Raw genomic sequence first — 72089 nt, 5'->3', positions numbered from 1 at the left:
TCATATGTCTTCCCTAATTTTTTGATGTAACTTGTAAGGAATAGCACCCACACTAGCACCCATGTCACATAAACCATGATAACAGTGATCTCCTATTTTAACTGAAATGACAGGCAGGACAGCAAGTGGTCTATTTTTATCCCTTTTATCGGGTTTGGCAATTCTAGCAGCTTCTGCACAGAAGTAGATAACATGCCCATCCACATCTTCTTCTAAGAGATCTTTAACCATAGCAATATTAGATTCTACTTTAATTTGTTCATCAGGTTTAGGTGCTCTAACATAGCTTTTGTTAACCATAGTTGAAACTTTAGCGTGTTCCTTTATCCTAACAGGAAAAGGGGGTTTCTCAATATAAGCAGTAGGAACAACTGGATCAACATTATAGAGTAAAGTTTTTTCTTTAACTGGTACCGGTTCTTTAGTTTCATCTTTAAGAGGTGGGTGATATTTAAACCACTTCTCTTTGAGGAGTTCAACATGAGTAGCAAATGATTCACAAAAGGAGGCTACTATCTCAGAGTCAAGTCCATATTTTGTGCTAAACTTTTGAAAAGCATCGGTATCCATAAAAGATTTAACACAATCATACTTAAGCTTTATACCTGACTCTTTACCTTCAATGAGTTCCCAATCTTCAGAGTTGCGTTTAATTCTTTCCAAAAGATCCCACCGGAATTCAATAGTTTTCTTCATAAAAGAACCAGCACAAGAAGTATCCAGCATGGTTTGATCATTACGAGAAAGCCGAGCATAAAAGTTATGAATAATAATTTCTCTTGAAAGCTCATGATTGGGGCATGAATATAACATTGACTTAAGCCTCCCCCAAGCTAGAGAGATGCTTTCTCCTTCACGAGGCCAAAAATTATATACATAATTCCGATCACGATGAACTAGATGCATAGGATAAAATTTCTGGTGGAACTCCAATTTTAAACGTTTCAAATTCCATGATCCAATATCATCGCATAGCCTATACCATGCCAATGCTTTTCCCTTCAAAGATAAAGGGAAAACCTTTTTAATCACCTCATCTCCGGGTAAAGCTGCAAGCTTGAACAATCCACAAATTTGTTCTACATATATCAAGTGCATATCAGGATGTTCTGTTCCATCTCCTGCATAAGGATTAGCTAGTAGTTGTTCTATCATACCCGAAGGAATTCCATCTCCTGCAAGCTTGAACAATCCACAAATTTGAGGGGCAATTAATTGTGGTTCTGGACGAGGTGAAGATACCCCGAACAAACCCCTCAAAGGATTGTTTTCCACAGTAGCAAGTGACAATAAATTTCAGCACACTATATAAATGTTTCCTTACCGAATTCCACTTACCAAAAGCGCTTCACTCCCCGGCAACGGCGCCAGAAAATAGCCTTGATGACCCACAAGTATAGGGGATAAATTGTAGCTCTTTTCGATAAGTAAGAGTGTCGAACCCAACGAGGAGCAGAAGGAAATGACAAGTAGTTCTCAGTAAGGTGATGTCTGCAAGTGCTGAAACTTTAAGTAGCGAGTAGTTTGATAGCAAGATAATTTGTAACGAGCAAGTAACGAAAGTATCAATAAGTATGCAGCAAGGTAGCCCAATCCTTTTCAGGCAAAGTATAGGCCAAAACAGTCTCTTATGATAAGCAAAGCGTTCTTGAGGGTACACGGGAATTTCATCTAGTCACTTTCATCATGTTGGTTTGATTTATGTTTGCTACTTTGATAATTCGATATGTGGGTGGACCGGTGCTTAGGTGATGTTCTTACTTGAAAAGACCTCCTACTTATGATTAACCCTCCCGCAAGCATCCGCAACTACGAGAAAAGTATTAAGGATAAATCCTAACCATAGCATTAAACTCTAGGATCCAATCGGTCCCTTACAGAATAGTGCATAAAGTGGGATTTAAGTTTCTGTCACTCTCGCAACCCACCATCTAATTACTACCCCACAATGCATTCCCTTAGGTGCAAATATGGTGAAGTGTTGCTACCTCTTGAGCACTGCATTGGTTTTCCCTTGAAGAGGAAAGGGTGATGCAATAAAGCAGCGTAGTTATTTCCCTCAGTTTTTGAGAACCAAGGTATCAATCCAGTAGGAGACCACGCACGACTCCCTCGCACCTACACAAACAAATAAATCCTCGCAACCAACGCAATAAAGGGGTTGTCAATCCCTTCACGGTCACTTACGAGAGTGAGATCTGATAGATATGATAAGATAATATTTTTGGTATTTTTATGATAAAGATGAAAGGTAAAATAAAAGGCAATAAAAATAGCTAAGTGTTGGAAGATTAATATGATGGAAGATAGACCCGGGGGCCATAGGTTTCACTAGTGGCTTCTCTCGAGAGCATAAGTATTACGGTGGGTGAACAAATTACTGTTGAGCAATTGACAGAATTGAGCATAGTTATGAGAATATCTAGGTATGATCATGTATATAGGCATCACGTCCGTGACAAGTAGACCGACTCCTGCCTGCATCTACTACTACTCCACACATCGACCGCTATCCAGCATGCATCTAGAGTATTAAGTTCATAAGAACAGAGTAACGCTTTAAGTAAAATGACATGATGTAGAGGGATAAACTCATGCAATATGATATAAACCCCATCTTGTTATCCTCGATGGAAACAATACAATACGTGCCTTGCTGCCCCTACTGTCACTGGGGAAGGACACTTCAAGATTGAACCCAGAGCTAAGCACTTCTCCCATTGCAATAAAGATCAATCTAGTAGGCCAAACCAAACTGATAATTCAAAGAGACTTGCAAAGATAACAAATCATACATAAAAGAATTCAGAGAAGATTCAAATATTGTTCATAGATAAACTTGATCATAAACCTACAATTCATTGGTCTCAACAAACACACCGCAAAAGAAGATTACATCGAATAGATCTCCACAAGAGAGGGGGAGAACATTGTATTGAGATCCAAAAAGAGAGAAGAAGCCATCTAGCTAATAACTATGGACCCGAAGGTCTGAGGTAAACTACTCACACATCATCGGAGAGGCTATGGTGTTGATGTAGAAGCCCTCCATGATCGATGCCCCCTCCGGCAGAGCTCCAGAAAAGGCCCCAATATGGGATCTCACGGGTACAGAAGGTTGCGGCGGTGGAATTAGGTTTTTGGCTCCGTATCTGGTAGTTTGGGGGTACGTAGGTATATATAGGAGGAAGAAGTACGTCGGTGGAGCAACATGGGGCCCACGAGGGTGGAGGGCGCGCCCCCTTACCTTGTGCCTTCCTGGTTGATGTCTTAACGTAGGGTCCAAGTCCTCTGGATCACGTTCGTTCCGAAAATCACGTTCCCGAAGGTTTCATTCCGTTTGGACTCCGTTTGATATTCTTTTTCTGTGAAACTCTGAAATAGGCAAAAAAACAGCAATTCTGGGCTGGGCCTCCGGTTAATAGGTTAGTCCCAAAAATAATATAAAAGTGTATAATAAAGCCCATTAATGTCCAAAACAGAATATAATATAGCATGGAACAATCAAAAATTATAGATACGTTGGAGACGTATCAAGCATCCCCAAGCTTAATTCATGCTCGTCCTCGAGTAGGTAAATGATAAAAACAGAATTTTTTATGTGGAATGCTAGTTGGCATAATTTCAATGTAATTCTCTTAATTGTGGTATGAATATTCAGATCCGAAATATTCAAGATAAAAGTTTAATATTGACATAAAAATAATAATACTTCAAGCATACTAACTAAGCAATTATGTCCTCTCAAAATAACATGGCCAAAGAAAGTTCATCCCTACAAAATCATATGGTTTAGTCATGCTCCATTTTCGTCACACAAGAATGCTCTCATCATGCACAACCCCGATGACAAGCCAAGCAATTGTTTCATACTTTAGTAATCTCAAACTTTTTCAACCTTCACACAATACATGAGCGTGAGCCATGGATATAGCACTATGGGTACAATAGAATATAATGATGGGGGTTATGTGGAGAAGACAAAAAAGGAGAAAGTCTCACATCAACGGGGCTAATCAATGAGCTATGGAGATGCCCATCGATTGATGTTAATGCAAGGAGTAAGGATTGCCATGCAACAGATGCACTAGAGCTATAAATGTATGAAAGCTCAACAAAAGAAACTAAGTGGGTGTGCATCCAACTTGCTTGCTCACAAAGACCTAGGGCATTTGAGGAAGCCCATTGCTGGAATATACAAGCCAAGTTCTATAATGAAAAATTCCCACTAGTATATGAAAGTGACAAAACAAGAGACTCTCTATCATGAAGATCATGGTGCTACTTTGAAGCACAAGTGTGGAAAAAAAGGATAGTAGCATTGTCCCTTTTTATTTTCTTTTTTTGGGCCTTCTTTTTTTTTGCCTTTCTCTCTCTTCTTTTCTTTTTTTGGGACAATGCTCTATGAATGCTGATCATCACACTTCTATTTATTTACACCTCAATGATTACAACTCGATACTAGAACAAAGTATGACTCTATGTGAATGCCTCCGGCGGTATACAAGGATAGCAATGAAACAAGAGTGACATGTATGAAAAAATTATGAACGGTGGCTTTGCCATAAATACGATGTCAACTACATGATCATGCAAAGCAATATGACAATGATGAACGTGTCATGATAAACAGAACGGTGGAAAGTTGCATGGCAATATATCTCGGAATGGCTATGGAAATGCCATAATAGGTAGGTATGGTGGCTGTTTGGAGGAGGATAATAGGAGGTTTATGTGTGAAAGAGCATATCATATCACGGGGTTTGGATGCACCGGCGAAATTTGCACCAACTCTCAATGTGAGAAAGGGCAATGCACGGTACCGAAGAGGCTAGCAATGATGAAAAGGTAAGAGTGCGTATAATCCATGGACTCAACATTAGTCATAAAGAAATCACATACTTATTGCAAATATCTACAAGTCATCAAAAACCAAGCACTACGCGCATGCTCCTAGGGGGATAGATTGGTAGGAAAAGACCATCGCTCGTCCCCGACCGCCACTCATAAGGAGGACAATCAAAGAACACCTCATGTTTCAAATTTGTTACATAACGTTTACCATACGTGCATGCTACGGGACTTGCACACTTCAACACAAGTATTTCTCAAATTCACAACTACTCAACTAGCACAACTTTGATATCACTACCTCCATATCTCAAAAAAATCATCAAGCATCAAACTTCTCTCAGTATTCAGCACACTCATAAGAAAGTTTTTTTACTAGTCTTGAATACCTAACATATTAGGATCAATTCCCAATTTAAAAAATCTACCATGCTGTTTAAGACTCTCAAAATAATATAAGTGAAGCATGAGAGAATAATAGTTTCTATAAAACAAAACCACCGCCGTGCTCTAAAAGATATAAGTGAAGCAGTAGAGCAAAAACTATATAGCTCAAAAGATATAAGTGAAGCACATAGAGTATTCTAATAAATTCCGAATCATGTGTCTCTCTCTCAAAAGGTGTGTACAGCAAAGATGATTGTGGTAAACTAAAAAGCAAAGACTCAAATAATACAAGACGCTCCAAGCAAAACACATATCATGTGGTGAATAAACATATAGCCCCAAGTAAAGTTACCGATGGAAGTAGACGAAAGAGGGGATGCCTTCCGGGGCATCCCCAAGCTTTGGATTTTTGGTGTCCTTAGATTATCTTGGGGTGCCATGGGCATCCCCAAGCTTAGGCTCTTCCCACTCCTTGTTCCATAATCCATCAAATCTTTTACCCAAAACTTGAAAACTTCACAACACAAAACTTAACAGAAAATCTCGTGAGCTCCGTTAGCGAAAGAAAACAAAACACCACTTCAAGGTACTGTAATGAACTCATTCTTTATTTATATTGGTGTTAACCTACTGTATTCCAACTTCTCTATGGTTTATAAACTATTTTACTAGCCATAGATTCATCAAAATAAGCAAACAACACACGAAAAACAGAATCTGTCAAAAACAGAACAGTCTGTAGTAATCTGTAACTAACGCAAACTTCTGGAACTCCAAAAATTCAGCCAAAATAGGAAGACCTAGACAATTTGTTTATTGATCAGCATCAATTGGAATCAATATTTTATCACGTTCTGGTCATTTTTAACAATTATTTTCGTGAACAGAAAGTTTCTGGAATTTTCAGCAAGATCAAATAACTATCATCCAAGAAGATCCTATAGGTTTAACTTGGCACAAACACTAATTAAAACATAAAAACACATCTAACCAGAGGCTAGATCAAATATTTATTCCACAACAGAAGCAAAATATCAAAAAAACTAAAAATAAAATTGGGTTGCCTCCCAACAAGCGCTATAGTTTAACGCCCCTAGCTAGGCATAAAAGCAAGGATAGATCTAGGTATTGCCATCTTTGGTAGGCAATCCATAAGTGGCTCTCATAATAGATTCATAAGGTAATTTTATTTTCTTTCTAGGGAAGTGTTCCATGCCTTTCCTTCACGGAAATTGGAATCTAATATTCCCTTCCTTCATATCAATAATTGCACCAATTGTTCAAAGGAAAGGTCTACCAAGAATAATAGGACATGAAGGATTGCAATCTATATCAAGAACAATAAAATCTACGGGCACATAATTCCTATTTGCAATAATAAGAACATCATTAATTCTTCCGATAGGTTTATTAATGGTGGAATCCTCAAGGTGCAAGTTTAAAGAGCAATCATCAAAATCACGGAAACCTAGCAAATCACACAAAGTTTTTGGAATCGTGGAAACACTAGCACCCAAATCACACGAAGCATAGCATTCATGATCCTTAATTTTAATTATAATAGTAGGTTCCCACTCATCATAAAGTTTTCTAGGGATAGAAACTTCCAACTCAAGTTTTTCTTCATAAGATTGCATCAAAGCATCAACGATATGTTTAGTGAAGGCTTTATGTTGACTATAAGCATGTGGAGAATTTAGCACGGATTGCAACAAGGAAATACAATCTATAAAAGAGCAATTATCATAATTAAATTCCTTGAAATCCAAAATAGTGGTTTCATTAATATCTAGAGTTTTGATCTCTTCAATCCTACTTTTTCCAATTTTTGCATCAAGATCTACAAACTCCGAATTTTTGGAACACCTTCTAGGTAAAGGTGGATCATATTCAGTCCCATCATTATCAAGATTCATATTGCAAAACAAAGATTTAATAGGGGACACATCAATAACTTTTAGATCTTCATCTTTATTTTCATAGAAACTAGAAGAACACGCTTTCACAAAGCAATCTTTCTTAGCACGCATCCTAGCGGTTCTTTCTTTGCACTCATCAATGGAAATTCTCATGGCTTTGAGAGACTCATTAATATCATGCTTAGGAGGAATAGATCTAAGTTTCAAAGAATCAACATCAAGAGAAATTCTATCAACGTTCCTAGCCAATTCATCAACTTTAAGCAATTTTTCTTCAAGCAAAGCATTGAAATTCTTTTGCGAATTCATAAACTCCTTAACACTAGTCTCAAATTCAGAGGGCATCTTATTAAAATTTCCATAAGAATTGTTGTAGGAATTACCATAATTATTAGAGGAATTACTAGGATTAAAGTTTCCTCTATACGCTTTGTTACCAAAATTATTCCTACCAACAAAATTCACATCAATAGATTCATTATTATTCTCAATCAAAGTAGACAAAGGCATATCATTAGGATCAGATGAAACACTTTTAGTAGCAAATAATTTCATAAGTCCATCCATCTTTCCATTCAAAACATTAATATCTTCTATCGCATGCACCTTTTTATTAGTAGATCTTTCAGTGTGCCATTGAGAATAATTAACCATAATATTATCTAGGAGTTTAGTAGCTTCTCCCAAAGTGATTTCCATAAAAGTGCCTCCCGCGGCCGAATCTAAAAGATTTCTAGAAGCAAAATTCAATCCGGCATAAAAAATTTGTATGGTCATCACAAATTCAAACCATGTGTAGGGCAATTACGTATCATTAATTTCATCCTCTCCCAAGCTTGTGCAACATGTTCATGATCAAGTTGCTTAAAATTCATAATATCATTTCTAAGAGAGATGATCTTAGCGGGAGGAAAATACTTAGAGATAAAAGCATCTTTGCACTTATTCCAAGAATCAATACTATTTTTAGGCAAAGACGAAAACCAAGCTTTAGCACGATCTCTAAGCGAAAAAGGAAATAGCTTCAATTTAACAATATCATTGTCCACATCTTTCTTCTTTTGCATATCACACAAATCAACGAAGCTATTTAGATGGGTAGCGGCATCTTCACTAGGAAGGCCGGCGAATTGATCTTTCATGACAAGATTCAACAAAGCAACATTAATTTCACAAGATTCAGTATCGGTAAGAGGAGCAATCGGAGTGCTAAGAAAATCATTGTTGTTGGTATTGGTAAAGTCACACAATTTAGTATTATCTTGAGCCATCGTGACAAGCAAGCAATCCAACACACGAGCAAACAAGAAGCGAGCGAAAAAGAGGCGAACGGAAAAGAGAGGGCGAATAAAACGGCAAGGGTGAAGTGGGGGAGAGGAAAACGAGAGGCAAATGGCAAATAATGTAATGCGGGAGATAAGGGTTTGTGATGGGTACTTGGTATGTTGACTTTTGCGTAGACTCCCTGGCAACGGCGCTAGAAATCCTTCTTGCTACCTCTTGAGCACTGCGTTGGTTTTCCCTTGAAGAGGAAAGGGTGATGCAGTAAAGCAGCGTAAGTATTTCCCTCAGTTTTTGAGAACCAAGGTATCAATCCAGTAGGAGACCACGCACGAGTCCCTCGCACCTACACAAACAAATAAATCCTCGCAACCAACGCAATAAAGGGGTTGTCAATCCCTTCACGGCCACTTACGAGAGTGAGATCTGATAGATATGATAAGATAATATTTTTGGTATTCTTATGATAAAGATGCAAGGTAAAATGAAAGGCAATAAAAATAGCTAAGTGTTGGAAGATTAATATAATGGAAGATTAACCCGGGGGCCATAGGTTTCACTAGTGGCTTCTCTCGAGAGCATAAGTATTACGGTGGGTGAACAAATTACTGTTGAGCAATTGACAGAATTGAGCATAGTTATGAGAATATCTAGGTATGATCATGTATATAGGCATCACGTCCGTGACAAGTAGACCGACTCCTGCCTGCATCTACTACTACTACTCCACACATCGACCGCTATCCAGCATGCATCTAGAGTATTAAGTTCATAAGAACAGAGTAACGCTTTAAGTAAAATGACATGATGTAGAGGGATAAACTCATGCAATATGATATAAACCCCATCTTGTTATCCTCGATGGCAACAATACAATACGTGCCTTGCTGCCCCTACTGTCACTGGGAAAGGACACCACAACATTGAACCCAGAGCTAAGCACTTCTCCCATTGCAAGAAAGATCAATCTAGTAGGCCAAACCAAACTGATAATTTGAAGAGACTTGCAAAGATAACCAATCATACATAAAAGAATTCAGAGAAGATTCAAATATTGTTCATAGATAAACTTTATAATAAACCCACAATTCATCGGTCTCAACAAACACACCGCAAAAGAAGATTACATCGAATAGATCTCCACACGAGAGGGGAGAACATTGTATTGAGATCCAAAAAGAGAGAAGAAGCCATCTAGCTAATAACTATGGACCCCAAGGTCTAAGGTAAACTACTCACACATCATCGGAGAGGCTATGTTGTTGATGTAGAAACCCTCTGTGATCGATGCCCCCTCCGATGGAGCTCCGGAAAAGGCCCCAAGATGGGATCTCACGGGTAGAGAAGGTTGCGGCGGCGGAATTAGGTTTTTGGCTCCGTATCTGGTAGTTTGGGGTACGTAGGTATATATAGGAGGAGGAAGTACGTCGGTGGAGCAACGTGGGGCCCACGAGGGTGGAGGGCGCGCCCTCCTACCTCGTGCCTTCCTGGTTGATGTCTTGACGTAGGGTCCAAGTCCTCTGGTTCACGTTCGTTCCGAAAATCACGTTCCCGAAGGTTTCATTCCGTTTGGACTCCGTTTGATATTCTTTTTCTGCGAAACTCTGAAATAGGCAAAAACAACAATTCTGGGCTGGGCCTCCGGTTAATAGGTTAGTCCCAAAATAATATAAAAGTGTATAATAAAGCCCATTAATGTCCAAAACAGAATATAATATAGCATGGAACAATCAAAAATTATAGATACGTTGGAGACGTATCAAGTGTCATGTAGTTGACGTTCACATGACACCACTAAGGGAATCACAACATACATACCATCAAAATACCAAAAACATATCAAATTCACATGATTACTGACAACATGATTTATCCCGTGACCTCAAGAACAAAAGTAACTACTCACAAACAATAAACATTCTCATGATCAGAGGGGTATTAATATGCATAATGGATCTGAACATATAATCTTCCACCAAATAAACCGTATAGTAATCAACTACAAGATGTAATCAACACTACTAGTCACCCCCTAGCACCAATCTATAGTTCCGGTAACAAGATTGAATACAAGAGATGAACTAGGGTATGATATGAGATGGTGCTGGTGAAGATGTTCATGGAGATTGCCCTCCCCAAGATGGGAGAGTTGTTGGTGATGATGATGACGATGATTTCCCCCTCCGGGAGGGAAGTTCCACCGGCAGAATCGCTCCACCGGAGGGCAAAAGTGCTCCTGCCCAAGTTCGGTCTCGAGACAGTGGCGCTCCGTCCGGAAAGCCTTCTCCTTATTTTTCTAGGTCAAAATGACTTATATACCAGAAGATGGGCACTGGAGGTGGGCCGAGGAGGCCACAACCCACCAGGGCGTGCCAGGGGGGCCTGGCACGCCCATGTGGGTTGTGCCCACTTGGTGGCCCCCTCTGGTGATTATTGGCTCCAATATTTCTTAAATAATCCATAAAAAATCTCTGTGAAGTTTCAGCTCATTTGGAGTTGTGCAGAATAGGTGGCCTGACGTAGCTTTTTCAGGTCCAGATTTCCAGCTCCCGGAATTCTCCCTCTTGGTGTGTACCTTGCAAATTATGGGAGAAAAGGCATTAGAATTACTCCAAAAGGCATTATTATGGATAAAAACATTATAAATAACAGTAAGAAAACATGATGCAAAATGGACGTATCAGTGACAAATCCTAATCTTGATCTATGCCAACCCAACAAACACCTTCGGAGATACCTGTAGAGCATCTTTATAATCACCCAGTTACGTTGTGATGTTTGATAGCACACAAGGTATTCCTCCGGTATCCAGGAGTTGCATAATCTCATAGTCGAAGGAATATGTATTTGACATGAAGAAAGCAATAGCAATAAAACTGAACAATCAATATGCTAAGCTAACGGATGGGTCTTGTCCATCACATCATTCTCCTAATGATGTGACCCCGTTATCAAATGACAACTCATGTCCATGGTCAGGAAACCTTAACCATCTTTGATCAATGAGATAGTCAAGTAGAGGCTCACTTGGGACACAGGGTTTGTCTATGTATTCACACATGTATTTAGGTTTCCTATCAATACAATTCTAGCATGAATAATAAACACTTATCATGAATAAGGAATTATAAAATAACAACTTTATTATTGCCTCTAGGGCATATTTCCTTCAGTTTCCCACTTGCACTAGAGTCAGTAATCTAGATTACATTGTAATGATTCTAACACCCATGGAGTCTTGGTGCTGATCATGTTTTGCTCGTGGAAGAGGCTTAGTCAACGGGTCTGCTACATTTAGATCCGTATGTATTTTGCAAATCTCTATATCTCCGTCCTTGACTTGATCACGGATGGAGTTGAAGCGTCTCTTGATGTGTTTGGCTCTTTTGTGAAATCTGGATTCCTTCGCTAAGGCAATTTCTCCAGTATTGTCACAAAATATTTTCATTGGACCCGATGCACTAGGTATATTACACCTAGATCGGATATGAACTCCTTCATCCAGACTCCTTCATTTGTTGCTTCCGAAGCAGCTATGTACTCTGCTTCACACGTAGATCCTGCCACGACGCTCTGCTTAGAACTGCACCAACTGACAGCTCCACCATTCAAAATAAATATGTATCCAGTTTGTGACTTAGAGTCATCCGGATCAGTGTCAAAGCTAGCATCGACGTAACCATTTACGACGAGCTCTTTGTCACCTCCATAAACGAGAAACATATCCTTGGTCCTTTTCAGGTACTTCAGGATGTTCTTGACCGCTATCCAGTGGTCCACTCCTGGATTACTTTGGTACTTCCCTGCCAGACTTATGGAAAGGCACACATCAGGTCTGGTACACAGCATAGCATACATGATAGAACCTATAGCTGAGGCATGGGGAATGCCTTACATTTTCTCTCTATCTTCTGCAGTGGTCGGGCATTGAGTCTGACTCGATTTCACACCTTGTAACACAGGTACGAACCCTTTCTTTGACTGGTCCATTTTGAACTTCTTCAAAACTTTGTCAAGGTATGTGCTTTGTGAAAGTCCTATTAAGCGTCTTGATCTATCTCTGTAGATCTTGATGCTCAATATATAGCTGCTTCACCGAGGTCTTTCATTGAAAAACTTTTATTCATGTATCCTTTTATGCTATCCAGAAATTCTACATCATTTCCAATCAACAACATGTCATCCACATATAATATTAGAAATGCTACAGAGCTCCCACTCACTTTCTTGTAAATACAGGCTTCTCCAAAAGCCTGTATAAAACCATATGCTTTGATCACATCATCAAAACATATATTCCAACTCCGAGATGCTTGCACCAGTCCATAGATGGATCGCTGGAGCTTGCACCCGCACCTTTAGTATCGACAAAACCTTCTGGTTGCATCATATACAACTCTTCTTTAAGAAATCCATTAAGGAATGCAGTTTTGACGTCCATTTGCCAGATTTCATAATCATAAAACACGGCAATTTCTAACATGATTCGGACAAACTTCAGCATCGCTACGGGTGAGAAAGTCTCATCATAATCAACTCCTTGAACTTGTCGAAAACCTTTTGCGACAAATCGAGCTTTGTAGACAGTAACATTACCATCAGCGTCAATCTTCTTCTTGAAGATCCACTTATTCTTAATGCCTCGCCGATCATCGGGCAAGTCCACCAAAGTCCATACTTTCTTCTCATACATGGATCCTATCTCAGATTTCATGGCCTCAAGCCATTTATCGGAATCTAGGTGAAAGGAACTAGATGACGACTAGAGGGGGGTGAATAGGCGTTTTAAAACTATTACAGATTTGGCTTTATCATAATGCGGAACTAAACTAAACGGATACTTTTCAAGCACAAATCCTAAATATGCTAGGCTCAACTAAGTGCACCAACAACCTATGCTAAACAAGATAGACACTTAAGGAAACTAGCAAGCACAAACTATATCACAAGATATGGAAATGTAGGAACAACTAAGCAATTCAACTAGCACAAGATATATCAATATGAGCAAGTATGAATTGCGGTAAGTAAAAGGTGTGGGTAAGAGATAACCACAAGTGAGTCGGAGACGCGGATTTATCCCGAAGTTCACACTCGTGAGAGTGCTAATCTCCGTTAGAGCGGTGCCGAAGCCAAAGCTCCGGGGCGTCACCAAGTGACTCACCATATTCTCCTTTTCGAGTCACCCCCAACGGATGAGCCTCGATTCACTCGGGGTTGGTCTTGAAGGCGACCACCACACCTTTACAAACTTCTCCTGAGCACACCACAAACAAGGAAGCTTCCGGAGGAACTTGACCACCTAGGCCACTTCAACACCCTTCCCCGGAGCACACCACAAGAGGAAGCTTCCGGGGAACCTTGGCCACATAGGCCTCTTTCACAATCTTCTCAATGTATCACCAAACCGTCTAGGAGGCGGAGGCCTCCAAGAGTAATAAACTCACGGGCTCACACTCGAACAAATCGATGCAGGGAGCTCAAACCAATGCAACAAATGCAATGCAAGGTCAAGCAACAAATGCTCAACTCACTCTCTCAATCTCATAAGATGCACTCTTGAAAGTAGGAGATTGAAGAGAGGGGATGCTTTGGATATGATCAACAAATGGCTCACTAATCCATCCACAAATCCCCCTTCACATAGAGGGGAGATAGGGGTTTGGGAGAGGTGGAGAGAGGCTCAAAATGGTGTTTAGAATGTGTGTGAACCAACCCCCAACCGGTGGGAGGAAAGGGCCCTTAAATAGCCAAACTCCGAAACTAGCCGTTGGGGCTCCAACGGGCATTTCCTGGGCACCCCGTGCGCACGGGGGTTGAGACCCCGTGTGCACGGTGTCCCGTGTGCACGGTACGAGCCCGTGTGCACGGAGTACCCAGAATTCTGGACACCCCGTGCGCACGGGGGTCAAAGACCCCGTGCACACGGGGTCCCCAGGACAGCCAGCAGCAGCCCACTAAAACATCGATAACTTGGGCATACGGACTCCGAATTCGATGATCTTGGGCTCGTTTTGAAGCTATGGAAAAGCCCAAGGTCCTCACATAGAGAACCACCCAAGATCAACAAGAAAGAATGATGCAAGTAATGCAAAGGTTTGAGCTCTCTACATGCGACGTGATCAAGCTACTTGCCCGAGAGTCCCTCTTGATAGTACGGCTATCAAACCTATAATCCGGTCTCCCACCAAGCACTATGAGACCGGCAAAACTAGGAAAACCTAGCTAAGGTATACCTTTGCCTTGCACATTCAACTTGAGCTTGATGATGACTTTAATGCTTGCCTCAAGTTGGAATCCCTTTCTTGTCCACGACCACTTGGTGAAGATACTCGAATTGCTTCCTCATGATGCAATGAGGGAAGCCTTATCTCAAGCCCATCTTCACATGCACATTATCATGATGTGGACCGCAAGCTTCAAAGCATATAACCTCCGGCTTCTCATCTTGCACCTGGACTCCCCGAACTCGATGACCATCACCACTTGATGTCATCCACACATAGACTACACGAGATCTTTCCTTTTGATGCAAGCCTATGAGAAACACCTAACCCACATAGACATAACAAACATATAGCATGGGTTAGGTAACAAAGCACAATTCACAATTACTTACCATACCACTAGATCACTTGATCTCACGTGGTACATTGTTTGTGCTTTGTGAGTTGACCACTTAGATATACTCTTCGAGCTTCATCTTGGTCAACCAACATCTTTACTTCAAGCTCCATCTTGGTTTCTTGAAAGCCACAATGAACTCTTCATTTCACTTCATTGCTTCAAGACAATATCACCAAAGACTCTTTCATGACCATATCAAGTTCCACTATGAATATCATCTTGGTCACCACTTGCCCTTCTAAAAACTCCATCACAATCTCTTGAGAGGCATAATGAATTCGTCACTCTAGTTGCTTGCTTCAAGACTTGATCAACCGAAACCCAACACATGAGCTCACCATGATCTTGTCTTGAGACCATAACTTGAATTCTTCTCTTTGATTATTCTCTCAAGCCCTTGATCCTTAAAAGCCCTCCATCATAATATCTTGAGAGGCACAATGAATTCTTCACTCTAGTTGTTTGCTTCAAGACCTGATCAACCTAAAGCCAACACACGAGCACACCATGATCTTGTCTTGAAACCATAACTTGAATTCTTCTCTTTGATTACTCTCTCAAGCCTTGATCCTCAGAAGCCCAAATATATCAATCTTTGAGATCCTCCAATGAACTCCATCATGAACATAATTAGATTAGGCATTGAAACCAATCTTGATGGCTTCAATAGAAGTACCCGAAGACCAACTTGAAACCTCACTGGATATGGGATCTCGAGAGCCAACACCTAGGCCCCATGAGCACGGGGTATCCAGAGAGTTGACACTCGACCCCGTGCGCATGGTACAAGCCCGTGTGCACGGGGTATCCAGAGAAGGATACCATGAGGACTTCTTCGGATGCTTTGATGGCAGACTTCACAAAACAACCCAATGCACTTCAAGCATCACTATGGAACATATCTTCATATAAGATTCAATGCACTTGATGCTCCATAGGAATTGTCATTTAATACCAAAGCATAGGGCAAATATATCTTCATATATATGGACTTCATCCTTGATTCCGTCCAATATCCTTGAGGCACTATCTTCATATATATATGGACTTCATCCTTGATTCCGTCCAATATCCTTGAGGCACTATCTTCATATATATGGACTTCATCCTTGATTCCGTCCAATATTCTTGAGGCACTATCTTCATATATATGGACTTCATCCTTGATTCCATCCAATATCCTTGTGGCACCATCTATGGACAAAACCTTCAAATATATCTCACTGAAAACATTAGTCCATAGAGATTGTCATTTAATTACCAAAACCACACTTAGGGGCTACATGCCCTTTCAATCTCCCCCATTTTGGTAATTGATGACAATCTCAACAAGAGGGTTTATATAATGAATTTAAAACAAGTATGCAATCTATCCGAGAATAAATTGAATACTTGAGGTGGTTTTGATAGCCTCAAATATCACAAAGATAGTTGATGTTATCAAAACCGGTTGTACTAGCATCGAAATACTACACAAGAATTTGATGCTAGTAGAACCACACTATATAGAGCAAACTCCCCCACAATATATGCATGGAAGAACTTGGTGGAGTTTCCTCTATATACACATCCATGCAACAACCACAACAAATGTAGATATGCATGAACCAACCTACTTCACCTAAACCCTCTAAACTTCTCCCCCATTGGCAACAAGTGCCAAAATGGAGAAAAAATCTAGAAGACCAATATAGTATGAGTTCCTCCTTAATTTGTGCATTTCTCATATTGTGAGTGGAATCAAATGCACATATCCAGTTACGAACAAATGAAGAAATTCACACTATATTGAGGATCCATAAAATGCACCAAAAAGATATTATGATATGAGCATAGGAGTGTTCTAAAGAACATAGAGAAGCTCCCCATGATTTGTGCATTATTTAGTTTTGTACTTGGATACAACGTGCACAAAATAGGATCATCACTTGACTAAGCAAGGGTCCAAAATATATCCAACAACTCATGAGTGCAATGATATATGCAATACATACAAGCACTCACTACTCAACCTCTTACCGGATCCACCAAAGAATAAAAAGAGACAATTCCAAGGACCGGCAAGGAAACGAAAGGATATCAAAGAGGGATATGCACTTTCTCATGTGTATAAGTTTCTTACGTGGCCAATAATCATCAAGATGAGCATCCACAAAGAAACTTGCACACACAAAAAGATACAAAAGATAAGAACATGATATCCAAGAATGAATCCATTATTTATACAAACTTGATCTTAGCGTAGGGCTTTGTCACATGGCACATGGCACAAGGCACATGGCGCAAACTGATCTCATTTGCATAAAAATGAATTACTAAGCATGAGAGCAAATACCACAACCAAAAAGATTGTTTCTTGCAATTTTATCAATATTGCACATAAGAGCACTTTGAGGAATTGGTATGCAATAAATTGCTTAATTGGCATATTTGGGATAAGTGAACCATGAGCATGGTTTTATAGATCCCCATGATATGCTTCTTCTCAAAAGTCTCATAGATGCAATAAGGAGGTTTAAGCTGTTGCAAGAAACACAAACTCAACAAGTACTAAACATGCCATGATGCAACATACACAATGTTGACTCTAATTTAAACAAACGCATGAAGTAAGTACTTGTTACCGAGAGAGCATTGGTTCAAGGGGCCCTTGATCTAGCCCATGAACATGAGGGACTTGATCTTGTTCTTGGATAGGTAAATGATCTCCCATAGCATCTTGCTCTTGTGTTGGGGGTGATGACTTCCCTTGTGGTGGATCCACAAGAGGGGCTCTTACTCCTTCTTCTTCTACATGGACAAGGGGTGTTTCTTGTGGAAGAATATGACCAATCCCCATTGTACTTGTAGCTTGGGAAGGAGCCTCATCACCTACAACACTTGAAACAAATTGCTCCGCATGGAAGCTGTTATTCTCATCACACTCCACATTCACCATTTCCTCAATACATCCCGTGGATTTATTGAGAATACAGTAAGTGTGGGAGTTTGATGCATATCCAACAAAAAAGACCCAAATTATGTTAACCGGGTTGAATTGATGAGAATGAAACACTTACAACCGAATCGGGTTTTCATTTATCTTCTCCCTCAAATCAAAGAATCAACCAAGCTTGGCTCTAATAATTTTCCATGGTGTCTCCACCTTCCTTGTGAATAAGCCAAGCATCCAATGCTTCTCCACAGTACCTAAAACACATTAAGGTACAATTTGGTCCCCAAACATATTGGGTCCGAAGTAGTTAGGACAACCACAATATATAGGGCAAACTCCACATTAAATATGTGCAAAAGGATATGAACTTGAAGTTCATGCACACTTTTAACCATTAATGATTTTATGGAGTTTACCCTACATAGAGGATCAAGTAGCAAGCAAGGCATGAAGAAGAATATAAATAAATATGCATGCTCATGCCTACCAAGATCCAGAGAGATACAATTTGGACAAAAGAACACTTAACCGAAGAATACTTCGATAATATCACAAAGTATTCAAGTTGTCCAAATTATATCAAAGTGACGAATCCACACAGGACCGCACACAAAGTACAACATATGAACTAAGCAAAAACCAAAGAGCATATAGGATATAGGATATACAATACACACATGCTCAAAGGCTTATCTTACTCAAGTAGATAATAGATAGCACAAGCAGTGAGATAAGGCAAGTTGAAGCACAAGCCGAGAAGAAGATGATCATAAGGTTCTACCACATGAGGAAATACCAATTGTAAGAGAATACAAATGGTATTTGGAATTAACACTCGGGGGTAGATTACGAAGATGCACAGGATCATCAACAACTCCAAAGCAAAGAAAGATAAATAAAGCGTACTTGGCCGGGTGGACATTTCTGCCCATAGGACCCCGTGCGCACAGTGTGTCCAGAGAAGAAACACCACCCCGTGCGCACGGGGGTCTAGGACCCCGTGTGCACGGGGTGTCTAGTGATTTTCACCCACCCCGTGCGCACGGGGGTCAGAGACCCCGTGCACACGGGGTGTCCAGAAACTTACTGAAGAACCTCACAGGACACCGCGACGAAGCACGCAACAAAGGTAAATAACAACCAACAAGAGATAATTAGTGGATACTCTAAGAATTTGAATTTCAAATGAGCTTGACATACCACATAGTGACTAGATAAGATTGAATATCAATACTATGTGGCATTTCTCATATTCACATTTTGGGTTTGTGATGTGCACACAACAAAACACTCCCCCATAATGTGATGATCCACTAATATCTTGCAAGAGCCAATCATGATACAATACAGGCTCAAAACAGCAAACACCACTATATAATGTGCAATGCAACCTACACATGCTAGATAACACAAATCAAGCATACTAAGAAACACAACATATAGATGCACATGCTAGATACAAAACCTAAGCATGCAAGGGGCGAGCAAATTTCAATGTAAGCAATATAAATACAAGTTACCGCAAAGAGGAACATTGGATAGATAATATGAAGATAATCCACATGACTTGGCTCGAACAAATAAATGGTGGATATCCTTTTCTTTATGAACTAGCCAAATCTCCAATGTCCTCCACACACCTATTGATCAAGTTTGAGCTTGATGGTACCCAACCAAGTTGGGTCCTAAGAAGTTAGTCACAATAGGCTTGGCAACCCAAATGGCCTTTTCCATTTCCAAGCCACTTTTGGCGCCAATAAACTTGGCAAACAAATTGCCAACAACATCCTTCCTAAGCGAATAATGATCATTGACTAGAGGAGGCTTAGGGATGTTACCGTTGGGACAAGATGAGGATATGTGTCCCTTCTCACGACAATTATAGCAACATGTGCTCCCCCTTCTCTTCTTCTTTATTTTCTCAACTTGGGGAGCATTATCTTGGTTCATCATTGGTAGTGGCCTTTCTTCAAGTTGAGGTTGACCTTGAGATTGAACTTGAGGCCGCTTCCCTTGTTGCTTCACATTTGAAGCCTTCTTCTTCAATGGACAATATCTCACATGGTGTCCAACATTCTTGCACTTGAAGCATGTAATGTTGGCATCATTCTTGACTTGGTCTTGTCCCTTCTTCTTTTTCTTGGACTTCTTGTTGTTGGAGATGAAACCAAGTCCACCCTTGTCATGAGGGGATTTTTGAACACTCAAGATAGTGTTGAGAGTGGAATTTCCTTCATGACACATTTCCAAGTCTTTCTTCAAATTAGTGACTTGGGCCTTGAGCTCTTTGTTTTCCTCTACAAGGTTAGTATCAACAAAAGTACTAGAGGAAGTAGAAACTTCATTGTTAGAGCAACAAGGCAAGGAGAGCAATTCATCACAAGAATTGGGAATAATATGTCTAGATGAATCACTAGGACTAGCACATGTCAATAAAGCATTTTGAGTAGAAATAGTGCTAATGTCCACATGAGGCTCACAAGATGTTACCTTAGTCACAATAGCCTCATGAGCTAACTTTAGCCTTTCATGGGAGATTAGAAGGTCATCATGAGAGCCCGAGAGCTTTTCATGACTTTCTTCTAATTTCCCATAATTGCTAGTTAGCAAAACAAGTTGAGCCCGTAGCTCAACATTCTCCTTCAAGATAGATGCTTCACAAGAAGTAGAGTTAGTAGCACAAGCATCATTGACAATATGAGAGGAGCTAGAAGAAACTAGAGACTTCACATGAGTAGCTTGAAGTTCCTCATAAGACTTAGAGAGTTTGGCGAGCTCTCCTTTGACATTCTTGTAGCCAAGGTCAAGGTGCTCAAAATCCTCTTTAAGTTTATCATGAGCAACTTCAATCTCTTCTTTGGAAGATTCTAAGTCTCTAAGAGTTTCTAGAGCATCAAGAAGGTTACAATCAAGTTTATCATTTTGTTCTTGCTCTTCGTGAAGTAAATCATTACACTTTCCAAAATGAGTAATAAGATCTTTAAATATCTCATAAGTGTTCTTATTTACTCCACGAAGAGAATTACCAATTTCATATATTTCTTGACTCATATCCCTATCACATTCATCATCACTCTCATCATTATCATTACTAAGAGTAGATGATACCTCGGTAGTACCTCTTGCCATGAGGCACATGTGAACATCGGAGGTTGATGATGATTCTTTTGGAGAGGGAGATTCTTCATCATCAAGAGTAGGATATCCATGTCCATCCTCTTGACACTCATAGCATTTCCTCTCCAACATAGTGATTTCCTTCTTTGCTCTTCTAGCAAATTCTCCATTAGTGATGTGTGCACCATTTTCTCTTATTTCCTCTACATGGTTAGTCAAACAACAACTAGAGGAAATAGAAGCATAGATATCATGGCAACAAGGAGAATCAAGCATATCATCACAACAAGTATTCAAGGAATCTCTATATGATATGTAAGGACTATCAACACAAGAATGTATGTCATTTTTGCTAGATGTGTTCAAGTCCAAAGAAGCTACAAAATTAGCATTTATGCATGAAAGATCATCAATGTTGAGCACAACATCATCATCACAAATTATATTTCCACTCACCATGTCATTACCTTGGGACATGTCATATGATGGTGAGGTGGAAGAAGTTGAAATGTCCAAGCACACGGAGGAAGAAGCAATATGGAGTTCTTCATGATATGAAGATGTGGAGAACTCCTCAAGAGACACCTCCGAAATATGATTGACCTCATCAAGATTGGACCCACCATATATTTCTTCAAGTTTTGTCCACATCTCATGAGCCGACGCACACGTCATAATTAACTCAAACACTTCGAGGGATATAGACCGGATTAAGGCATTCTTTGCATCATATCCACAAAGCATATCACCATTTTCCTCACTAGTTGGAAAAAGTCCATCCTTCCACGGAGAAGCCCCTACAAGAACAATTCGCACAAAATTTGGACCCATGGCCCAGAAATGACAAAGCATGCGAATTTTCCACAAGTGATAGTTTGTGCCACTAAAACAGAAAGTGTCATCGTGCACTATACCACTAGTCGACATCTTTACTCTCTAGGCGGTGAAGCCTAGCAAGGAGAGACCAAAGCTCTGATACCAATTGAAAGGAACTAGATGACGACTAGAGGGGGGTGAATAGGTGTTTTAAAACTATTACAGATTTGGCTTTATCATAATGCGGAATTAAACTAAACGGATACTTTTCAAGCACAAATCCTAAATATGCTAGGCTCAACTAAGTGCACCAACAACCTATGCTAAACAAGATAGGCACTTAAGGAAACTAGCAAGCACAAACTATATCACAAGATATGGAAATGTAGGAACAACTAAGCAATTCAACTAGCACAAGATATATCAATATGAGCAAGTATGAATTGCGGTAAGTAAAGGGTGTGGGTAAGAGATAACCACAAGTGAGTCGGAGACGCGGATTTATCCCGAAGTTCACACTCGTGAGAGTGCTAATCTCCGTTAGAGCGGTGCCGAAGCCAAAGCTCCGGGGCGTCACCAAGTGACTCACCGTATTCTCCTTTTCGAGTCACCCCCAACGGATGAGCCTCGATTCACTCGGGGTTGGTCTTGAAGGCGACCACCACACCTTTACAAACTTCTCCTGAGCACACCACAAACAAGGAAGCTTCCGGAGGAACTTGACCACCTAGGCCACTTCAACACCCTTCCCCGGAGCACACCACAAGAGGAAGCTTCCGGGGGAACCTTGGCCACATAGGCCTCTTTCACAATCTTCTCAATGTATCACCAAACCGTCTAGGAGGCGGAGGCCTCCAAGAGTAATAAACTCACGGGCTCACACTCGAACAAATCGATGCAGGGAGCTCAAACCAATGCAACAAATGCAATGCAAGGTCAAGCAACAAATGCTCAACTCACTCTCTCAATCTCATAAGATGCACTCTTGAAAGTAGGAGATTGAAGAGAGGGGATGCTTTGGATATGATCAACAAATGGCTCACTAATCCATCCACAAATCCCCCTTCACATAGAGGGGAGATAGGGGTTTGGGAGAGGTGGAGAGAGGCTCAAAATGGTGTTTAGAATGTGTGTGAACCAACCCCCAACCGGTGGGAGGAAAGGGCCCTTAAATAGCCAAACTCCGAAACTAGCCGTTGGGGCTCCAACGGGCATTTCCTGGGCACCCCGTGCGCACGGGGGTTGAGACCCCGTGTGCACGGGGTCCCGTGTGCACGGTACGAGCCCGTGTGCACGGAGTACCCAGAATTCTGGACACCCCGTGCGCACGGGGGTCAAAGACCCCGTGCACACGGGGTCCCCATGACAGCCAGCAGCAGCCCACTAAAACATCGATAACTTGGGCATGCGGACTCCGAATTCGATGATCTTGGGCTCGTTTTGAAGCTATGGAAAAGCCCAAGGTCCTCACATAGAGAACCACCCAAGATCAACAAGAAAGAATGATGCAAGTAATGCAAAGGTTTGAGCTCTCTACATGCGACGTGATCAAGCTACTTGCCCGAGAGTCCCTCTTGATAGTACGGCTATCAAACCTATAATCCGGTCTCCCACCAAGCACTATGAGACCGGCAAAACTAGGAAAACCTAGCTAAGGTATACCTTTGCCTTGCACATTCAACTTGAGCTTGATGATGACGTTAATGCTTGCCTCAAGTTGGAATCCCTTTCTTGTCCACGACCACTTGGTGAAGATACTCGAATTGCCTCCTCATGATGCAATGAGGGAAGCCTTATCTCAAGCCCATCTTCACATGCACATTATCATGATGTGGACCGCAAGCTTCAAAGCATATAACCTCCGGCTTCTCATCTTGCACCTGGACTCCCCGAACTCGATGACCATCACCACTTGATGTCATCCACACATAGACTACACGAGATCTTTCCTTTTGATGCAAGCCTATGAGAAACACCTAACCCACATAGACATAACAAACATATAGCATGGGTTAGGTAACAAAGCACAACTCACAATTACTTACCATACCACTAGATCACTTGATCTCACGTGGTACATTGTTTGTGCTTTGTGAGTTGACCACTTAGATATACTCTTCGAGCTTCATCTTGGTCAACCAACATCTTTACTTCAAGCTCCATCTTGGTTTCTTGAAAGCCACAATGAACTCTTCATTTCACTTCATTGCTTCAAGACAATATCACCAAAGACTCTTTCATGACCATATCAAGTTCCACTATGAATATCATCTTGGTCACCACTTGCCCTTCTAAAAACTCCATCACAATCTCTTGAGAGGCATAATGAATTCGTCACTCTAGTTGCTTGCTTCAAGACTTGATCAACCGAAACCCAACACATGAGCTCACCATGATCTTGTCTTGAGACCATAACTTGAATTCTTCTCTTTGATTATTCTCTCAAGCCCTTGATCCTTAAAAGCCCTCCATCATAATATCTTGAGAGGCACAATGAATTCTTCACTCTAGTTGTTTGCTTCAAGACCTGATCAACCTAAAGCCAACACACGAGCACACCATGATCTTGTCTTGAAACCATAACTTGAATTCTTCTCTTTGATTACTCTCTCAAGCCTTGATCCTCAGAAGCCCAAATATATCAATCTTTGAGATCCTCCAATGAACTCCATCATGAACATAATTAGATTAGGCATTGAAACCAATCTTGATGGCTTCAATAGAAGTACCCGAAGACCAACTTGAAACCTCACTGGATATGGGATCTCGAGAGCCAACACCTAGGCCCCATGAGCACGGGGTATCCAGAGAGTTGACACTCGACCTCGTGCGCATGGTACAAGCCCGTGTGCACGGGGTATCCAGAGAAGGATACCATGAGGACTTCTTCGGATGCTTTGATGGCAGACTTCACAAAACAACCCAATGCACTTCAAGCATCACTATGGAACATATCTTCATATAAGATTCAATGCACTTGATGCTCCATAGGAATTGTCATTTAATACCAAAGCATAGGGCAAATATATCTTCATATATATGGACTTCATCCTTGATTCCATACAATATCCTTGAGGCACTATCTTCATATATATATATATGTGGACTTCATCCTTGATTCCGTCCAATATCCTTGAGGCACTATCTTCATATATATGGACTTCATCCTTGATTCCGTCCAATATTCTTGAGGCACTATCTTCATATATATGGACTTCATCCTTGATTCCATCCAATATCCTTGTGGCACCATCTATGGACAAAACCTTCAAATATATCTCACTGAAAACATTAGTCCATAGAGATTGTCATTTAATTACGAAAACCACACTTAGGGGCTACATGCCCTTTCACTAGGCTTATCATAGCTTCTTCATAGTTCGTAGGTTCCTCATGGTCTAGTAACATGACTTCAAGAACTGGATTACCGTACCACTCTGGTGCGGATCGTGCTCTAGTTGACCTACGAGGTTCAGTAGTAACTTGATCTGAAGTTTCATGATCATCATCATTAGCTTCCTCTCTAGTTGGTGTAGGCATCACGGGAACGGTTTTCTGTGATGAGCTACCTTCCAATTCGAGAGAAGGTACAATTACCTCATCAAGTTCTACTTTCCTCCCACTCACTTCTTTCGAGAGGAACTCCTTCTCTAGAAAGTTTCCATTCTTGGCAACAAAGATCTTGCCTTCGGATCTATGGTAGAAGCTGTACACAATTGTTTCCTTAGGGTATCCTATGAAGACGCACTTCTCCGATTTGGGTTCGAGCTTATCAGGCTGAAGCCTTTTGACATAAGTGCCGCAACCCCAAACTTTAAGAAACGACAGCTTAGGTTTCTTGCCAAACCACAGTTCATACGGTGTCGTCTCAACGGATTTAGACGGTGCCCTATTTAACGTGAATGCAACTGTCTCTAATGCATAACCCCAAAATGATAGTGGTAAATCGGTAAGAGACATCATAGATCACACCATATCTAATAAAGTACGGTTACGATGTTCGGACACACCATTACGCTGTGGTGTTCCAGGTGGCGTGAGTTGTGAAACTATTCTACATTGTTTTAAATGAAGGCCAAACTCGTAACTCAAATATTCGCCTCCGCGATCAGATCGTAGAAACTTTATTTTTCTTGTTACGATGATTCTCCACTTCCCTCTGAAATTCTTTGAACTTTTCAAATGTTTCAGACTTGTGTTTCATTAAGTAGATATACCCATATCTGCTCAAATCATCAGTGAAGGTCAGAAAATAACGATACCCGTTGCGTGCCTCAACACTTATCGGACCGCATACATCGGTATGTATTATTTCCAGTAAGTCATTGGCTCGCTCCATTGTTCCGGAGAACGGAGTTTTAGTCATCTTGCCCATGATGCATGGTTCACAAGTATCAAATGATTCATAATCAAGTGATTCCAAAAGCCCATCTGTATTGAGTTTCTTCATGCGCTTTACAGCAATATGACCTAAACGGTAGTGCCACAAATATGTTGCACTATCATTACCAAGTTTGCATCTTTTGGCATCAATATTATGAATATGTGTATCACCACAATCGAGATTCAACAAAAAATAGACCACTCTTCAAGGGTGCATGACCATAAAAGATATTACTCATATAAATAGAACAACCATTATTCTCTGATTTAAATGAATAATCATCTCGCACTAAACAAGATCCGGATATAATGTTCATGCTCAATGCTGGCACCAAATAACAATTATTCAGGTCTAAAACTAATCCCGAAGGTAGATGTAGAGGTAGCATGCCGACGGCGATCACATCGACCTTGGAACCATTCCCGATGCGGATCATAACCACGTCCTTAGCCAATCTTCGTTTAATAGCCCCTGTTTCGAGTTACAAATATGAGCAACCGAACCAGTATCAAATACCCAGGCACTACTATGAGCATTAGTAAGGTACACATCAATAACATGTATATCAAATATACCTTTGTTCATTTTGCCATCCTTCTTATCCGCCAAATACTTGGGGCAGTTCCGCTTCCAGTGACCAGTACCTTTGCAGTAGAAGCACTCAGTTTCAGGCTTGTGTCCAGCTTTGGGTTTCTTCCCGGGAGTGGCAACTTGCTTGCCATTCTTCTTGAAGTTCCCCTTCTTTCCCTTGCCCTTTTTCTTGAAACTAGTGGTCTTGTTAACCATCAACACTTGATGCTCCTTCTTGATTTCTACCTTCGCAGCTTTGAGCATTGCGAAGAGCTCGGGAATTCTCTTGTCCAGCCCTTGCATATTATAGTTCATCACGAAGCCTTTGTAGCTTGGTGACAGTGATTGAAGAAATCTGTCAATAACAGTATCATCTGGAAGATTAACTCCCAGCTGAGTCAAGTGATTATGATACACATACATTTTGAGTATGTGTTCACTGACAAAACTGTTCTCCTCCATCTTACAGCTATATAACTTGTTGGAGACTTCATATCTCTCAACTCGGGCATTTGCTTGAAATATTAACTTCAACTCCTGGAACATCTCATATGTTCCATGACGTTCAAAATGTCTTTGAAGTCTCGATTCCAAGCCGTAAAGCATGGCACACTGAACTATCGAGTAGTCATCAGATCGAGCTCGCCAGACGTTCAAAACATCAGCATCTGCTCCTGCAGCAGGCCTTTCACCTAGCGGTGCATCAAGGACATAATTCTTCTATGCAGCAATGAGGATAATCCTCAAGTTACGGACCCAGTCCGTGTAGTTGCTACCATCATCTTTCAACTTAGCTTTCTCTAGGAGCGCATTAAAATTCAAGGGAACGGTAGCACGGGCCATTGATCTACAACATAGATATGCAAAAACTGTCAGGACTAAGTTCATGATAAATTAAGTTCAATTAATCAAATTACTTAAGAAATCCCACTTAGATAGACATCCCTCAAGTCATCTAAAGGATACGTCATCCAAATCAACTAAACCATGTCCGATCATCACGTAAGATGGAGTAGTCATCAATGGTGAACATCTCTATGTTGATCATATCTACTATATGATTCACGTTCGACCTTTCGGTCTCTAGTGTACTGAGGCCATGTCTATACATGCTAGGCTCGTCAAGTTTAACCCGAGTATTCCGCATGTGCAAAACTATCTTGCACTCGTTGTATGTGAACATAGAGTCTATCATACCCGATCATCACGTGGTGTCTCAACACGACGAACTGTCACAACGGTGCATACTCAGGGAGAACACTTATACCTTGAAATTTAGTTAAGGGATCATCTTATAATGCTACCGCCGTACTAAGCAAAATAAGATGCATAAAAGATAAACATCACATGCAATCAAAATATGTGACATGATATGGCCATCATCATCTTGTGCTTTTGATCTCCATCTCCAAAGCATTATCATGATTTCCATCGTCACCGGCTCGACACCTTGATCTCCATCGTTGCGTCGTGGTCGTCTCACCAACTGTTGCTTCTACAACTATCGCTAACACATAGTGATGAAGTAAAGCAATTGCATGGCGTTTGCATTTCATACAATAAAGAGACAACCATAAGGCTCCTGCCGGTTGTCTGATATCTAACAAAACATCATGTCTTGACCATATCACATCACAACATGCCCTACAAAAACAAGTTAGACGTCCTCTACTTTGTTGTTGCAAGTTTTACGTGGTTGTGATACGTCTCCAACGTATCTATAATTTTTTATTGTTCCATGCTATTATATTATTTGTTTTGGATGTTTAATGGGCTTTAATATGCTCCTTTATATTATTTTTGGGACTAACCTATTAACCGAAGGCCCAGTGCCAGTTGCTGTTTTTTTGCCTATTTCAGTGTTTCGCAGAAAAGGAATATCAAACAGAATCCAAACGGAACGAAACCTTCGCGAGGATCTTTCTTGGAACAAACGCAATCCAGGAGACTTGGAGTGGAAGTCAGAGACGCAACAAGGCGGCCACGAGGCAGGAGGGCGCGCCCAAGAGGGTATGCACGCCCCCCACCCTCATGGGTCCCTCGTAGCTCCACCGACCTACTTCTTTCGCCTATATATACTCTTATACTCTGAAAACATCCAGGAGAGCCACGAAACCACTTTTCCACCGCTGCAACCTTCTGTACCCGTGAGATCCCATCTTGGGGCCTTTTCCAGCAATCTGCCAGAGGGGGATTCGATCACGAAGGGCTTCTACATCAACACCATAGCCTCTCTGATGATGTGTGAGTAGTTTACCACAGACCTTCGGGTCCATAGTTATTAGCTAGATGGCTTCTTCTCTCTCTTTGGTTCTCAATACAAAGTTCTCCTCGATGTTCTTGGAGATCTATTCGATGTAATACTCTTTTGCGGTGTGTTTGCCGAGGTTCGATGAATTGTGGGTTTATGAACTTGATTATCTATGAATATTATTTGGTTCTTCTCTGAATTCTTATATGCATGATTTGATATCTTTGCAAGTCTCTTCGAATTATCGGTTTAGTTTGGCCTACTAGATTGATGTTTCTTGCAATGGGAGAAGTGCTTAGCTTTGGGTTCAATCTTGCGGTGCTCAACCCAGTGACAGAAAGGGAACCGACACGTATTGTATTGTTGCCATCGAGGATAAAAACATGGGGTTTATATCATATTGCTTGAGTTTATCCCTCTACATCATGTCACCTTGCCTAATGCGTTACTCTGTTCTTATGAACTTAATACTCTAGATGCATGCTGGATAGCGGTTGATGTGTGGAGTAATAGTAGTAGATGCAGAATTGTTTCGGTCTATTGACACGGATGTGATGCCTATATTCATGATCATTGCCTTAGATATCATCATAACTATGCGCTTTTCTATCAATTGCTCGGCAGTAATTTGTTCACCCACCGTAATATATGCTATCATGAGAGAAGCCACTAGTGAAACCTATGGCCCCTGGGTCTACTTTACATCATATAAGTTTCCGATCTATAATTCTAATTTACTATTTATTTTGCAATCTTTATTTTCCAATCTCTACAACAAATATACCAAAAATATTTATCTTATTATCTTTATCAGATCTCACTTTTGCAAGTGGCCGTGAAGGGATTGACAACCCCTTTATCGCGTTGGTTGCAAGGTTCTTGATTGTTTGTGCAGGTACTAGGCGACTTGCGTGTAGTCTCCTACTGGATTGATACCTTGGTTCTCAAAAACTGAGGGAAATACTTATGCTACTTTGCTGCATCACCCTTTCCTCTTCAAGGGAAAACTAACGCATGCTCAAGAGGTAGCAGGCTGCTACGGGCTTCTAGCAAGAACCGTTCTTACCTACGCATCAAAACCACAACGGTGTTTCGTCAAGTTTGTTGTTTTAACCTTCTTTAAGGACCGGCCGCCGTCAAATTCGATTCAACTAAAGTAGGAGAAATAGACACCCGCCAGCCACCTTTATGCAAAACTAGTTGCATGTCTGTCGGTGGAACCGGTCTCATGTGCGTGGACATGTAAAGTTGGTCCGGGCCGCTTCATCCCACAATACCACAGAATCAAAATAAGACGTTGGTAGGAAGCAGTATGACTATCACCGCCCACAACTCTTTGTGTTCTACTCGTGCATATCATCTATGCATAGACCTGGCTCGGATGCCGCTGTTGGGAAATGTTGCATGGAAAACAAAAAAAATCTATGCACATGCAATGATCTATCCATGGAGATGCATAGCAACGAGGGGAGAGTGTGTCTATGTACCCTCGTAGACCGAAAGCGGAAGCGTTTGATAACGCGGTTGATGTAGTCGAACATCTTCTAGCTCCGACCGATCAAGCACCCAACATACGGCACCTCCGAGTTCTGCACACGTTTAGCTCGGTGACGTCCCTCACTTTCTTGATCCAGCAAGGTGTCGAGGTAGTAGATGAGTTATGTCAGCACGACGGCGTGGTGACGGTGATGGTGAAGTGATCCGCGCAGGGCTTCGCCTAAGCACCGCGAGAATATGACCGGGGGTGTAAACTGTGGAGGGGGCACCGCACACGGCTAACAATTGATGTTGTGTGCTCTGGGCGCCCCCCTCCCCACATATATATAGGTGGGAGGGGAGGAGAGGCAGCTAGGGGTCCCCCAAGTAGGATCCGAATCCTACCTGGGGTTTCCCCAAGTGCCCCCCCCCCTTTCCTTTTTCCACCGGAGAAGAAAGGAAGGGGAAGAAGAGAAGGAAGGGGGCCGAACCCCCTCTTCTCCTTCTCCTATTCATCCACCTATCATGGGGGGCCGCCACCCCTTGTGGGCCGGTGTACTCCCCTCTCTTGGCCCATATGGCTCATATACCCCCCGGGGTTCCGGTAACCCCCCCCCCCCCCCGGTACTCCGATAAATACTTGATACACTCCGGAACACTTCCGGTGTCCGAATACTATCATCCTATATATCAATCTTTACCTCTCGACCATTTCGAGACTCCTCGTCATGTTCGTGATCTCATTCGGGACTCCGAGCAACATTCGATCACCAAATCACATAACTCATATAATATAATATCATCATCGAACGTTAAGCGTGCAGACCCTACGGGTTCGAGAACTATGTAGACATGACCGAGACACCTCTTCGGTCAATAAACAATAGCGGAACCTGGATGCTCATATTGGCTCCGATGTATTCTATGAAGATCTTTATCGGTCGAACCGTTATGACAACATACGTAATTCCCTTTGTCCATCGGTATGTTACTTGCCCGAGATTCGATCGTCGGTATCTACATACCTAGTTCAATATCGTTACCGGCAAGTCTCTTTACTTGTTCCGTAATACATCATCTTGCAACTAACTCATTAGTCACTTTGCTTGCAAGGCTTCTTATGATGTGCATTACCGAGAGGGCTCGGAGATACCTCTCCGATACTCGTAGTGACAAATCATAATCTTGATCTATGCCAACCCAACAAACACCTTCAGAGATACCTGTAGAGCATCTTTATAATCACCCATTTAAATTGTGACGTTTGATAGCACACAAGGTATTCCTCCGGTATCCGGGAGTTGCATAATCTCATAGTCGAAGGAATATGTATTTGACATGAAGAAAGCAATAGCAATAATATTGAACGATCAATATGCTAAGCTAACGGATGGGTCTTGTCCTTCACATCATTCTCCTAATGATGTGATCCCATTATGAAATGACAACTCATGTCCATGGTCAGGAAACATTAACCATCTTTGATCAACGAGATAGTCAAGTAGAGGATCACTAGGGATACAGGGTTTGTCTATGTATTCACACATGTATTTAGGTTTCCGATTAATACAATTCTAGCATGAATAGTAAATATTATCATGAATAAGGAAATATAAAATAACAACTTTATTATTGCTTCTAGGGCATATTTCCTTCAGTTCCTACCTTTCCTAATAACCAGTATCTCTACTCCTATAATCTTCTCTTACTCCCGAGGGAGTACCTAAGTTGTTTCATTCGTTCCTTACCTCATGCTCGATCGGTCGACACCCCTTTTGTCTACGGATTTTTTGTCCTTCACTTTCCTCGTATATTACGCTACGAAGGAAAAAAATATCAAGAGGCGATCTCCCCTTCCCGAGTAGTGCATGTTGATACGTCTCCAACGTATCTATAATTTTCTATTGTTCCATGCTATTATATTATCTGTTTTGGATGTTTTATATGCATTAATAAGCTATTTTATATTATTTTGGGACTAACCTATTAACCTAGAGCCCAGTGCCAGTTTCTGTTTTTTCCTTGTTTCTGATTTTTACAGAAAAGGAATATCAAACGGAGTCCAAGCGGAATAAAACTTTCACGACGATTTTTCTTGGACCAGAAGACATCCACGGAGCTTGGAGAGGGGGCCAGAACAGTCCCGAGGGCACCATAAGACCTCAGGGCATGCCCTAGGGGGGCGCCTCCCTGGCTTGTGGGCCCCCGGGACCCCTCCAACCCTAATTTTTGCTCTATAAATTCCCAAATATTCCCAAATGACCAGAAGCGTCCACCAAAATACTTTTCCGCCCCGGCAAGCCTTTGTTCCCATGAGATCCCATTTTGGGGCCTTTTTCAGCACGCTGCCAGAGGGGGATTCGATCACAGAGGGCATCTACATCAACTCTATGGCCCTTCCAATTAAGCGTGGGAAGTTTACCACAAACCAATGGGTCCACGGCTAGTAGCTAGATGGCTTCTTCTCTCTCTATGATCTTCAATGCCATGTTCTCCTTGATGTTCTTGGAGTTCTATCCGATGTAATACTCTTTTGCGGTGTGTTTGTCGAGATCCGATGAATTGTGGATTTATGATTAGATTATCTATGAATATTATGTGAGTCTATTTTGAATTCTTATATGCATCATTTGATATCTTTGTATCTCTCTTTGAATTATCGGTTTGGTTTAGCCAACTAGATTGGTTCTTCTTGCAATGGGAGAGGTGCTTAGTTTTGGGTTCAATCTTGCGGTGTCCTCACCCAGTGACATAGCAGGGGTAGCGAGGCACGTATTGTATTGTTGCCATCAAGGGTAAAAAGATGGGGTTTTCATCATATTTCTTGAGTTTATCCCTCTACAAGATGTCATCTTACTTAAGGCGTTACTCTGTTCTTATGAACTTAATACTCTAGATGCATGCTGGATAGCGGTCGATGTGTGGAGTAATAGTAGAAGATGCAGGCAGGATTCGGTCTACTTGACACGGACGTGATGCCTATATTCATGATCATTGCCTTGGATATCGTCATAACTTTGCGCTTTTCTATCAATTGCTCGACAGTAATTTGTTCACCCACCGTATTATTTTCTTTCAAGAGAGAAGCCTCTAGTGAAACCTATGGCCCCGGGGTCTATTTTCCATCATATATTTTTAGATCTATAAACCCAAAAACCCAAAAATACTTTGCTGCAATTTATTTGTTTTTACTTTGTTTGACGTTTTAGTAATCTTTTATATCTATCTCTACCAGATCCCATCCTTGCAAGTGATCGTGAAGGGATTGACAACCCCTTTATTGCGTTGGGTGCAAGTGTTTGATTGTTTGTGCAGGTGCATAGATTGGAGACTTGTTTGTAACTCCTACTAGATTGATACCTTGGTTCTCAAACTAAGGGAAATACTTATCTCTACTTTGCTGCATCACCCTTTCCTCTTGAAGGGAAAAACCAACGCGAGCTCAAGAAGTAGCAGGAAGAATTTCTGGCACCGTTGCCGGGGAGGTTCTACATCAAGCCTACCAAGTACCTATCATAAACTCTCATCTCTTGCATTACATTATTTGCCATTTGCCTCTTGTTTTCTTCTCCCCCACTTCTAAAATGTTTTCAGAAAAATACAAAAATATTTGCCTTTTATTCGCCCTATTTCCGTCCAATCTTTTGTTTGCTTGAACTCGTCAGCATGAGTGACTTTGGTATGGCAGAAACTGATGATGGCCTGACTCCTAAAGTTGGACGTTCAGGAAATCTGGATGTCAGAACTTTCGTTTTGGGACAAGGGGATTTTACGGGAAAATAACATATACAAGAATTTTTCAATTGTGTAGGCAATTTGCCTCTCGATGATATTCCCATACTTAAAAGAACTAAAACTTATGCGGAAGCTATTTCAGCACTAGTTCTGAAATTTGGAAGTAGATTTATCCGTACTCATCCTACGTTGCAAAGATTGTTTTATGAGCTACTCGTTATAAAAGATCCTAAGGCTAAAAGGATAGCTACCCAAGTTCTTAAGAATGAATTTGATCGCATAGTACGGGAAGCTAGAGAATTTTTTGATCATTATGGTATGAGCCGTGAAAAATCGGTGATTGATGAGATTCTTTACAATAGTGACTACACTTTGAGACATTTGTTTGGAAATGATCAAAATTTTGATGAAAATATCAAAAAGAAAATCCCAGTTTTATATATGATCCAACAAGTTTTCAATGATGTTAATCAACAATATTTTTGGATTGTGACGGGAAATCAAAAGGGATACAAAGATGGGCAGCTTAATGATGCCAAAATCTCTATGGATAATGTGTTTCAAGTTATCTTTGCGAAACCTCCCGACGAGAGTACATCTATGACAAATAATACCAAAGATGACAATACCTAGATCTATGTTTTATGCCTAGCTAGGGGCGTTAAACAATAGCGCTTGTTGGGAGGCAACCCAATTTTTTTTGTGTTTTTGGTTCCATTTTTCAATAATTACACATTATTACCTCTGTAGTAATTGTGTTTTGGTGTCTTAATTAGTGTTTGAGCCAAGCAAGACCTTGGGATGGTCTATGGTGATAGTTGATTTGATCTTGCTGAAAACAGAAACTTTTGCGCCCAGTAAAACAATTTTAAAAAATCACAGAAGAATGATTTTGATCTAATTTTTTTACACAATATTGATAAAAAAATTACTAGATTTTCCTATTTTTTTCAGAAATTTTGGAGTTACAGAACTATACGAAGTTTTCAGATTGCTACAGACTGTTCTGTTTCTGACAGATTCTATTTTCTATGTGTTGTTTGCTTATTTTGATGAATCTATGGGTAGTATCGGGGGGTATGAACCATGGAGAAGTTGGAATACAGTAGATATTACACCAATATAAATAAAGAATGAGTTCACAACAGTACCTAAAGTGGTGATTTATTTTACTATACTAACGGATCTCATGATTTTTCTGTTGAGTTCTGTGTTGTGAAGTTTTCAAGTTTTGGGTAAAAAAATTATGGACTATGGAATAAGGAATGGCAAGAGCCTAAGCTTGGGTATTCCCAAGGCACCCCAAGGTAATATTTAAGGACAACCAAGCATCTAAGCTTGGGGATGCCCCGGATGGCATCCCCCTTTCAACTTCGTTCCATCGGTAAATTTACTTAAGGCTATATTTTTATTCACCACATGATATGTGTTTTGCTTGGAGCGTGTTGTATGGTATGAGTCTTTTCTTTTTAGTTTGCCACAATCATCCTTTCTGTTCACACCTTTTGAGAGGGACACGCATGAACCGTGAATTTATTAGAATACTCTTTGTGCTTAACTTATATCTTTTGAGCTAGGCAATTTGCTCTAGTCCTTCACTTATATTTTTTTAGAGCACAGTGGTGGCTTTATTTTATAGAAATTGTTGAACTCTCATGCTTCACTTATATTATTTTGATATTCTCTAAACAGCATGGTAATTTACTTAGGTTATAAATTTAGTCTTAATATGATGGGCATCCAAGAGGGATATAATAAAAACTTTCATATAAAGAGCATTGAATACCATGAGAAGTTTGATTCCTTATGATTGTTTTGAGATATAAAGATGGTGATATTAGAGTCATGCTAGTGAGTAATTGTGGATTGGTAGAAATACCTGTGTTAAAGTTTGTGATTCCCGTAGCATGCACGTATGGTGAACCATTATGTGATGAAGTCAGAGCATGGTTTATTTTTTGATTGTCATCCTTTGTGTGGAGGTCGGGAGTGCGAGATGGTTAACTCCTACCAACCTCTCCCCTAGGAGCATGCGTCTGGTATTTTGTTCCGATGACTAATAAATTTTTGCAACATGTATGTGAGTTCTTTATGACTAATGTTGAGTCCATGGATTATACGCACTCTCACCCTTCCACCATTGCTAGCTCTCTAGTACCGCGCAACTTTCGCCGGTGCATTAAACCCACCATATACCCTTCCTCAAAACAGCCACCATACCTACCTATTATGCCATTTCCATAGCCATTCCGAGATATATTGCCATGCAACTTGCACCGTACCGTTTTATTGTGGCACGCACCATCATTGTCATATTGCTTTGCATGATCATGTAGTTGACATAGTATTTGTGGCAAGGCCACCGTTCATAATTTTTATACATGTCACTATAGATCGTTGCACATCCCGGTACACCGCCGGAGGCATTCATATAGAGTCATATTTTGTTCTAGCATCGAGTTGTAATTCTTGAGTTGTAAGTAAATAAAAGTGTGATGATCATCATTATTAGAGCATTGCCCCATGTGAGGAAAGGATGATGGAAGCTATGATTCCCTCACAAGTTGGGATGAGTCTTCGAACTTTATAAAAAAATAAAAGAGGCCAGAGAAGCCCAAATAAAAGAAAAGAGGCCAAAGAACCCCACCAAAAAATGAGAGAAAAGAGAGAAGGGACAATGTTACTATCCTTTTTCCACACTTGTGCTTCAAAGTAGCACCATGTTCTTCATGATAGAGAGCCTCCCATTTTGTCACTTTCATATAGTAGTGAGAATTTTTCATTATATAACTTGGCTTGTATATTCCAACGATGGGCTTTCTCAAATTTCCCTAGGTCTTCGTGAGCAAGCGAGTTGGATGCACGCCCACTTAGTTTCTTTTTGAGCTTTCATAAGCTTATAGCTCTAGTGCATCCGTTGCATGGCAATCTCTACTCACTCACATTGATATCTATTATGGGCATCTCCATAGCCCGTTGATAAGCCTAGTTGATGTGAGACTTTCTCCTTTTTGTAGTCTCCACAACCACCATATTCTATTCCACCTACAGTGCTATACCATGGCTCACGCTCATATATTGCGTGAAAGTTGATTTTTTTTTTAGAATACCAAAGTGTGAAACAATTGCTTGGCTAAAACCGGGGTTGTGCATGATGAAATACTTTGTGTGATGAAGATGGAGCATAGCCAGGCTATATGATTTTGTAGGAATAACTTTCTTTGGCCATGTTATTTTGAGAAGACGCGATTGCTTTATGAGTATGCTTGAAGTATTATTGCTTTTATGCCAATATTAAAGTTTTGTTTTGAATTTATGGATATGAATATTCATGCCACAATAAAGAAAATTACATGGATAAATATGTTAGGTAGCATTCCACATCAAAAAAAATTGTTTTTGTCATTTACCTACTCGAGGACGAGCGGGAATTAAGCTTGGGGATGCTCGATACGTCTCCAACGTACGTATCTATAATTTTTTATTGTTCCATTCTATTATATTATCTGTTTTGGATGTTTTATATGCATTAGTATGCTATTTTATATTATTTTTGGGACTAACCTATTAGATCCCAGTGTCGGTTTCTGTTTTTTCCTTGTTTTTGAGTTATACAGAAAAGGAATATCAAACAGAGTCCAAACGGAATAAAACTTTCGCGATGATTTTTCTTGGACCAGAAGACATCCACGGAGCTTGGAGAGGGGGCCAGAAGAGTCCCGAGGGCACCACAAGCCCTCTGGGTGCGCCCTAGGGGGGCGCCTCCCTGGCTTGTGGGCCCTCCGGGACTCCTCCAACCCTAATTTTTGCTCTATAAATTCTCAAATATTCTCAAACGACCAGAAGCGCCCACCAAAATAATTTTCCGCTACCGCAAGCCTTTGTTCCCGTGAGATCCCATCTTGGGGCCTTTTCCAGCACCCTGCCGGAGAGGAATTCAATCACAGAGGGCATCTATATCAACTCTATGGCCCTTCCGATGAAGCGTGAGTAGTTTACCACAGACCAGCGGGTCCATAGCTAGTAGCTAGATGGCTTCTTCTCTCTCTATGATCTTCAATACCATGTTCTCCTCGATGTTCTTGGAGTTCTATCCGATGTAATACTCTTTTGCGGTGTGTTTGTCGAGATCCGATGAATTGTGGATTTATGATCAGATTATCTATGAATATTATTTGAGTCTCTTCTGAATTCTTATATGCATGATTCGATATCTTTGTATTTCTCTTCGAATTATCGGTTTGGTTTGTCCAACTAGATTGGTTCTTCTTGCAATGGGAGAGGTGCTTAGTTTTGGGTTCAATCTTGCGGCGTCCTCACCCAGTGACATAGTAGGGGTAGCGAGGCACATATTGTATTATTGCCATCAAGGGTAAAAAGATGGGGTTTTCATCATATTGCTTGAGTTTATTCCTCTACAACATGTCATCTTACTTAAGACGTTACTCTGTTCTTATGAACTTAATACTCTAGATGCATGCTGGATAGCTAGCGGTCGATGTGTGGAGTAATAGTAGTAGATGCAGGCAGAAGTCGGTCTACTTGACACGGACGTGATGCCTATATTCATGATCATGGCCTTGGATATCGTCATAACTTTGCGCTTTTCTATCAATTGCTCGACAGTAATTTGTTCACCCACCGTATTATTTTCTTTCAAGAGAGAAGCCTCTAGTGAAACCTATGGCCCCTCGGTTTATTTTTCATCATATATTTTCAGATCTATAAACCCAACAACCCAAAAATACTTTGTTGTAATTTATTTGTTTTTACTTTGTTTTATGTTTTAGTAATATTTTATATCTATGTCTACCATATCTCATCCTTGCAAATGACCGTGAAGGGATTAGCAACCCCTTTATCGCGTTGGGTGTAAGTGCTTGATTGTTTGTGCTGGTGCATAGATTGGAGACTCGCGTGTACCTACTACTGGATTGATATCTTTATTCTATAACTGAGGGGAATACTTATCTCTATTTTGCTGCATCATTCTTTTCTTTTTAAGGAAAAAACCAACACAAGCTCAAGAAATAGCACATGTCTCTCTTGAAAAAATAGAAAGACAATCAGATTTACGAGAGGGCAATCGTCTTCTTCATGTCTCCCGCTGGACCGCCAGGCTCCACGCCTCCACCTCACGCGACAGCCTCCCCCACGCTCGTCTCCCCGCACCGCCCACGCCGGCTATCCTCTGCTCTGCTGCCACCCCACGCGCGTCGAGGCGCTGATTGCCAGGGCCGACGCGACACCATCACCGACAGATGGGATGACCTGGAGCGGCGACCGACGCCTACACCCCATCTTAGCTGGCACCCCGTGTCGAACGACGAGGCCGGTGGACCGACGACCGACTTTGCACAGATGCCTTATCCTTGACCTGGACCGATTGGACACGACGCCACTACAGTATGGTAATGCAAACCCGCCTCCCCTTCTCTTTTTTGAGTCACCGTTAATCATCCCAGCAGTCGGACCAGAGGTTGACGATGCCAGAGGATTGAGCTAGCTGGTGGCGTTGTATCTAGCAGCTTGTGGAGTTGGCAATGTTGCTGCTAAAACCTTGATTGTTTTGTGGTTTCATCATGCGACAATTGGACTTTAGATGAACACTGACACATATTTGTTTCTAGAATGTTGCCATCTTGCTGTATGCAAAATTAACTATTATAGTTTGTAAAACTGAAATTTGTATAACGGTTGTTGACTATTTTTTTTATTAAATGCTTTCTATGTTCTTTCTCACTTTCGAACAATAATTTGCGCAACTTTGATTCCGTCTGATTATTTGAGTTGATTCATCATGGCATATTTCTTATTGTCATACAAAGTAGAGAATATCAAAGTTCTACATTTGCTGCCATCATTTTAGAATTTAGCTTCAGTTATTTATTGGTGTGCATTTTTTTGCTGGAGAAATTTGAAATCCTCGTTTCTTCTGTTCTAGATATTACGAGCTAATATTTGTCGACTATTTACAAGACTTCGGAAATCTCGTTATGTACCTACTCCACCTTTGTCCTCCCACTGTCCATTGTCCATGTGTTGTGTCCGCTCAAGAGAAGGACTCGGACCGGAGTCCATGTGATGTGTCCGTCCAGGCGAACAAGTGTTCGAGCACACAATCAAGGGATGGCTGACACAAACTTTGCTTGAACTGTCCTCGTTTGCCATAAAAAGATGTTGAGTTTCTCTACCAAAACCTAGATTCAGTGCAAGCTCACGTGCTCAAAATTGCCATGCCAGAAGCCTCCAATCTCACCGGCTCCGCCAACTTCACTCGAACATTGCCGGCTTCGCTGGAACTTCCTGTGTTCGACACGAAGTACCAATTTTCAGTCGGTAAATTTTCGGTTGGCGGAACTGTTTAGATAAAACCTGGGAGTATTATTGGCTTATCATTGCTAGAAATTTCAAGCTTGTCTCGCAAAACTGCAAAAGTTTTTCTACCAGGGTGTTTGGCAAAATCTTGGAATCAAAAACTTATCGTGCACTAGAAATCTTGTTGTAACTATCTTTTCATAAGAAAAAACTGATAGGTAATGGTTCCATGAAGCTCGTACGTGCTTTATTGTTGTGCTTCTAGATGCTGGGTGTGCAGAATGTGAGATTTGCAAGACATCCAAATAGCTATGTACTTCCAAGAGCACCAGTACGTGTTTGCATCAATACATCAAGGTTTCTTTACATGCTGGCAGTTCTAATTCCGATGTTTTAGCAGGATATCATTCTGTTGGTAATGACTCTGAATGTGAGGGTGCTAAGAAGTACATGATGCATTGTGTAGTTCCATCCACTACATGAAAACGATGGACAGTAAAGACATACGGTATGGTACCTAACTACTCCCTCCGTTCCAAAATAGATGACCCAACTTTGTACTAACTTAGTATAAAGTTGGGTCATCTATTTTGGAACGGAGGGAGTGTATCTTTCTTTTATATATAGAAATTCCACTGTTAGCAGGGAATTTGACACCCCTAGGATAGAGCCACTGTTTTCTAGGATACTGTTCTTGCTTTATTTATTTTTTTGCGTTCCAATCAGAGAGCTTTATTCAACAAACAAGCTCCTGGCATCATCAGCTAGCAAGCTGGTGAGCAGGAAAGAGGGTCTCAAACCAGTCCAACTCTCGGTGACCGTCAGAGTGCAAGCATGCTTTGCACATAGATGGGTCGGGACATTGGCTGATCGGTTTACATGTTGAATATCAAAAAAAGAAAACGAGGAAGCTAGCTCTCTAATCTCTAATAATACTGGTGCCACCATAGACATACTGTACTGGCGAGATTTCCAGAGATCCACAATTTCCAAGCAATCGGTTTCCATGATCACATGTGAGAATCCACGTAGGTTTGCAAAGATTACCCCATCTCGCAGTGCCATCATCTCTCCAATAAAAGGATCAGATACCCCCAAGTGGGGTTTACTCCACGCGCCAAGTAGGGCAGTGCAAGAGCGCGCCACTCCTCCTGTGCCAGCCTTGTCCGACTCCATGCTCAAAGTCGCGTTCGTATTGATCTTAACGATCCCTACTTCCGGCGGTATCCAGCCATGCCCTGGAAGAATAGAAGCATGAGACTGGGGTATATCGAGCAGTGCCAGATCCTCCCTAATACGCTTGACCGAAGTGAATGGGTCGAGCTGATCATTGTCATGGGTAACCCTGTTTCTTGAATGCCATATGGACCACATAACGGAGATCATCACAGCTCTCTCACTGTCAGAGAAATGCCCATCACATAAAATATCCTGGGACCATGTACTTGGGTGCAATCGGGGTCTTCGAATACCTAAGAACTCATGTGCTTGTTCCCAAAACAACTTGGCATGAGAGCAATGCACTAAAGCATGCATCAGATCCTCATCCATCGCAAGACATACATTGCATCGACTGTTGACTTTGATATGACGCCGCCGAAGGGTACATTCGTCTGGTAGGATACCACGGACAACTCGCCACCAGAATACACGCACCTTCTGCAAACCTTGAGCTTTCATAGTTTCTTCCACATCTGTTCTTCGGTCTGTGAGGTATTTGTAACCGTCCCTTCCTCTAGAGCAGCAAGCTCTTTACGAGTCAGCAGAGCACGGTACACACTTTTGACAGAGTAGATACCACTTCGTTCATGGGCCCAAGCAAGAAAATCATCACCACCACCGGAGCGCAAAGGAATATTCAATATGGCTTCAGCTTCTGGTGGGATAAAAAAACTTCTAATCAACTCTGTCCGCCATGTCCAATTTCCGGTGTCAATGAGTTGATCGACGGTAGCAAGTGTAGCACCCCCTGGTACAACCGTGGGGGACAAAGTAGAGAGACCCGGAATCCAGCGATCATCCCAAATAGAGATGGTAGTGCCATCGCCCACCCTTTTTATCAGGCCTGCTGTGAGCGCCTCCTTGCCTGCCACAATTGCTCGCCATATCGCTGAAGCAGACTGTGGAATAGAAGCATCCATGAACTCACAATCAGGAAAATAGCGCCCCTTCATGACCCTTGCACACAGAGAGTTGGGATTAGTAATGAACCTCCATCCGTGCTTACCTAGCAGTGCCAGGTTAAATAACTCAAGATCACGAAAACCCATGCCTCCTCGGGCCTTTGAAGATGCGAGTTTGTCCCATGATAGCCAATGCAACGATCTGCGGTCAAGGGAGCCACTCCACTAAAACTTTGCCATACTAGCTGTAAGGCTTTTACACACATTTTTTGTCAGCTTAAAGCAGCTCATACTGAAAGTTGGGATAGCTTGGGCGACTGATTTAATTAATGTCTCTCCCAGCACAAGCTAGAAGTCTTTCTGCCCATCCATTCATCTTGCATCTTATTCGCTCACCAATATGGTCAAAAATATTACTAGTAATCCGTCCAACTGCAGTTGGGAATCCCAAGTATTTGTCACTGAACGCCTCAACCTGGATACCAAGGACAAGCTTCAAGACTTGCCTTCTAGCAGTTGGAGTATTTGGAGAAAAGAACACCGCACTCAACCAGCGGTTGCTTCTGGTCATACGTCGTGCTTTTTGCATAAAAGTCCCTGTACTTTTGGATAATGAACCCCGCAGTCCCTTTTTGAGTGGGTCTGGGAAAACGCTTCATTCTTGTAAAAAAGGCCCTGAAGTTTGGTGTATTCAACCCGTGATCCTTTTAGTGGAGAAGGCGGGCGGGCGGGCGGGCGAGAGGGAAGGGCCGGGGCGTCGCCCCCGACGCAGACGAGACCGCCGGCGGCCTTGCAGGGGCTTGCGGTGGCGCGGTGGACGAGGAACTACCGGATCTCGACGGATCCGGTGGGGAATGGCGCGGGGGCGGCGAATCAGGAAGGAAGGCGGCCGGAGCTTGGAGCACGACGGCTGGCCGGCGCGCCATGGCGTCGGGTACCTGCGAGAGAAGAGAGAGACAAGTGGGAGAGAAAAGGGAGGACGGGAGGAAGGAGATGGAAGGCCGGAGGGAGAAAGAAGAGAGCGGTGAGGTGCGGCAGCGGTCCTGCGGCTGCTGCTCGCTGGTGGCTCGCCGGCCATCGGCGCTAGGTGGGGCTCGGGTGCGCGGAGGCGTCGGGGATCGAGTGAGCTCTCCTCAATCGCGGTTGGAGGCACTCGGGGTCGAGCAAGTGAGCGACGTTCCGTCGTCGCCTTGGTCGGCCTTCGTCCGTTCCCCTCGCGTGCCTTATCCCCTCAGGTCACACGTAAGCTACATCCCCTCTCACTTCCCCATTAATTTGCTACCTTTGATTAGATTTCTCTGGTTGAAATTGGAGCCTCATGTAGTTTAGTGTTGATCTGAGCTACACACTAGCGATTATTTCTGCACATGGTTGTATTCAAGGGAGATTTTGGATGGATGCGGCTGCTGCTGCTGCTGGATGCTGTTGTTGGAATTGTAAGGGAATTCAGTGGATAATGTGTCAGAAAGTTAGACAATTTAGCTATGGATATTTTCAATATTTAGCAACCTGCTTTGGGGTTTCAGTGTTCTGCAGATAAATTTCTGATGCCTTGCTCTTCTAGGAGTTGTGGTTTATCTATGCAAACATGAACCTTATATAAGTAATTGGTGTTCCATTGATGTGTCCAAATGACCCTGAAATATAAAATTGAATTGTGTAAGTGAATTGATGATGATACATGCTTCAGTTTCTGAATATTGGGAAGCAATCCTCATGACATTTCCATGTGAATCTTTTGAAATCCACTTTTGGGTGACTCATTTTTTATTATAATGAATTTAAATTCACATTTCAATTACTTATGAACAAAGCTGGTACATATATTGAAGGAGGCTCAACATTGATGGTTACACCCTGCCGAGATTTGTGAGAACTGCCCACTTTTTCTTTTCTGGGTGTAGCATCTGCAGGCCTACATGCAATCATTATTTTTGTTAAGCAACAGAATGCTACAGTTATCTACAGAGTTATAGGTGAGGGGCGATGAGAGTTGGTTTATGTTGGTATTCAACTTGGTTTGGTACATCTATATAAAGCTCACATGTATTCCACTACATTTGTCTTAAAAGTGTATCCGTGTAGATTTTCAGTTCAAAGGTTTGCATTAAGTCTATTTTCACTCCATGCAGATGATACATTTCTTATCACCCAATGCACTGTTTAGGGGATCCTTCTAATCTGGCATGCTTTTTGGTCTGCCCTGCTTTAGGTAGTTCATGTTGACTCCTTAATTCTTCAGTGATAATGAGCTATTCATGGATCTAGCAACTGACTGTATTTGCTTTGTCCCGAGATGATGGATACTTTTTTTATGAGATCATGGATACTTGAATGCCCTTTCTTGACCACATACGGTTTCTGATTGTTTTCGTACGTTTATGCCTCTTCTGAGCTTGTGGAACCCATTTATTTTCCCAAAGATCACTCGTGCCTGCTAAGTCTTGGGATCCATTTTTTTGTTCCTATGTGACCAATCCGTAGAAGAATGCATGCTCCTGAGCCATAGAAGAAATCAGCAGGTGGACAAAGTTGAGGGCCCGAGGTAGCAATAGTTCTTCAAAGGCACTGGGCAATAATTGATTGGTCGAAGGTAGCATTTTCTGTCGAACTTCAATTGACAGGGAAGAAATTCTTTCTATATGTGCCTTTGGTTTTCTTTCGCTTAGGGAGTTCGTACAGTTCTTTTTTCAGGGCAAGAGATTCTTCAGCTAGATAACAAAGAGCACTTTAATTAATTAGATCAGAAGTTGCTTTTACCATCGAGCTTCAGTTGACAGGGAAAAAATTGTTTCTGTCTATGCCTTTGGTTTTCTTTTACTTAGGGAGTTTGTATAGTTTTTTTCAGGGGAAGAGATTCTTCAGCTAGATGAGAAAGAGCACTCTGATTAATTAGATCAGAAGTTGCGTGTGATGATGATTGCTCGTGCAGACTACAATGGCACCAACCACCAGGCGAGGTCGTCAGTGAGGCGCCGTTGGTGGACATGAGTAAAGCTTCTTGACCTATACGATTCATGGTTTGGCATATTTGCTTCATCGGAGTGCTTCATGTACTTGGTCTGAGATGATTGAGATCCTTAATTTGCATTGGTTTATTTTGCCGCATCTCCTGCAATACATTAGTGAAAAGCTTAGCAGTGCTGATCTTCTAAACTTGAAGTTAATTATGACTTGCTTAAACTCATAATAATTTTGTTTTGGAGAGTGCAGAAATCATTTTGAGGAAACAGTGAACAAAAAAGTTGGGGCATCCATTCCTGGGTAATCAGCTGGGAGAAGCCCAGAAAAATCTGACAGGAGTGGTGACAGTAGCAGCAGCATGCCTGATACAAGACCCCTGAATAGTGATTGGAGCATTAAAGCCATGGTATTATTCTCTTTGGATTTTTTGTTGCATGTCCTGCTTTGCTTAGACGTTTAAATGTGTGATTTGTTTCTACCAGGTGGTATTCATTTTTTGCAGCCGTTGGATGATGTATCATGTACGTCCTCCCCTCTCAACCTTATTCCCCTTGGTCTCTTCAAGAAAAAAAACTGACATCATTAAATATCTTTTGTGATACTTTGAGTGCTACAGAAAACAGAATTTCACTTCGGATAGCTGCATGTGTACATATGTGGTGGAGGAACTCAACAATTTCCAGTAAAAGCAAACGTTTTTGCAGTCAAAGGTAACCTTTGCTACATCTGTTATTGAATATATGTTGGGGAGGGCAGTAGCAGTTTTCAGATGTTTGTGTGTTAAATCCGTTGTAAGCTTTCCATCTGTGCATTATTCATAAACTTAATGGGCTTCAATTTTATGCTGCATGATGCAGATAAATTTATTGGTTATTTAAAATATCGACAGATATTTTCTATATCTGGAAGGATGGGCCACATTGAACTCACTAATTCTTTTACAAGCGCACATGAATTGCTAATACAGGCCGGTCATGTTTTCCAACTTTTCCTTCTTCTCCTGATGTTCCCCTGTACTACTTGCCAAGGATCAAGTGCCTCTAAAGTTATACATGTGTACGTATATTGAATGATATACTTTTTACTAGGGATTTCTTTATCGAGCGTTTAACATGCTTTAGTTAGTTTGCATGGCATTTCCACTATGCTTAGAACAACATTGTGAAGGTACGTGTTATTCTACCTCTTGGGCTGTAATGCTCCATTCATTCAATGTTTTAGGTTGTGCTTCTCGATGATCAGATATTTATGGCATGGTTGTTATGCTCTGCTCATGGTCGTGTGTAACGTAGGGTATAGATGATGCTTCATGGTGATCATGGTGCCATGGTGGTGGTGTACATGGCATCGATGGTACTTCATGCATGCATGGTTGCTTTCTTTGCAACAGATATGCAGCGCTGCCTTTTCGCTTCTTCTCTGTTTTATATGTCTAATTGTTCCAGGGGTCTAACAGCAGGCAGTATATTTCACGGGATTTCTATATCAGTAGTTTTCTGCTCAAACTTTTTCATGCACCTATAATTATGCATTGGCCTTCTGGATATAGTTGGAATGCTACATCCATTTATTATATCATATTGCCATGAGTTATAACCGTGTCTTCATGTTTGTCCTATTTTACTTACCTTCCTATGTTTTCTTGAGAAACTTCATGCCTGCGAAGCTTTGGTGACTTGATGACAGGAGAAGTGGTCAGGATTGAGCCATCGGACAAGAGATGACCGCCGTCGATTGCCAACAAATTTTTGTATGCCGCAGTGAGCGGGATGGGTTCAATATCTTCAGATGCTCTGCACTGCACCGGCTATATTTGATATGAGTCCACATGCAAAATAAAGGCATCACACGTTCTGGGTTGCTCAGCTATGCTTTTTTTTCGTGATTGGATTATATGCTACTCGGTGTTGAAGGGTTTGTTCATGTCAAAGTTAACAAATCTTGTGATGTTACCAGAGATTGCCCATTTACTCATTCTGCATGGGATGGTCAGGGTTTGATTATTTTTGTCAGCAGACTTTCATTCAGAAAATAACCCAATGGCGCTCGCCTGTTCTCTTTACTTATGTAACTACACAATAGTGCTTTATTAATTTTGTTGTGCAAATAATCAGTCGTTGTGTTTATGAGAAATGATAATGACTCGCACCACTACCATACTTTCTGAAAGTATGTTTTGCTGCAATACAATCCTATATTTACCTCGTGTTATGATTTGATTCAGGTATAGCTTCCAAGTACCCAGTTCAGGGCATGTCCAAATTGAGAGGATTCACTTATATAAAAATAATTTAATTCTCAATTGTCATTGGGGCTCATTAATTTCTAAAATTTCTAATGTATTATAGTAATCAATTTCAAAATATGGAGAGTCTAAAAGATAGACCCATTTGAAAATAGATACAGGGAAATAATCATGTTTTTTGTGAGCATGCAGGAAGTTCATTAAGATTCATATATAAAGGTTACAATAGTGTACTTCCTTTGTTCACTAATATAAGATGTTTTGAATATTTTTATAAAGACTACATACGAACTGAAATGAGTGAAGAAACACATTAAAACACGTCTATATACATCTGATAAAGAAATAAGTTAGAACTCCCTATAATTTGGAATGGAGGGAGTATCATTCATGGGTAGCAATAATTAAACACTCAAAGAATATGTTTCAAATTCCAGAATAAAGCACTCAGTCAAACTTCATCGTACGCCCCTTCCTATCCCACAACCCTTCCACCAGAGGGCAACGTAATATACATATACAACACCCTTAATAACGTAATCTCGAGGGAGATGGAGATCGTGAGTCTCTTTCTTTTAGTAACAGAAAAGGTATTGTTGTGTGTGTGTGTATCGGTCAAGTCCTTCTGCTTGGGCCAAGCCCAAAAACAGTGCAAAAAACAAATACAAATGAAATATAATTTTCCAAAAAAATGTTCATCACCAAAAAATTGAATCAATTTTTAGAAAATGTTCTGAAAAATTGCAAAAAAATACCTTTTCAAAAACAAAATCGTGTTTTTCTGAACAAGAAAAAATAAAATCGATTGAAAGACTATTCCATGCAGAACTACTCTTTCATCGCATGAAAGTGTGGAGCTGAATTAGGTCTTGACGAATACCATTAGGGTGGCTTCTTGACATCCGATTTTTATAGTCCAAAATGCTATGCTTGTAAACTTATTTCTGGCATTAGCCAACACTCGATATAAGAAGTGTTGCGTAATGCCATACGGAGGGTGTTTAAATTTTTTCGCCCGTTGCAACGCACGGGCATTTGTACTAGTAATATTTATAATCATGTATCTGAACTTTGCAATAGATTACTTACGGACTATCACCTTGCATAGGATGGAAGATGTGCATTTGGAGAAGGTCCAGCCAGTCGATCACCTTTGCACATACCTAGCTCTCCAGTTTTTAGTTTTGCTTAATTTATGGTTTTAAAATTGCTTAAGTCATTGCTTATGAAAATATTAGAGAAATTGAGTTGTTGGTGGCCACCTCTTAACTAGAGGAAAAGGTGATCTTCAGCAAGTTGAAGACAAACCTCCTGCTCTGCTTTTCAAGTAGCAGCTTACAACTTACGTTGATGCGGCCCCAACCCCTCCTCCCAATTATTTGCACTATGCGATATCTAAGGTTTTTTTTTAAAAAGGAGGAGGACCCCCGGCCTCTGAATCTGGACGATGCATGCAGCCACTTTATTAATTATTTACACAAGATTTTACAAAGTCATACAATGGTAAGACTAAAGCCACCGTCTAGGCAACATCTGTAGCTACTCCTATCCAGTTGATGTAGGGATGATGATAGTCTGGGCCTAATACCAAACAGACCTCGCAGCCAAACCTAACATCTAAGACCTGAGGTCCCAACCAGGACGCCTGCCGGGTATGGGGCACCCACCAGTCCGGCTGCCGGGTATGAGGCCGCCACAGCCACCTGCCACCAATCCATCTTCAGTGATGTACCGCTGCATCTACCTTGCCCGGTTTAGCTGCCGTCGACACCACCACGACGCCAGACAACACCACCATCCTGCGCTCGTCCATCATCACACGCCCACCAGCGAGACCCCGCTGCTCCATGCCGCCGAGACCCGCCGTCATCGACGCGAGAGAAGGCACGCCACACCACCTCACGCCTCTTCCATCCGGCGCCGCTCCACAAACGATGCCCCCAATAGGGAACACGACACCGCAACGCCGCCATCGTCCGATCCTCGGTGATCTTAGGATTTCTCCCGGGGCAGCACGAGCAGGTTGACGATGCCTTCATCAAGGTAACGACGTAGACCCCACCATCGCCCGCCATGACCGGAGTCGTCTCGGTTTTCACCGGCGACTATGTCTCCCCAACTCGCTGCCGGTGCTAATAGTGGGATCCAAGATCCGTCACTACCAGCCTGGCCAACCGCCTTCGGTGGAGAAGGCAGCCACCATCACCATGCCCGGGCCAAGAGACCCGGACGTCCTCGTGCCGCAAAGATTACCCAGGGGGATTTCCTCTTGCCGTTGTCGAGACGAGGCCCAGCCGCAGTGGATCTCGATCTAAACCCCTCGGGCCCAGATCAGATCTCATCGCAGCCAAAATCTCATCCGCCAAACGGCCGCCGGAGATCTCCTAGCCACCGCCAACCCGCTGCGCACTGCCGTTGGAGGAGGATGGAGATGGACGCCGCTACCCCCATGCGTTACCACCGGCCGAGGACTGTGCCGCCGCCGCCTCACCACAGGGGCTTCGCCCCGCGGCGTCCTCAGTGACGGCGGCGGTAGTGGGAGGCGATGGAGGGGGAGGGATATCTAAGGTAAATTCACAATTTTAGTTTACCGTCATACCTTCTTATTTAAAATACAAAAGGTTTGTGTCTTGATGTGTTGATAGATGTGGAAATAGTTAATGCTCTAGACTTTGAAATTTTGTTTCTTTGATATTTGAGCTTTGCATTTCCTAGGTAAGCACTATGTAAAATAATAATTAGATCATAGTTTTTGATGGTTATCTATTTTTCTTTGATCTTTAGAAGGATGTTAGCCTGAGAAAATTAGACAAAATAGTTGTACGTAACTTTGCAAATTTAGTATGTCGGTGGCATTTCTAACTTTAATATAGAAGGGATCATACGTCATGTGAAAAGTCGTGTTAATAGGAAGCAAAGTCGCATGCAAGTGCATGTATAAGTTCACTCTTATTTTTGTTAGATATAATTTGCACAATGCTTACCATAATTGTGTCAACTGCACAAAATGCTAACTGCGGCCTTGTTAAAGTGGTGGTCTACATGACCACTTCCATGCTAGACTTGAAGTAATATCTTGAGAAGGAGACGGGTTATATTCTGCAAAGGGTGTTTAAAATGTTGGTTTGTTGGACAAATGGACTGCAGAATATACATCGCGTGCCTACTTGACAAAGTGAGTAGACATAGTTTTGTGAGTGTTGAATAAGGTTCATGCAGGGAAATATTAATTTAAGGATAATAGCTCAAGGTTGAACGAGTACATCATTAATGCAGTGTTCAACCAACATGCTTTCAAAGCTATCTTGGTGGCTGTAATTTTTTGATGATTGATTATAAATTGGCAAGGTGGTTTCCAAAATACCACGGCTCCTCCTGCAACAAAATGAGCCACCTTTAAGTGTGGCTCCTTCATTCACCCATTTCAGATCTTACCCGAATGTTATCAATGATCTTGTTCATTTTATGTTTACTGTTACAGAACTTGGTGCGCTATTTTTTGCCAGTTTTGATTAATCTAAAAAATGAAGCAAAATACGTAGTGTCAGCCACAAAGTACTATGTGCAGTCCGATTTATCAAGGTATAATCATTCAACACTACCTTATGCAAAAAGAAAATTGTACTTAGAAATAGAAGAGTACTAAAACATTTATATTCTAAGGTGAACCAACTCATTTGCTAACTGAACCAGAGATCCTGAGCACCTGTTTGATGGCAGCTCATTTACCCTGATTCTAAATGTATGTTTGAAGCATTGCGTAAGGCTGGTGTAAGAACAATTTTATTGTCCAACTTTAAAACCCATCTCCGGGCACTTTTAGAGGCCCTGAAATGTGATTACTGGTTTAATGTAGTTGTATCTATTGAGGTGGGTACCCATTCATAGGCCCAAATCTTTTGGCCGGCTTAAAAAATAAGTTGTCTCTCCCAGCTTAAAAAATAAGCCGCTCATGAAATTTGTTGAGACTTTTAAATTAGTTATCCCATAACTAATTTAGAAGCCTCAATGAATAAGAGAGGCGGCTTGTGAGATAAGCCGGGGAAAAGGCGGCTTATTTTTTAAGCTGCCAAAAGAACCGTGGCCCATAGAGTAGTTGCCTTAGCTAAGCCTATCAGCTCAACCTTCACCATGTATCTATTTCCTTTGTATATGCAAGTTCTACCTTCGGTTTTCCTACTAATATACGACATTAAATTTTGTTCTCTGCTTTCTCTACTAACAGGTTGCAGTAGAAAACTCAAATCTAACAATATTCTTGGAAGGGTAAGGGAGAGGCAGTGGAGAGATAGAGAGAGGTGGGGATGTGGTGCAAGCGTGCGTCGGTGCGTGTCGACGGTGACATGCATGGTGGATTGTTTGATGCGATGGCTGATAATGTATGGGCATCTGTTGTTCAATTTGTGAGGAAGAAGTGACATTCGTTGCCAATTTGGGTGAGAAAGAAGAGGAAGGGTGCTGTAAAATAATGTCATTTTATAAAATATTGAAAATTTAGATGTATGGGTTGAAATAAAAAATAGAGGGTAATTCTGAGTTAAATACTCCCTCCGTTCCTAAATATAAGTTTTTTTTAGAGATTTCAAACGGGCTATCACATACAGATGTATATAGACATATTTTAAAGTGTAGATTCACTCATTTTGCTTCGTATGTAGTCACTTATTGAAATCTCTAGAAAGATAAATATTTAGGAACGGAGGGAGTAAAATTTAGGGGAGAATCTTTATGAGGGAGTCCCTATTCCTCTTGTATCCCTTACCCATGCGACACGCTCTACATTCATGTCCATCCCCTCGGAGATATATATAGAGAGGAAGAGTGCGGAGAAAGGAAAGGTCTACATGATGATTGTTGTCGAGTCACTCAAATATATATATGCTTTGTGGCCCGCGGCAATGCAGGGGCGTTCTACTAATAATGATAATACCAATGATGATCATGTTGGCTCAATAGATCACAAGAGGCAGAGAAACTCACCATACCGAGCTCGTTGGCTCTAGATAATAAGTTGGCACGATGGCACGAGCATTTGAGGTGCTGGTGCTTGAATATCTATGGCTGCTTCAATGAAAAACTTCCAACTAATTACTCCAGCGGCACTGGTAGCTATGGGGTGTTCAAGATGACAGTACTGTGATCCCTCTGTAACTTCTTTATAAGACGTTTTTTACTAAAAGCCGTCTCATAAAAGGTAGGGAGCATCTATGGTCATTTCAAAAAGATAAAATCAACAAAAGAAATCAATTCTAACAAGACACTGATATGAATCTTATAGGTGGTGGTATGTTTACTATCTTAAGCTGTGTCATCACATCATTGTAGATTGCTCTGCATGTACTCCCTCCGTCTCAAAATTCTTGTCTTAGATTTGTCTAGCTACGGATGTATCTAATACTAAAACGTGACTTGATACATCCGTATTTAGACAAATGTAAGACAATAAACAAATGTAAGACAAGAATTTTAAGACGGAGAGAGTATGAAATAAGTTAAACATGTGTTTGGAATATTCATACTTCGGACAGCAGTTGTGATTTGTGAATTTGTTTTCAGGATAAGGAGGCAATGGCCTCCAACCATAGGTTCAGAAAATTACTTCTCCATATAGTACTTCTCAGCAGTTAGACTCGAGGTGTTTCCACTCATTGAGATTTACTTTCGTTTCCTTCAAACTCAAGATCAATACACACCAGGAATCAACAACTGAAATACGATTACACTGCAAATCAGAAACTTCTAGATCCAGCTTGAGATGTTAAAAACAAGCATCAAGGTTACCAGAACTAGATTACACGCAGATGTTGACAACGAGCATCCAGGTTATCGATACATCAAACCAAATCACATGTATTTCCAAGTTTTCTGACCAAAGAAAGAATCTCTAAGTTAGCACGATGAGCTAAATTAGGCCACCTCCATTTCTGCACATTCAGAAGCATCCAAGTGCTCAGCTTGATCAGTAGCGCCATCGTTGTCGCAATCGGCCTGCATTTCGTACGATTGCAACAAAAAATTCAGCAATGTGATTAGACATGGTACTAAGCAACATTTTGACAGGAACCAGGTAACATGTTTACCGGAACAGGGGTGGTCCGACCGGCGCCCCAGCCGAGCAGGCGGCCGAGGGCGTCGGCGAAGGCGCGGTGCGCGAGCCTCCTCTTGGTGCGGGCGACCGAGCCGGCGTGCTGCACCAGCGCGGCGCAGCCGGGGAACCGCTTCCCCGCCCTGGCGCCGACCCCCTCGCACACCAGGCACAGGAACCGCCCCGTCTCCCGCTCCGCCTCGTAGAACCCCCTCAGGCCCGCGTCTTTCTCCAGAAGCTCGTCGAAGAACCGGGCCACATCGCCTTCCTCTTCCTCCCCCTCCTCGCCGTCGTCGTCGTCATCGGCGTGCTCTTCAAACAACGCGCGGCACGCCCTCACCGCGTCGGCCTGGGGGCACCTTGCCGCGACCGGCGGCTGCGCCGGCGGTTCCGCCGGAGGGCCCCAGCCCCAGGCGGCGGAGGGCGCGGCGTCCGCGGGAGATGGCGGGTCACACGGCCAGGGCTTGTCATCGGGTGGCTCGCCGGGAGTGGAGGTGGCGGCCGGGCGGGGTGGGGCGCCGAGGGGCTCCCACTGTGCGAGCGCGAGGGCGAGGTTCTCCTGTCGCTTGCGCTCCCGCTTCTGCTCCTTGTGCTTGCGGCGCTCCTCGCGCTTGAAGGCCATGGACTTGGCCGCCCGGAGGCAGGGTTTGTGGCTAGGGTTTGGGGCGGGGGAGAGGAGGGAGACGCCGCGGTCGGGCTCGGGCTCCATTGCCCTGGCGGCGGCGGCGGCCGAGAGCTGCGTCTGCGTGTAGGTGGGTGCGGGATGAATGAACGAACCGGTAGCCTGACGGTGCCTGCTCGCTGTGTTGGGTGACTGTGGCTCTGCCGGATGAAGGCCGTGGAGTGTGTACCCAAAACAGAGGAGCACGTCATGCTGTATCACGTAGTCATAAATCGTGATTCTGAATCAGATCAAAGGTCTGAATCATAAAATCTTAACTATTAGAATCAGAATCGGATCAAAGCTCTGATGATAAGATTGCAAATCCTAAAAATCTAATCTTAACTATCAGAATCATAGAAACGTATGTAGATTCTAGTGACAAAATCATAGAGTCGCAGAGCTTAGTTTGGATCGTAAATTCGTAAATATCCGATTTCAGAGAAGTTTTGATTTGTCCATCTCCTTCCTGAAAGGAAACCGCCGTGCCAGCTGTTGCACATAGAGTACATGAACTTTATGAACATACAGAATATGATTAACAAAATCAGTCTCCCTTTTTTAACACATACAGGTCCATTTTTGCAGTGCAAATACGGAATACATATAGTATCTGAACAAACCAGTCTTTCCTTTTTTTAACACATACAGGTCCATTTTTGCAGTACCAGTTCGGAATATCTATCTGCTCTCTAAGCGTGTTCGAATCAAGAGCAGCAAAAGCTTTGGATGCTTAATAGCCACAAGAAAATATCTTAAGTCTCAACCAAAATAACAGCATCAGCAGTGTCCTAGTTGAATCACTCGTTCAATAATAATAAGTTCAGTACCAATACTTCCCCGTAAAATAACGGAGAGACATAATGCACCAAGTCAACCACTTCGATAAACAGAATGTAACAAGTCAACACAAAACAAGAGTGCAGACGTGGATTACCACTTCGTTATGAGAATCCTATGTCTTAGTTGAGAACTGAGATCATGCACCAAATATATAGGCTGTTTTTTAGAGCACATCTGAAGCTCACAGTTTCCAACTTTTCTGCATGCGAGTTGTGCTATATTTTTATATACATTATGGTGACAAAAAAATGTGATATACATTTTCCATCTCAAAACCAATCACCAACAATTTACATTGCACAGGAAATGTCTTGGGAACAAAAGGCTGACTTATATTGGAATTGCATCCTATGATACAACTGAAGATCAACTCAACGTTTTTACAGAGTAAACAGTATTACATATTTTATGGACAGTAAGATGAAGCAAACAGAAGCAATCCTGTATAGAAATACGATTTGCAACAGAGCTAAACCACTACCAACATACCTTGGGCAACATAAAGCAAATAGTATGCAAACAGGCATGCGCATCGAATTTACCAACATGCTGGATCGCTGGTAAGTGGTACCCAGCGATCACTACAACAGCAAAACAGGGCACCTCTATGCCTAACCATTGGGCGCTGGCAGTCACAGATATAGGACTGATGTCCCCCCCAGGAATCATATCATGAATATATACATATCATATCTCAGTATCCAGATAATAAGGCCTCTCCACCACCTAAATAAGCAGGCAAATAAAAACAGTCAGTAATGGCTCTGAGAAGTAAGATGAATAGAAACATAGGCAGAACAGAGTGAAGTTATGAATTACATCTGCAAATCTTATTTGGCGTGTCCTGGGAGGTTTAAGATCATTCTCCTTTGGATGTGTGGAGGCCCAGGGAGCTTGTTTCTTCGACTGTACTTGGATTCCAAGAAAAGATGGTGCAGGTGGTTTATTCTTCACAGATGGCAAATTGCGAGAAAGCCAAGAATCTGAAGGCGACTTTGGGACAGGTAACGGCATTAGAAATTGCAAAGGCATACTTTCCTTCTTGACGGCGATATTATCTTCCGAATGTACTGGAACATCCTGACTACTATCATGAGTTTTTCTATCATCTAGTTTTACTGATCCTGCGTTTCCGGAAGGTATTAATGAAATGGATTCTGGCACTTTGGCGATTGTTTTTGTCAACATATCATTGTCTTGAACTTCCACTATGCTGTTACTTCTGACTATCTGGTGTCCTCCATGTTGAACATCACACCCTGAATTCAAAGATGCCTTTGGATCCAATGGCAGGGTCAACTGACTAGCTTCTGAATCAATACCTGAACGGTGATCCATTGAATCTTCATGCAATGTTCTATCGACCCCTGAGCTCATGGAGCTTGATCCCTTCAAACTACTGTGATCTGATCCAAGCAACGAGCCATGATCATGGTCTATTCCAAGTGAGCTAGAGCCATTGCTTCTACTCATTTTCTCATCTTTATCTCTTACTTCAAGTGACCCATTCGCTTTACGTGATGGTGACAAGGCAACGTCGCGGCGGTAGGGAGACATGCCACCACCTATGGAGTGGCGGAATGGTGAAGACCCATCGCCAGTTTGAGAGTCACTCCAGAATGTCAGATGGTTCGACTCACTTGTCAGCTTGCTCCTCCTATCCTCTCCTTGGTTAATGTACTTCTGTTCCAACTTGTGCTTATAAACTTCCTCCCAGTATTGCTGCAATATAACAGAGATTGAGATGTTTAGAACTACCACTCCTGAAACTGTCAAGAAGCAACATAACTCTGAATTCATGAAGCATTGTTGTGTGCATCTGCTTACCCCATTAGAATCACAGCCAAGATTCTTGCGTTGTGAGCTCCGGGCAAGAGGGCTCGGTGCCTTCTGGCCCCTGCCTTTGGATGCCAATCCCCTGCCTCTCCCTCCCTGACGCGCCTTGCCACCCTTCATTATAGGCATTGGATTCAGTAGCAACAAGGAGGTTTTGACACACAGACCAGGGAGCAAACCACACCCCTTGGATGCAAAACCTCGGGTACTATGTACGTCGAAGTCATCGTCATCCTCTTCCTCCTCCTCCTCTTCATGATCATCGCGTCTGGGATAGTTGCAAGACAAATAATTGGGAGGCAGATGCTGGTAAGGGAGCTGCACAGGCGTTCTCCTGACGCGATCATCATCGCTGCCCATCCTCCAATTGGCCGCAGCGGCATGCGCATGCTCGCGGGCAGAGTTGCCGGTGGAGCCAGCTACACTGGCCTTGCGGAAGGTGTACTGCGGGGAGCCCACGGCCACCGCCTGCGCGGCCGGCAGGAAGCGGTCCATCATGAAGCCGCGGGCGCCGGGCTCGGCGCTGGTGGCGGCCGCGCCCGCGGGGCGGTCCGGCACGCCGCTGAGACCGCTGACACTGCAGTTCACGGTGAAGGACTCTGTGCGGGAGAGCGTGTCCAGCGCGTCCGAGAACCTCTCGTCGTCATCGCCGACGTCCTCCTCCTCCTTCCGCAGCACATCGGCCACGGACAGCACGTCCGGCGTCGTGGCTTCCTTCCTCGGCTCGACCTCCGCCCTCTCCGCCTCACGCTCCGCGGCACCAGTTCGGGGCACGGCGGCGGGGGCGGGGGCGGCGCCGTTTGGCAGTGCGCGATCGCGCTCGCACTCGCCCAGGGCGTCATGGTAAGGGTTGGCGCCGTTGTCCTCCGGGCGCGGCTGCGAGGGCGAGGACGGAGGCGGGCGGCGGGTGCGGACGCTCTTGGGCTGGCCGGGGCTCTGCTCCCAGACGAAGGGCACGGCGCCGGGGTGGCGGACGGGGCCGGAGTTGAGGTCGGCCTTGTGGTATGGCAGGCGCGCCGAGCGCAGCGGCGCGGCCAGGTCGATCCGCTTGGCCCCCTCCGCCATGACGCGATCCGCGCGCATCCGCCCCGAGGCGTAGGCGGCCCGGAAAGGCTCGCTCGCTCGCTTGCTTTGGCCGCCGCGCGAGACCCGGCGGGGGAGTGTGGGTGGTGGTGGACGGATCTGTGCCGTGCCCGTGCCGTGCCGCGGGGTGTGGCGATGGGAGACTGCGGTTTAGGTGCGGGTTTACCGGCTACTCCTACTAGTGCCGCTAGCTAGGAAGAGGAAGAGGCAGGCCCGCCGCCAGCCACGCTCTCCACTCCACCACGAGTGCGGAGTGACGGGTCGCGGTGGGGCGGCGGTGCGGCGTGCTATTTGCTACTCGCTCTAGTGTAATGGTGCGCGTGCGGCGGGGGATGGTGACACGGGTGCTCGCGTCAAACGACGGTGCGGTGCAGTGGGGACTGGGGAGAAAAAGTCTGCGCGATCTGCCTAAAAAGGTGATGCCAGCAGCATCGGCTCTAGTGTTGGACTTGGATATCCATGGCAGCCCTGCCCTGCCCTGTTTGTGTAGGTAGAGTATTCCTCTACTGTGCTTCGTGTTCAGACGTGAGCTGATCTGCGTTTGCACGCCGGGATCGGAGGCCGGGTTATTAAGCAGGCAGGCACGGGTTGCCACTCCCTTGGTTTGTGTGCGAGTGTGAATTGAGTAGGAATCTGGTCGGCTCTCTCCCTTGGTTTGTTTAATCTCATGGAGCAGGGTTCGGTCGGCTAATTATAATTTGCATTTTCTACCGTTCATAAACTTTTTCCCTAATAATTTTGAATTCTATCCTACGTTCTTCTTCTTCTTCGAGCAAAACGATGCACTCTTCGGAGTCCAACAATTCATTCCAGAACCTTCATCGACGGGCTGGGCTCATAAAAATACTATGAGATAAGTAAGTGCGCATTGGAGTCTGAAGAACTCTATAGTACGCATCCATGGCATGTTCGTGTGGTGCTGGCGCCACATGGGACCTGGGGCAGCGGGGCATCAGACAAGCATACATGCCTCAACCGCACGCTGCAGGAGTACTATTGCACGCCTAACGCCTCGGGGGAGAGGAGAAGCAGCTGGAAGGGGAGAAAATTCCATGGCCAGGGTACAGTCTGCATGTCACGCGGTACTACGATTATTGGAGATGGCTCTCATGCCATTACTGTTGAAATTACAACATCTAAACCACTCTACGGCTCAACAGTTGTGTTGTGGTGGTGTGTGTTGTCGCATTGATTTTCTGTTATCACTAGTTAGCTACAATGTCGTCGTCGTCGTCCAGTCCATCGACGCATACGGACCACGTCTAAGCAAGTCGCTGTCTCCGACAGCCGAACCGGAGCGAGAACGACAGGGAAAGGATGGCCACAACGAGTCCTGCCGCGGGGATAAACTCGCGCCTCCGTGACTGAAAGAAGACGACTAAAACTAAATATGATTAGAGCATCTCTCTACCAGATCCGGTACTACCTTCGTCCTGCAAAAATTTACGTCCAGCGGAACAGATCCTGTAAATCACGGTACCGCGAGCCCTACAGCGAAACAGATCCCATAAATTCGTCCTACAAAAATTTACGGGACAAGTTTACGAGATCTGTTCCGCGCCGGAGGCCTCGCGGTACCGAAAAAAACATAGGACAAGTTGACAAGTGCTTGAATATGAATACACAGAATTTATATATACATCACTAGTTCAATCATACTAGTTCATCACATCCAAAATCATGCGTAACATCGGAGGTAGCAAGTTTAGCCTTACAAATGCGCGATCAAACAAAATAAAAAATGATTAAATTATGAGCATCGGTCATAGAGAAATCATTGTTGTGAAGATCGTCGCCACCACCACCGCCCCTAGCACCTTCGTCTCCATCATCCACATTAACCGGAGAATGAGCACCACCATCTTCATTAACTTGGACCAAAGAATGAGACCATCATCTTTCACTTAGTCCGGAGAATGAGGATGACCAGCACCATCCACATGGTTTGCCGAAGCACCAACCCCACCTCCATCACCATTGCCAAAAACTTCACCACCACCACCCCCAATGTCGAAACCAACACCACCTCTAAACCCACCACCACCACCATTGCCGAAGCAAACACCACCCCCGATGTCGAACCTTCCACCAACTCCAAACCCACCTCCACCACCATTGTCGAACCCTCCACCACCCATGCCGAAGCCGCCACCACCAACATTGCCGAAAGTAAAACACCCTCCAAACCCAACACCACCACCGGCCATAATATTTTGAAGCTCCATCTTTCTCTGGCACATGATCTCCATTCTTTTCAATTCCCAAAATTCTCTTGTCATTGCATCCATGCCCTCCGGATTCATCATCATGAGCAGGTCATCCTCAGCGGTCCTCTCATCCTTCCTCTTTTGCTCCTCTAGGGCGATCTTGCGCTCCTCGAAGGCACACCTCTTCTCCCACTTCTCCTCCTTGTGCTTCTCTTTCTCGGCCATGGCCACTTTAGCATCCTAAATGCTTGGATAACATGGTCTCTTTCATCTTCGCCATGTCACCAATTTGATCTCTTAAAGTGGTTGCCTCGGCTGTCCTCCTCACTCTTGCTTTCTCCTTCTTGTTTCCATCCGGTTTGCCCTTGTTTCTCCCTCCATTGGGTGCATCATCACTATCATCATCCTCATCTTCCAATTTGATGAAGGCACCTCTCTTTGGGGGAGCTTCCTTCCCTCATCCTCCACTTCTCACTATCCCGGAGCAAGCGCCAACAATGACGAAGAGTGAATGACCAGCCGCTAAAACCCGCGGTTTGCTTGAAATATTCATTGACGATGCGATCCTACACCTAGACATTGAGGCAAGTATGAGCTCAAACTCTTATCAACTCGACCAAAGCTAATAAGATGAAGAAATACTCACATAATCATCAATGGTGACGCCCCTTGGAGGTGCAAACCGCACTTGCTCCAAGCACCCACTCCAACGGACACAAGTTTTGCTGATAATGTCCCAACGGCCTTGAAGTAACTTCAAGGCCCGACAGGAAGGGAACGACACGATTTGGTGGTATTTTTCGTCGATCCTTTGCCAATAATTTCCATAGCTTTGATCCTTGCCGACCACGACGTCAAGTGAGACATTCTCCCATGCTTGAATCAAGCACACATCCTTCGTCTATGTGTAGTTGCCGGTCCTCCCCACCCTAGCATCGTAGTCGGCCTCCTCGATTACTTCCACTTCATCACCACCTTCATTCGCTTGGTCTGCCTCTGCCTCGACCTTCACGTGAGGCATATCGAAATCGTCAAGGAGGGCACTCAAATCCACCGCATTCTTGGCCAATATTTTGGTATATGTGGAGTGCACACCTTGGCTACAAAATTCAACGGGCAAAGCTCAAACAAGTGTTACAAACGGGCGAAGCAAAGATCACCGGAGAAAATCAAGCAAAAGAAAAAATAATTACCTCTCGGTCGTTTCATCGAACACGTGCTAGGTGTGACCGGTGGAGTCGCCGTGATAGGGGAGGTTGTGGCGGTACAGAGGCGAAGGAGGGGGCCCGTCCTTGTGTAGCGATCACCTTCTTCCTTGGGGACTTCGCCCGCGCACTGGCCGGGCCAGTGGAGGCGGTCTTCTTCCTTCCGTCGGCGACCGCGACAGGAGGAACCGAAGCGGGGGCGGAATGAGGTAGTGTTGCGCCGGCTGCACCCCCTTGAACAATGTGATTATCTTGCCGCTTCCTCTTGCTGGCGGTGGCTGAAGGTGTTGGGGCGGTGCCGGCATGCACGGCCGACGAAGGCGCGGGTGAACGCAACGGCGACATTGGAGGTAGCGGTGTTGCCGCCCCCCTTTTCTTGGCATGAACCAACTTCCGCCCACTTTTGTTCCTGCCTCCCGTGCCGCCACCACCACCAATCCCGCCTCCAACCTCGCAGTTTGGCCTCACAGTGTTAGAAACCGACCGGATGGAGTATCTAAAGGAAATATGCCCTAGAGGCAATAATAAAGTTGTTATTTATATTTCCTTATATCATGATAAATGTTTATTATTCATGCTAGAATTGTATTAACCGGAAACTTGATACATGTGTGGATACATAGACAAAAACACAGTGTCCCTAGTATGCCTCTACTATACTAGCTCGTTAATCAAAGATGGTTAAGTTTCCTAACCATAAACATGTGTTGTCATTTGATGGATGGGATCACATCATTAGGAGAATGATGTGATGGACAAGACCCATCCGTTAGCTTAGCATAATGATCGTTAAGTTTTATTGCTATTGCTTTCTTCACGACTTATACATATTCCTTTGACTATGAGATTATGCAACTTCTGAATACCGAAGGAATACCTTGTGTGCTATCAAACGTCACAACATAAAATGGGTGATTATAAAGATGCTCTACAGGTATCTCCGAAGGTGTTTGTTGGGTTGGCATAGATCGAGATTAGGGTTTGTCACTCCGAGCATCGGAGAGGTATCTCTGGGCCCTCTCGGTAATACACATCATGATAAGCCTTGCAAGCAATGTGACTAATGAGTTAGTTGCGGGATGATGTATTACGGAACGAGTAAAGAGACTTGCCGGTAACGAGATTGAACTAGGTATGAAGATACCGACGATCGAATCTCGGGCAAGTAACATACCGATGACAAAGGGAATAACGTATTTTGTCGTTACGGTTTGACCGATAAAGATCTTCGTAGAATATGTAGGAACCAATATGAGCATCTAGGTTCCGCTGTTGGTTATTGACCGGAGATGTGTCTCGGTCATGTCTACATAGTTCTCGAACTCGTAGGGTCCGCACGCTTAACGTTCGATGACGATTTTATATTATATGAGTTATGTGATTTGCTGACCGAATGTTATTCGAAGTCCCGGATGAGATCATGGACATGACGAGGAGTCTCGAAATGGTCGAGAGGTAAAGATTCATATATAGGACGATAGTATTCGGACACCGGAAGTGTTCCGGGGGTACCGGGTACATATCGGGTTGCAGGAAGAGGTTCCGGGCACCCCCCTGATAACCCACAAGTATAGGGGATCGCAACAGTTTTCGAGGGTAGAGTATTCAACCAAAATTTATAGATTCGACACAAGGGGAGCCAAAGAATATTTGAAGGTATTAGCAGCTGAGTTGTCAATTCAACCACACCTGGAGATTAATTATCTGCAGCAAAGTGATCAGTAGCAAAGTAGTTTGATAGTTTTGATAATAGTGGCAGCAGCAACGGTAACAGTAACAGTGATAGCAGTAATTTTGTAGCAAGTGTAACAATGATGATAACAGTAGTGACTTAGCAAGAACAATATAGTATAAATTTGTAGGCATTGGATCGGTGACTTGTTGGATAATATTCATCATGTGACAGTTATAACCTAGGGCGATACGGCACTAGCTCCAGTTCATCGATGTAATGTAGGCATGTATTCCGTAAATAGTCATACATGCTTTATTAAAAGAACTTGCATGACATCTTTTGTCCTACACTCCCGTGGCAGCGGGGTCCATATTAGAAACTAAGGGATATTAAGGCCTCCTTTTAATAAAGAACCGGAACAAAGCATTAACACATAGTGAATACATGAACTCCTCAAACTACGGTCATTACCGAGAGTGGGCCCGATTGTTGTCACTCCGGGGTTGTCGGATCATAACACGTAGTAGGTGACTATAACTTGCAAGATCGAATCTAAAACATGGTTATAATGATGAATTCATAAACGGTTCAGATCTGAGTTCATCTTACCCGGGCCCAAAGTGACAAGCATTAAGTATAGCAAAGTCATAGCAACATCAATCTAAGAACATAGTGGATAATAGGGATCAGGCCCTAACAAAACTAACTCGATTACATGATGAATCTCATCTAACTCCTCACCAACCAGCGAGCCTATGAAGGAATTACTCACTCCCGGTGGGGAGCATCATGGAATTGGCGATGGAGATGGGTTGGTGATGACGAAGAACGAAGACCCCCCTCTCCTGAGCCCCAAACGGACTCTAGATCTGCCCTCCCGAGGAAGAACAGGGCTTGGCTGAAGGAAATATGCCCTAGAGGCAATAATAAAGTTATTATTTATTTCCTTATATCATGATAAATGTTTATTATTCATGCTAGAATTGCATTAACCGGAAACTTAGTACATGTGTGAATACATAGACAAACAGAGTGTCCCTAGTATGCCTCTACTTGACTAGCTCGTTAATCAAAGATGGTTAAGTTTCCTAGCCATAGACATGTGTTGTCATTTGATGAACGGGATCACATCATTAGAGAATGATGTGATTGACAAGACCCATCCGTTAGCTTAGCACTATGATCGCTTAGTTTATTGCTATTGCTTTCTTCATGACTTATACATGTTCCTATGACTATGAGATTATGCAACTCCCGAATACTAGAGGAAAACTTAGTGTGCTATCAAACGTCACAACGTAACTGGGTTATTATAAAGATGCTCTACAGGTGTCTCCGATGGTGTTTGTTGGGTTGGCATAGATCAAGATTAGGATCTATCACTCCGTGTTTCGGAGAGGTATCTCTGGGCCCTCTCGGTAATGCACATCACTATAAGCCTTGCAAGCAATGTGACTAATGAGTTATTCACGGGATGATGCATTACGGAACAAGTAAAGAGACTTGCCAGTAACAAGATTGAACTAGGTATGGTGATACCGACGATCGAATCTCGGGCAAGTAACATACCGATGACAAAGGGAACAACGTATGTTGTTATGTGGTTTGACCGATAAAGATCTTCGTAGAATATCTAGGAGTCAATATGAGCATCTAGGTTCCGCTATTGGTTATTGACCGGAGATGTGTCTCGGTCATGTCTACATAGTTCTCGAACCCGTAGGGTCCGCACGCTTAACGTTCGATGACGATTGGTATTATGAGTTTATGTGTTTTGATGTACCGAAGGTTGTTCGGAGTCCGGATGAGATCACGGACATGACGAGGAGTCTCGAAATGGTCGAGACATAAATATTGATATATTGGAAGGTTATATTCGGACACCGGAAAGGTTCCGGGGGACACCGGATAAGTACCAGAGTACCGGGGAGTTACCGGAGCCCCGGGGGGGGGGGGGTCAATGGGCCTTCATGGGCCTTAGTGGAAATAGAGGGTAGCAAGGGAGCTGTGGGGCGCGCCCCCCTAGGCCCAAACCGAATTGGTTTAGGGCTTGGGGGGCCGGCCCCCTCTTTCCTTCTCCCCTCCTCCTCTTTCCTTCCCCTCCTAGTTGGACTAGGAAAGGGGGAACCTACTCCTAGTAGGAGTAGGATTCCCCCCTTGGGGCGCACCCTATGAGACCACCGGCCCCCTCCACTTGCTCCTTTATATACAGGGGAGGGGGCACCCCTAGAACACATAAGTTGACAGTTGTCTTAGCCGTGTGCGGTGCCCCCTCCACAGATTTCCACCTCGGTCATATCTTTCCAGTGCTTAGGCGAAGCCCTGCGCCGGTAGCTTCATCATCACCGTCACCACGCCATCGTGCTGACGAAACTCTCCCTCGGCCTCAACTGGATAAAGAGTACGAGGGACGTCACCGAGTTGAACGTGTGCAGATCTCGGTTGGATCGCGAAGACGTTCGACTACATCAACCGCGTTGTCATAACGCTTCCGCTTTCGGTCTACGAGGGTACGTAGACAACACTCTCCCCTCTCGTTGCTATGCATCACCTAGATAGATCTTGCGCAATCGTAGGATTTTTTTTGAAATACTACGTTCCCCAACAGTGGTATCTAAGCCAGGTCTATGCGTAGATGTTATATGCACGAGTAGAACACAAAGAGTTGTGGGCGATAATAGTCATACTGCTTACCAGCATGTCATAATTTGATTCGGTGGTATTGTTGGATGAAGCGGCTTGGACCGACATTACGCGTACGCTTACGCGAGACTGCTTCTACCGACGTGCTTTGCACACAGGTGGCTGGCGGGTGTCAGTTTCTCCAACTTTAGTTGAATTGAGTGTGACTACGCCCGGTCCTTGTTGAAGGTTAAAACAGCACACTTGACGAAAAATTGTTGTGGTTTTGATGCGTAGGTAAGAACGGTTCTTGCTCAGCCCGTAGCAGCCACATAAAACTTGCAACAACAAAGTAGAGGACGTCTAACTTGTTTTTGCAGGGCATGTTGTGATGTGATATGGTCAAGACATGATGCTAAATTTTATTGTATCAGATGATCATGTTTTGTAACAGAGTTATCAGCAACTGGCAGGAGCCATATGGTTGTCGCTTTATTGTATGCAATGCAATCGCCCCGTAATTGTTTTTACTTTATCACTAAGCGGTAGCCGTAGAAGCAATGGTTGGCGAGACGATAACGATGCTACGATGGAGATCAATGTGTCGCACCGGTGACGATGGTGATCATGATGGTGCTTTGAAGATGGAGATCAAAGGCACAAGATGATGATGGCCACATCATATCATTTATGTGGATTGCATGTGATGTTTATCCTTTATGCATCTTATTTTGCTTAGTTCAGTGGTAGCATTATAAGACGATCTCTCACTAAATTTCAAGGTACAAGTGTTCTCCCTGAGTATGCACCGTTGCGAAAGTTCGTCGTGCCGAGACACCACGTGATGATCGGGTGTGATAAGCTCTACGTTCACATACAACTGGTGCAAGCCAGTTTTGCACACGCATAATACTCGGGTTAAACTTGACGAGCCTAGCATATGCAGATATGGCCTCGGAACACTGAGACCGAAAGGTCGAGCATGAATCATATAGTAGATATGATTAACATAGTGATGTTCACCATTGAAAACTACTCCATCTCACGTGATGATCAGACATGGTTTAGTTGATTTGGATCACGTGATCACTTAGATGATTAGAGGGATGTCTATCTAAGTGGGAGTTCTTAAGTAATATGATTAATTGAACTTTAATTTATCATGAACTTAGTCCTGATAGTATTTGTATATCTATGTTGTAGATCAATAGCTCGTGATGTAGTTCCCCGTTTATTTTTGATATGTTCCTAGAGAAAAATAAGTTAAGATGTTAGTAGCAATGATGCGGACTACCTCCGTGATGTGAGGATTATCCTCATTGCTGCACATAAGTATTATGTCCTTGATGCACCGCTAGGTGACAGAACTATTGCGGGAGCACATGCAGATATTATGAACGTTTGATAAGCTCGGTATGATGACTACTTGATAGTTTAGTGCACCATGCTTTACGGCTTAGAACCGGGACTTCAAAAATGTTTTGAACGACATGGAGCACATGAGATGTTCCAAGAGTTGAAATTGGTATTTCAGACTCATGCCCGTGTTAAGAGGTATGAGACCTCTGACAAAGTACTTTGCCTACAAGATGGAGGAGAATAGCTCAGCAAGTGAGCATGTGCTCAGAATGTGTGAGTACTACAATTGCTTGAATCAAGTGGGAGTTAATCTTCCAGATAAGATAGTAATTGACAAAGTTCTCTAGTCACTATCTCCAAGTTACTAGAACTTCGTGATGAACTATAATATGCAAGGGATGATGAAAGTAATTCCCAAGCTCTTCGTGATGCCGAAATCGACAAAGGTAGAAATCAAGAAAGAGCATCAAGTGTTGATGGTTAACAAGACCACTAGTTTCAAGAAAACGGCAAAGGGATAGAAGGGGAACTTCAAGAAGAACGGCAAGCAAGTTGCTGCTCAAGTGAAGAAGCCCAAGTCTGGACCTAAGCATGAGACTGAGTGCTTCTACTGCAATGGAAATGGTCACTGGAAGTGGAACTGCCCTAGATACTTGGCGGATAAGAAGGATGGCAAAGTGAACAAAGGTATATTTGATATACATGTATACTTTACTAGTGTTTATAGCAACCCCTCAGCATTTGAACTGGTTCAGTTGCTAAGAGTAGTAACTCGAAACGGGAGTTGCAAAATGAACAGAGACTAGTTAAGGGTGAAGTGACGATGTGTGTTGGAAGTGGTTCCAAGATTGATATGATCATCATCGCACACTCCCTATACTTTCGGGATTAGTGTTGAATCTAAATAAATGTTATTTGGTGTTTGCGTTGAGCATGAATATGATTTGATCATGTTTATTGCAATATGGTTATTCATTTAAGTCAGAGAATAATTGTTGTTCTGTTTACATGAATAAAACCTTCTATGGTCATACACGCAATGAAAATGGTTTCTTGGATCTCGATCGTAGTGATACACATATTCATAATATTGATGCCAAAAGATGCAAAGTTAATAATGATAGTGCAACTTATTTGTGGCACTGCCGTTTAGGTCATATTGGTGTAAAGCGCATGAAGAAACTCCATGCTGATGGGCTTTTGGAATCACTTGATGCTTGCGAACCATGCCTCATGGGCAAGATGACTAAGACTCCGTTCTCTGAAACAATGGAGCAAGCAACAGACTTATTGGAAATAATACATACTGATGTATACGGTCCGATGAGTGTTAAGGCTTGCGGCAGGTATTGTTAATTTCTGAACTTCACAGATGATTTGAGCTGATATGGGTATATCTACTTGATGAAACATAAGTCTGAAACATTTGAAAAGTTCAAAGAATTTCAGAGTGAAGTAGAAAATCATCGTAACAAGAAAATAAAGTTTCTACGATCTGATCGTAGAGGCGAATATTTGAGTTATGAGTTTTGGTCTTCATTTAAAAGAATGTGGATAGTTTCACAACTCACGCCACCTGGAACACCACAGCGTAATGGTGTGTCCGAACGTCATAACTGTACTTCATTAGATATGGTGTGATCTATGATGTCTCTTACTGATTTACCACTATCGTTTTGGGGTTATGCATTAGAGACAGCTGCATTCACGTTAAATAGGGCACCATCTAAATCCGTTGAGATGGCACCGTATGAACTGTGGTTTGGCAAGAAACCAAATCGTTTCTTAAAGTTTGGGGCTATGATGCTTATGTGAAAAAAACTTCAACCTGATAAGCTCGAACCCAAATCGGAGAAATGCATCTTCATAGGATACCCAAAGGAGACTACTGGGTACACCTTCTATCACAGATCCGAAGGCAAGATTTTCGTTGCTAAGAATGGATCCTTTCTAGAGAAGGAGTTTCTCTCGAAAGAATTGAGTGGGAGGAAAGTAGAACTTGATGAGGTAATTGTACCTGCTCCCGAATTGGAAAGAAGTTCATCACAGAAATCAGTTCGAGTGATGCCTACACCAATTAGTGAGGAAGTTAATGATGATGATCATGAAACTTCAGATCAAGTTACACCAAACCTCGTAGGTCAAACAGAATACATTCCGCGCCAGAGTGGTACGGGAATCCTATTTTGGAAGCTACTAGACCATGACGAACCTACGAACTATGAGGAAGCGATGATGAGCCCAGATTCCACGAAATGGTTTAAGGCCATGAAATCTGAGATGGGATCCATGTGTGAGAACAAAGTATGGACTTTGATTGACTTGCCCAATGATCGGTGAGCCATTGAGAATAAATGGATCTTCAAGAGGAAGACGGACGCTGATAGTAGTGTTACTATCTACAAAGCTCGAATTGTCGCAAAAGGTTTTCGACAAGTTCAAGGTGTTGACTACGATGAGATTTTCTCACTCGTATCGATGCTTAGAGTCTGTCCGAATCATGTTAGCAATTGCCGCATTTTATGAATCTGGCAAATGGATAACAAAACTGCACTCCTTAATGGATTTATTAAAGAAGAGTTGTATATGATGCAACCAGAAGGTTTTGTCAATCCTAAAGGTGCTAATAAAATGTGCAAGCTCCAGCAATCCATCTATGGACTGGTGCAAGCATCTCGGAGTTGGAATATACGCTTTGATGAGTTGATGAAAGCATATAGTTTTATACAGACTTGCGGTGAAGCCTGTATTTACAAGAAAGTGATGTTGGAAATATGCCCTAGAGGCAATAATAAAATGGTTATTATTGTATTTCCTTGTTCATGATAATTGTCTATTGTTCATGCTATAATTGTATTATCTGGAAACCGTAATACATGTGTGAATACATAGACCACAAAATGTCCCTAGTAAGCCTCTAGTTGACTAGCTCGTTGATCAATAGATGGTTACGGTTTCCTGACCATGGACATTGGATGCCATTGATCACGGGATCACATCATTAGGAGAATGATGTGATGGACAAGACCCAATCTTAAGCATAGCACAAGATCGTGTAGTTCGTTTGCTAAGAGCTTTTCTAATGTCAAGTATCGTTTCCTTAGACCATGAGATTGTGCAACTCCTGGATACCGTAGGAATGCTTTGGGTGTACCAAACGTCACAACGTAACTGGGTGGCTATAAAGGTGCACTACAGGTATCTCCGAAAGTGTCTGTTGGGTTGGCACGAATCGAGACTGGGATTTGTCACTCCGTATGACGGAGAGGTATCTCTGGGCCCACTCGGTAATGCATCATCATAATGAGTTCAATGTGACTAAGGAGCTAGCCACGGGATCATGCGTTACGGAACGAGTAAAGAGACTTGCCAGTAACGAGATTGAACGAGGTATTGGGATACCGACGATCGAATCTCGGGCAAGTAACATGCCAATGGACAAAGGGAATTGTATACGGGATTGATTGAATCCCCGACATCATGGTTCATCCGATGAGATCATCGTGGAACATGTGGGAGCCAATATGGGTATCCAGATCCCGCTATTGGTTATTGGCCGGAGAGGTGTCTCAGTCATGTCTGCATGGTTCCCGAACCCATAGGGTCTACACACTTAAGGTTCGGTGACGCTAGAGTTGTTATGGGAAATAGTATGTGGTTACCGAAGGTTGTTCGGAGTCCCGGATGAGATCCCGGATGTCACGAGGAGTTCTGGATTGGTCCGTAGGTGAAGAGTTATATATGGGAAGTCATCATACGGTCACCGGAAATATTCGAGGGTATACCGGTATTGTACCGGGACCACCGGAGGGGTTCCGGGGGTCCACCGGGAGGGTCCCCCTGCCCCGGAGGGCCTTATGGGTTGTAGGTGGAAGGGAACCAGCCCCTAAGTGGGCTGGGCGCCATTCCCCCTAGGTCCCATGCGCCTAGGGTTGGGGGGAACCCTAAAGGGGGGCGCACCCCTTGCTTGGGGGGCAAGCCCCCTCCCCCTTGGCCGCCGCCCCCTCTAGATCTCATCTAGAGGGGCCGGCCCCCTTCTCCCTTCTCCCTATAAATAGAGGGGTGGAGGGAGGGCTGCAGCACCACATCCAAGGCGCAGCCCCTCCCCTCCCCAACACCTCTCCTCCTCTGCGTGAGCTTAGCGAAGCTCTGCCGGAGAACCACGAGCTCCATTGCCACCACGCCGTCGTGCTACTGGAGTTCTCCCTCAACTTCTCATCCCCCCTTGCTGGATCAAGAAGGAGGAGACGTCCCTGGGCTGTACGTGTGTTGAACGCGGAGGCGCCGTCCGTTCGGCGCTAGATCGGATCTTCCGCGATTTGAATCGCCGCGAGTACGACTCCATCAACCGCGTTCCTGTAACGCTTCTGCTTAGCGATCTTCAAGAGTATGAAGATGCACTCCCTCTCTCTCGTTGCTAGCATCTCCTAGATTGATCTTGGTGACACGTAGGAAAATTTTGAATTATTGCTACGTTCCCCAACAGTGGTATCAGAGCTAGGTCTATGCGTAGA

The 72089-nt window shown here is 43.0% G+C and overlaps 2 protein-coding genes and 1 long non-coding RNA gene across 7 annotated transcripts; 1 reads left to right on the top strand and 2 right to left on the bottom strand.

Moving 5' to 3' along the window:
- Window positions 1-43509: 43509 nt before the first annotated feature.
- On the top strand, window positions 43510-47693 carry LOC123079230 (uncharacterized). Of its 5 annotated transcripts, XR_006437908.1 has the most exons (5): window positions 43510-44032; window positions 45629-45781; window positions 46004-46160; window positions 46237-46275; window positions 46371-47693. It is a non-coding gene; the product is annotated as an uncharacterized lncRNA (long non-coding RNA). The 5 variants fall into 5 exon arrangements; XR_006437907.1 differs by having other exon boundaries at window positions 45639-46160; XR_006437906.1 differs by having other exon boundaries at window positions 45629-46160.
- Window positions 47694-53772: 6079 nt separating this feature from the next.
- On the bottom strand, window positions 53773-55652 carry LOC123079229 (proline-, glutamic acid- and leucine-rich protein 1). Its single transcript, XM_044501944.1, has 2 exons — window positions 54080-55652; window positions 53773-53987 (listed from the first exon to the last, which is right to left on the bottom strand). Exons 1-2 carry the CDS (start codon window positions 54791-54793, stop codon window positions 53907-53909), a joined length of 795 nt encoding a protein of 264 aa, XP_044357879.1. The 5' UTR covers window positions 54794-55652; the 3' UTR covers window positions 53773-53906.
- Window positions 55653-55897: 245 nt separating this feature from the next.
- On the bottom strand, window positions 55898-59036 carry LOC123079228 (uncharacterized). Its single transcript, XM_044501943.1, has 3 exons — window positions 57416-59036; window positions 56408-57310; window positions 55898-56314 (listed from the first exon to the last, which is right to left on the bottom strand). The coding sequence occupies exons 1-3, from the start codon at window positions 58505-58507 to the stop codon at window positions 56276-56278; spliced, it is 2034 nt and encodes a 677-aa protein (XP_044357878.1). The 5' UTR covers window positions 58508-59036; the 3' UTR covers window positions 55898-56275.
- Between the last annotated feature and the right edge of the window lie 13053 nt (window positions 59037-72089).

The sequence above is a fragment of the Triticum aestivum genome, chromosome 3D (genome assembly GCF_018294505.1).
Source record: "Triticum aestivum cultivar Chinese Spring chromosome 3D, IWGSC CS RefSeq v2.1, whole genome shotgun sequence".
NCBI classification, from domain to species: domain Eukaryota; kingdom Viridiplantae; phylum Streptophyta; class Magnoliopsida; order Poales; family Poaceae; genus Triticum; species Triticum aestivum.
This window is presented reverse-complemented; position numbering and strand designations above follow the sequence as displayed.

What these genes read in the sequence shown, in the direction of transcription:
- LOC123079229 (XM_044501944.1), bottom strand. Translation starts at nt 54,793, where the DNA reads ATGGAGCCCGAGCCCGACCGCGGCGTCTCCCTCCTCTCCCCCGCCCCA. An exon ending in GTCGGACCACCCCTGTTCCG is followed by an intron (nt 53,988 to 54,079) that starts GTAAACATGTTA and finishes TACGAAATGCAG; the next exon opens with GCCGATTGCGACAACGATGG.
- LOC123079228 (XM_044501943.1), bottom strand. Translation starts at nt 58,507, where the DNA reads ATGCGCGCGGATCGCGTCATGGCGGAGGGGGCCAAGCGGATCGACCTG. An exon ending in TTGGCTGTGATTCTAATGGG is followed by an intron (nt 57,311 to 57,415) that starts GTAAGCAGATGC and finishes GTTATATTGCAG; the next exon opens with CAATACTGGGAGGAAGTTTA. An exon ending in GCCAAATAAGATTTGCAGAT is followed by an intron (nt 56,315 to 56,407) that starts GTAATTCATAAC and finishes CTGCTTATTTAG; the next exon opens with GTGGTGGAGAGGCCTTATTA.